Source organism: Schistosoma mansoni, chromosome 3 (genome assembly GCF_000237925.1).
Source record: "Schistosoma mansoni strain Puerto Rico chromosome 3, complete genome".
Lineage (NCBI taxonomy): Eukaryota > Metazoa > Platyhelminthes > Trematoda > Strigeidida > Schistosomatidae > Schistosoma > Schistosoma mansoni.
Genome location: NC_031497.1, coordinates 6,316,374 through 6,388,462, shown reverse-complemented (window position 1 = coordinate 6,388,462; position 72,089 = coordinate 6,316,374). Strand labels below are relative to the sequence as shown.

The 72,089-nt window shown below is 34.1% G+C and overlaps 1 protein-coding gene across 1 annotated transcript; it reads left to right on the top strand.

Moving 5' to 3' along the window:
- Positions 1-18,183: 18,183 nt before the first annotated feature.
- Positions 18,184-36,804, top strand: Smp_131860 (hypothetical protein; the record flags this gene model as incomplete). The annotated part of the gene is made up of 10 exons (XM_018799031.1): positions 18,184-18,216; positions 20,356-20,569; positions 20,609-20,706; positions 22,695-22,766; positions 25,701-25,767; positions 28,648-28,707; positions 29,543-29,796; positions 32,789-32,856; positions 34,812-35,095; positions 36,575-36,804. Exons 1-10 carry the CDS (start codon positions 18,199-18,201, stop codon positions 36,802-36,804), a joined length of 1,365 nt encoding a protein of 454 aa, XP_018650861.1. The 5' UTR covers positions 18,184-18,198.
- Between the last annotated feature and the right edge of the window lie 35,285 nt (positions 36,805-72,089).

The following is a 72,089-nucleotide window of genomic DNA, read 5'->3' as shown; positions in this document are numbered from 1 at the left end:
GGTGGTTTTCTTATGGGGCCACACCCAGAGACTTTGACCTAAAAGTCTAATCCACAAGGCAGTGGAGCATCGTGGGGAGATGCAGTCCCATGGTAGCAGGTGATCAACAACTGATTCATACTCCATTTGTTCCCTCAGGATACTGGAGCATATGTGCACCATCGGTTTGAAATCAGGGTTTTCCGACTCCCCTAGGTAGACTCACCGTGTCCACCAACCCGGACATTCGCTTTTCGTCCTCTCAATTTCGTAAACAACACCCGTAGTGCGAGAAGGCAGTGCATAGGACTTCCCTGGCAGAGGCTATATACGCGTGGCCATGTGAGAGGATTTTGAGAAGGAGTGCGGACTATCCCCACTCTCGGCCGTACCATAGCATTTGGGGGCATTTAATAACTATATTAAACAAAGTACATCAAAATGATATCAAAGAGCTTCAATATGAAATCATTTCTCACATTACATTCTGTGAAGTGCAAATTACTAGTGTATCAAGCATTTTTGCGTAAAATAACTCACTCAAATCAAATAATGACTAGATTTCAACATTATCTTTAAGTTTATTGAAAACAAGTTCATTAAACATCTTGTAACTTCTGAATTTATTCGACAAAAGGTTACAAAATCCTTTGGGAAGCAAAATAAATAAACTTTTTACAAACAGTAAACATTTTCACTATCATAAAATTTAGATAATTCATGTCATTTGAAAAAGACAACAAGAAGTTTCATCGATAGAGTTAGTGGTGTAAATTGAAATGTCTAGTATTTTGCATTCAAAAGTTATACGAATAATAAATACAAATAGACAGAAAAAATAGAATAAGAAAGTGGTTTTTCACGATGAACTCAAAAATTGATTGAAAGAAGAAGAAGATTAGTTAACGTTTTAAGCCATAAGAACAGAATTAACATACATAGTTTCTCCAAAATGTTCCTTAGATAATGGTTGCGCGGCCATTCATGGATCGATGGAAGTTAGAAACTAATACCGTCGGATGCCGGCTCAGTGGTCTAGAAGTCAAGCATTGGCGCACGAGACAGAAAATCCTGAGTTCGAACCCCGTGTGCAGGATCATGGATGCGCATTGCTGAGGAGTCCCATACTAGAACAAAACGGCCATCCAGTGCACTCAGTCTTTTCAGTGGTGATCTAGCTCACATCGACTCATGAATCTAACTATTAAAAAGAACAATAAATGTAACTAAATAAACATCACTATGATTCAAATATATACACTTGATAACTGTATCATACGATGATTAAATAAACTTCTGAATTTCATTAAGAGGTAAGTTTTTAGTCACTGTATTAAACTCAATAATATTAGTGATTGTCATAATAAAGTGTTATTATCATTAAATTGAAACTGCAAGTAACACTGAATATGACATGTGGTTTAATTTATTAACTGATGTCTGCACTCAATTGTCAATCAGTCTATCATGACTGAAGAAAAAACGTATTTCACTGGACTATATATGCTTAATAATAAAGCTGGAGCTTTTAGATTTTAATATGTACTAAAATGAGTCCTGCAATATCAAACCTGATGTTCATCGTTCGTTTAGTGGCATAACCATTTGGCTACTATACTTCATTCATACACCTAGATGTATATTTCTTCACTATATGACCTTCATGACAATGAGGAACTTTGTTCGACCTGCCACAGAACAAAGGTACTTAGACGTTGATGATACAGATATACTTTGGTAATTTCATTTAAACATTACAAAACAGTATTTAAAATAATATTTATGAATTTATTAGATGTCTTCACGTTAGCAACCAAGAAGCTGGACTACAAGCAAATGACCTGGAGGAAACCACACATACCTTCAGTTTACTCCAGTATTATTATATCATTATCCGGATTTTTGAAACGTTGATGATCCGTACTTTAACTAAAAAATCTTAAAATGTTATCTAACACGAATTTATCTTAGTTGAAGTACTGTTGAAAAAAAGCAGCAACAGACAGGTATTTTGATTTATTATAGAATCTCTTGAGAATACATACACATAACCATGTCATGGATTGAACTTACTCCCTATGGTGTTAACTAGAGTATTAAATAATTAAACCACTAAAATTGACATCCAATGTTATATATTTCTAGCATAAATCGATTAAATAAAATAAAATAATGATTTGTTATTATCATTCATTGTAACGTATTTTTTATATATAATTGAAATCTTGAGTCAATTTAAGCTAGACAACCATGGAAAACCTGGAAGCACTGGACGACCGTTTCGTCCTATTGCGGGACTCATCAGCAGTGCGCAGTGCTCAATTTCGTGGAATGGTTGAAGTTAGACATTAACACCATGGATGCCGGCTCAGTGGTCTACCGGTTAAGTGCTCTGGCGCAAGACTGGTAGGTCCTGGGTTCGAATCTCGCCAGATCTTGGATGCGCACTGCTGAGGAGTCCCACAATAGGACGAAGCGGTCGTCCAGTGCTTTCAGGTTCTCCATGGTGGTCTAGCTTCAGCTGACTCATGATTTCAACCATAAAATCACTGAAATCTCCACAAAAGCCCTTTTCTGATAACAATGTGTTATGAACTTTAAAACTTTTAATATACTTGTGGATTAAAAATTCATTAAAATTATTTTTCATTGAAATTTTGTAATTATTAAAGTTAATTGATAATCAACTGTAATTTACTGATGATACTAAATGGAGCAATTATTATTCTCAATTTCATTCATACAAGAATTACCTACATATCTTTACATCATTACTGTAAATCATCCAACATCTGGTATGGATACTATCGAGGTTATATTGCCTTACTAAATATTCATACGAAGAGCTCTAATTTATCATAATACTCTCTTAATTTTATTGAAAATGTTAAGATATATAAAAAAACACATCAAAAGTATAAACATTCTTTCTTACTTTTCATTCTTCTTATTTAAGTTGACATTCACTGTATAAACCGAACACTTTAAATCAGTTGCGCTTCACTTCATGCACTGAACAGCTGCTCTTTTAGCTGGCTGAAACGTTTTTATTGAAGCAAAAATTGGAAAACGAAATAAGCGGTACACAAACCCACAAAAGTAATCTTCACCTTTGTTATGTCAAATAAAATACAAATTGTGAACAAATATAAAATGTGGTTGCAGATGGTATGTTCTTCGCTAGGTTTCCCTTATGTGTACCACCTTCTTGAAATCATTTTGTTTTATGATAAAGTTCAGTTAGCTGTTTGATGAAGTAATCTTTTTTGTTTTTTTTGTTTTTCACTTTAGGCTACTAATAAGTAAGCGAACTTTTAAGAAAACTATTTTTAGATATAGCTGAACGTTTGTCTTAAAATCCATATTTGTATAACTACTGAAAAAGTCATTTCTTTTCAAATTCAGTTTTTATCAATTTGTGAATCTAGATGCAAATAACAGCTGCACAGCAGTTGCTTCACAATGAAACTTTTCTTATGTATCTACTCGATGGAGTTTCTCATATTCAGGCGAAATCTTTGATTATCTATACCATGAAAGTAAGTTGTTGAAATTCCTAATATTTTTTCAGAATGTCAGCCCTTTACTTTGTAAAATGATAAATCACACTCAGATGTGTTTTATTGTGCATACATGTACGAATTCGGACAACTGGACTAAAATCTATATCATGATCATAGTGATACTGATCAATTACTGATATTATCGCTACAATAAAGCTACCGGGGTATGTAGCTGTATGTTGAAGATACACCGTCCACTGACTTCTCAATCTGCACCAAGCCAACTTAGTGTCCGGGCAATCCTACTCACTTAACACGCTTGCTGAACACATAAAATCTCACCAGGCAAATCTCTAAATTGAATGGAGAGGGAGATTATATAGACGAGTGAGCCTAGTCCGCTTTACAGCTCAACTCCAGTGATTGTAAAAGCGTTGCAATAGAAATAACATGCTTTAAAGACATATGCAAATAAGCAGCTACTGAGTTTATTGAGGGCAGCTGTAAGAGTCCATCAGTCATTAATACTAATAATGACCCTAGACGTTTGGTCAATTGTGGGTCCTTACGTACAACCGCTGTTAATCGTTTACGAAGAAGATATTATATCATAAGAACTAATGTGAATTGTATTTTATGTGTGAATAAATATTACTGAGAAGTGAACTGAAACTTTCTGTTTCACATTTTTAATCTGACACCGTCAATATAACATTGTATGTGGATATTTTACTACGTTCGTTGGCACTGTTAAAATAAATCCATTTAGGTTCGTAATATAACCTGTTGGCATGTTAAATATTTACGTTGAAGTTAGGCGAATCCTAGTGTTCTAATTTTACTACTCATAGTCAGTTAATTCAGTCACTTCAAGTGCAGATATATTTTTAAAATTGAAAGGCGCAGTTCGAGTACAAAAACGGAAACTTATTACGAAATAGTTTTATTCGTTCTTCAGGTTCAGATCACGTAAGGCTTGCTCTAATTCTTCCAGTACGTTCACTCTTTGTTGCCCTGCAATAAGAAAAACAAACTCGCATTAGTAACGTCGCATGTAATGATTTTTATTACCGTTACACCTTATTTATTTCAAGTGGGTGGACACTCTCAAGGTCATCACGACATAGCTCGAAGGTCACCCATAGATTATAGTCTAACCGCTTAACCTCCCGCACATAATTATTTTATTGGTCTCCAGGGTGATCACTAAAAGATACCCTAAACCCAGTTTTGTATTCTTTTTTATTAACTGTGTTGTATCCTAGGTTTAAGGGCATTTTCTGGTTCATTGATTAGTGCATACAAGAGCGTAGCACATTTATTTTATTTATCCGGCACGCTAGACTACTCTGTACTGGTGAGCTCATACCAGACAGTTACAAGCAAATCTAGATCTTCTTAATTGACTATGTAATTAAACGTTTTTTAATTGCAGCACCCGCTCGATAAATTAACAGGAAAATAACTGAAAGTAATTGGCGCAATACACAACATTAAACAATGGGAACATAATTACTAATCACCGTCAGTCTTACTGTCCGAGGAGTTTATAAACGTGGGATTTATCATTTCACTATTTTTGTAGGTCATGATGCATGGTCATGTGTTGCTACAGGTACTACTGTTTCAGTGTACAATGAATGTGTGAGTCGTGTGACTTTTTTATGTTGACGTTTTTCATCGACTATGCTAGTTGGTTAAAGTTTTGTCGTCGAGATACGTACAAGGTCAGTAGGGAATTTACGAATTTTCGAGGTTCTCAGTAAAGCTTAATTATAATGGTGGATGACCCAGAGATATTTTGTCGTTCTAGACACTTAAGATAAGAAAAATAGGAATATCTGAACTATAATATGAGCATCTACGCAGTTGATAAATTGACTGAATTATAGTAAAGAATGAAAGGAAATGCACTAACCTTTTTAACCCAGTTTTATCTATGCCTCCCAAGACAGATTGTGCATATACCTAGTAAAAAGCCGTCTGCTACTATATTATATTGTGTTGGATTATCTAAAGAGATGAGGTGGATGTAATTGGCTAGACAGAGCACAGCTGCACATGCAAGAGGTACCAAATAGTGAAAGGTGTACTACACACCGAAACTTATGAAGTCGCGGGAAAAATGCCGTAACAGAGATTTGGGGGACCAAAGAAGGTGGCTTTAAGTGTTTGAAGTAGTTAAAGGTAATGGCCATCCGGTAAGGCACGACTCACAAAATGCAGTGTGGTGTTTATATGAACCAATGATTTCTTTGTTTTGATGATTGTTTCGATTTTGAGTTCCAAATACAGTACATTCATTATTGCTCATCTAATACTTCTTGAATAAGTTGCATTATTGCTGGGATTATTAGTTCATACTATAATTCAAATACTCCAAATCATCACATTGGCGTCGCAATGAAGCCTGTGATGGAACGGTTCAATATACATTCAGATTTTAATGCTTTTGAGGACTACATGGAGAGGTTTGAAATCTGGGCTATGACCGAGGAGGATGATGAGGACATCAATATTGTGACCCATTTCCTTACATTCATCGGAAAAGAAGCATACAGCCTTATAAGGACCTTGGCACTTCCAGACAAGCCAATTTCCCTCCCTTATGCAATTCTCAAGGAACTACTGTTGGACCATGTGAAGCATACAAATTTCGAATGCCGTAAAGGAGAAAAATTCGATGAAATAACTTGCCAGAACATCAGGAATTCCACCACTTTATTACGTTGTTGCAGTCCAATATGTAATCAAGGTTATTCAGATAACAATTCATTGAGTTGTGAAACAGTTCATGAAGATGAGCACAAGTTTGGTAATTGCCTGTTCTATGGCAAGTTTCACCCATGTACTTATGTGTATTTCATAATTATGAGTGCTTTAAATGTGGTGAAAGTGAACACATTCAGTCATTTTTTAATGCCATGGTTCATTTCACTGAAAATAATGCTAAAGTGGATGTTTCTAATGATCACTTATCTTTATTCAAGACTTCTAGAAGCGGTATAACGTCACATAACAGTCTAGAGTTGAATGAAACCCAGAATCATTGTGAGATAACAGTTTCTAATCAATCAACTTCTTGTCAGATTTCTTGTGTTGTTGTACCAGATATGGTTTTTCATAATATTTCACATATTTCTGGTGAAATTTCTTACAACTCTGAGAATAATATGTTGAATGAGTGAAATCATGATTAAAAACAGGGTTTAGTTTTGGTAGATGCTGATTTTTATAATAATCTATTATTCTCTAATAAAACTCTTAATAAATTTGATGAAATATTTCAAAAGAATTAAATCCTGATGTCATATCAATTATTATTTATCTTCATAATGCATTTTCTTTTTGTTGGAAACTGGTTCAATGCGAAGCACGAGTACTGAGTGAGCTTGATTTTGATTACAATTCGGATAACTTCGTATGAAATGTTGTTTATACTTGTCATGAAGTCAGTTTTAATGAATACTCTTGGGGATATGAAGATCCAACATTATTTCGTGGGGGAGGATAGTGTTGGAAAATCTATGGTTCAAACACTAGATATCAGTGGTTTCAGTGCACAACTGACATGGTGATTGTATACAATTCCAGGACCCAGGTGAGTCCGTTCCAATTTCGGTTGTTATTTCTAATACTAATTAGTGCATTCTAGATAATACAGAGTCTACATCCAATACACTGTCCAACAGACGTGAGATGAACTTAAGAAGAAGATGTACAATAGATTACAGACACTCACACTCCAATTTAAGCTGTGGCAGATGCGATGTTTATATGAACCAATGATTTCTTTGTTTTGATGATTGTTTCGATTTTGAGTTCCAAATACAGTACATTCATTATTGCTCATCTAATACTTCTTGAATAAGTTGCATTATTGCTGGGACTATTAGTTCATACTATAATTCGAATACTCTTAAACACCACAGGCAGTTAGGTTTATTGATGGTTAATCGATGTACGGAAATGTTTTGATACCTATGGACTTCAGTTGTACACTAAACACCATGTCCTTTATACAAACTGATGCCATGGTGAAAAATAAGAGTACTGACCCGATATTTTGGACATTTAGAAGTAAGTTCAAAACTTTATTGATTGTTAAACGAGTAGATCTGTGAGTGTAGTTCAACATACTACAGATCGTGACAAACCAGTAACTAATGTGTGGATACTCATAAGGTTTAGTTAATTTAGAGCCGAAGCAACTCAAAGCAACAGGTACAGCAAACGAGTTTTGTTGTAAAAGGCCCCAAAGTGTCATTTGAGCTTACTGTAGGAAAGACGTTGTAAGATCATCAACGTTGATGGTCTATGTCGAAATGATTGGGGGCCTGCTAGAGTTAAACAGGGGCGGTGTAACGAATAAGCTAACTTCGAGGTCACACCTCGCGACCAGCCCTTACGTGGATTGAACCATCGACGCATCAAAGGATCATGGATGCTATGGAGACTGTACAACACAAAGGACGTTATTACAAGAATATATTGGTTAAGGTACAACCACGAAAGTACAGAAGCGAAAGTACAACCACTGCCGCATGGGCCAGTCCATTGCGTATGATTGACTGGTGCGCGTTGACTTCAGTCTTCAGTAATAAGGATAGTAGGTTGATGAACTTGTGTTAATCCTGACAGATTTCCATCCAGTGAAGGTCCAGCTTCTTTATGAAAATGTTCACTGATGGTGCTGATACCACTTGTTCTGGTAAAGCGTTCCAGTCATTGACCACTCGATGAGAAAAACGGGACCCCACCTTTAGTTTATTAGATCGCGGTTTCAGAACCTTCTTGCTATGACCTCGGAGATTATTAGTGCTGGAGGGAGCAAAAAGATAAGACATATTAACACCCAGATCATAATTAAAGATACGAAATGCCAGTATAAGGTCACCTCGCGTCCTACGATAAGATAAGGGGAAAAGGTTTAGACGTTTTAAACGCTCATCATAAGGGAGTTTAGAAAGACCCTTTACTAATTTTGTCCCTACACGCTGGACACGCTCAAGCGATTTAGTATCCTTTATCAGACAAGGGCTAGCTGCTTGAATACAGTATTCTAAGTGTGGCCTTACATAGGTGGGATATAAAATTCGAAACATATCCTCGTCGAAGCATTTAAATGCTCTGCGAAGCGACCATAGCGCGCGATAGCCTTTGGAAGCAACCGCATTGCAGTGCGTAGTAGTTTTCAAGTCGTGACTTATAATTACTCCTAAGTCTTTGTGCTCTTGAACGCGTGGCAGAGATGTACCATTAATGGTATAATGGTAACTAATATCGTGCCCGATGTGCATGAACACGCTCTTCCTGGAATTAACTTTCAGGCCCCAATCATGAGCTCACCTAACTAATTCGTCTAAATCTGCTTGCAGATAACAACGATCAGTCTCATTTCTTATTGTTCTCCAAATTTTAACATCATCCGCAAACAATAACGTCGACGACTTAAGTAATAAAGGTAGTTCATTAATATACAGAAGGAAAAGTAAAGGGCCTAAGATGGTGCCTTGGGGTACACCACTTTTGACCGGTTTCCATTCGGATAGCGTTCCATTGACCCTTACTCTCTGTCTGCGGTCACATAAGAAGCTTCCTATCCATTCCTGTATAACACCTGTTATTCCAAAGCTCGAGAGCTTTTGCATAAGACCTAAGTGTGAAACCTAATCAAACGCTTCGCTAAAATCTATGAATATCACGTCGACAGACAGGCCGTTGTCTAGGGCAGCTGTCCAATCCTCTCTCGCAATGAGTAAGTTAGTCAAGCATGAATGCTTGTTACGGAACCCATGTTGCTCGGGAGTTAACAGATTGTACGAATCTATGTGACTCAGTAGCTTAGCCCGAATTAATTTTTCAAGTAACTTAACTACTATACTGGTCAGGCTAACAGGCCGGTAGTTAGATACGATCCGTCTCTGACCATCCTTAAATATAGAACTAACTATGGCGTCTTTCCAGTCTCTAGGTAGTTGAGCCTGTGAAAGGGACATGTTGAAGAGCATCGTGAGCGGTCTTGAGATAATGTCCGCAAGCGATGACAGCAAACGTGGGTGTGACCCATCAGGGCCCGGTATCTTACAAGGTTTTAGGTTAGTTATCAAAGGAAGAACAATATCCTCTGTCACGTGTAAAGGTCCTATGGCTGGTATCTCATTGTCAACGGGACAAGTAGTTGTAACACTACACGTAGAGTAGACTTCATTGAAATAGTTAGCAAATGTCTCCGCTTTCGCTAGATCAGATTCAGCCAATAAAGCTAAATTTTCGCTTAACAGTAATGAGGGGATACCACCACTACGTTTCGTCCGCCTTTTAACGTACGAAAACAGTCGCTTCGGACAGGTACAGCTATCGTATGCCAACTGTCGTTCGTAAGCCGTGCGGGATTTAGATATGGTCTTTTTACATATATTCCGGATTTTTTTATATTCGCACTTAAATGATGCCTGGCCTGTTGACAAGAATAAGTCCCAGAAGTGTTTCCTACGCTTCAACAGCTTCCGGGTTTCCTTATTAATCCATGGAGGGCAATATGATGGCTTACGTGCTGACCATAGGATAAACGGTTGAGTTACGGATTCGAACGTAGACTTAAACCTATTCCATGCATCATCAGCCGATCCATCAGCATCGACCGACCAGTCAATGGAGATAGCATAGTCCCTCATTGCCGGAATATTAGCTCCCCAGATATTAGGACGGGTGGAGCAGATGCAAATTCTATACCATGTATCCGGAACTTAAAGGAAAGTACGACATGGTCACTATTCACCAGTGGAGGAAGGTGTTGAATGTCGACGATATCTTCACAGTGGTGTGTGAGGACAAGGTCTATCAATGACGGATTATGTTCCAAGTCTATATGCGTCGGCTTAACGATACATTGTACAAGTGCACATTGAATAATTGATGATAGAAGGAAGCTATCGAAACCCCCACCTGGAGCTGTGAGCTCTATCCAGTTTATATGGGGTGCATTGAAGTCTCCAACGATGAGACAACATTCTGCTTTACTCCAAGAACAGACGTGTTTTAGGATAAAGTCGTCAGCGAGACAACACGGACTACGATATATTCCTCCTATCGTCACTAACCCGTTTCTAGACCTGATTGTACAACATACTACCTCACACGTACCACTTACATGCGCCTCCAATATGATCGAGTGTATGCGGAAATGGTCGATAACATATAACATTATGCCTCCTCCCTTGCGACTTTTAACTCTATCACTTCTGATACAGATGTAGCCTGAAATGACTGGAGAACAGTCTATATCTACAGTGAGGCAAGTTTCGGTGATTTAATTCGTCTACCATCAAACTTAGCTCAGACATCTTATTCCAAAGACTACGGGCATTCGTGTAACACACATTTAAGGTGTTTTTGGAGACATACGTTCTACCCACACAGGTCTCGGAAGCATTGGCTTTCGAGCTTTTAACTCTGTTAGGGCATTCTTCCACTTAATCCGATCCTCAAGTGGCCAGTCATGTCGAATACGAATGTTTGAGTCACGAGTTTTGCGTGCGTTATTTAGTACTACGTCCCTTTCCTCAAAATTACCGAGTACTAATTTAAGGATCCTTCTCTGTTGGGTTTCGCCTTCAACATATTTACCGAGTCTGATGACTTTCGAGATATGTACCCCTGGGACCTCATCGGGCAGTATATTTCTGATGAGAGATCCCACTAACTGCAGGTCGTGGGCATGTCTCTTAGCGGGATCGGTGAATTTCGATTCTTCCAAGTTCCAGATGATTACACTAGGGACCTGTTTAACTTCCTTAAAAGTCGTGTTCACGGCCTTCGACCGTGACGTCAGATCCTTCCGGTTAGCTACCGGCTTCTTACTGTTGGCTTTCTTTATAACAGTGTCATGTGGGTCGAGCGAGTGACTCACAACAACATTTGGTGAAGTTGAACTGTTCCCATCCACAATAGTACTAAATATTTTTTTACATTTGGACTTGAGCGGAGTTGCCTGATGCACAGGACGTGAGCCCAACGAGGACTCATCGGCTATACGCGCGCTTTCTTTGGGTATTTTTCCGTCTCTTTTACGTTTCCGCGTAATCCATTTCCCACTAGTCTCAGCATCCAGATTGGAACTACTCTAGACGATAGTGGTTCTAGCCGGGTCATCAGTCGCTGCTAAAGCAACTTGTCTCTCAGTGCTTAATGGCATGTCTTTCATTGGTTGTATCGGAGTAGAAATTTTTGCTTCGTGTTGCAAAATTGGGTGTCTGGTACCTGCCATGGCAGCATTTACGACACTGATACAATCTTCGTTATCAGTATCCATGTTGCCGGCACGGCCTACGTCGACCTTTTTCGCTAACGCTAGAAGGCTAATGGCTTCCTGAATGAGTACTGTCTTACTTGAGCAACAAAACATACAGAGCCAATGAGAATTGGGTTTCGAGCACCTTTTATAGGCAGCAGGGTTTAAGCGGGTGCACATTTTGTGAAACCACTTCTTACATTCGTCACATTGCATCCCTTCTTCCACGGGAAATAAGCAATATGGCTGTCCACACTTGTGTGCAGAGCCGACCATCTTAGAATGAAGCAAAATGATAGGCAAGGTAGATATGTAAGACAAATCACAACCTTAATCAAATAAACAGGCCGCAGTCGACCAAGAATGCTTTGATGCAGTAAACACACAAAAGCAGGATCAAAACACACAAATACAATGTCAAGTTAACTGAAATAAATTCAATTAAAGTGTAAACAGTAGTTTTGACACGTAATTTACGATCAAAACAGTGAATTTAACTCAACGAGAAACAATACCACTGTCCTTTTAAATAGCGCGCGACTATCCTTGACCTTGACATGGATCGATGATCTGTTCGATATTCAGTGACATTCCACCGACCCTACAACGTGAATTATTAGACTAACCTGATGACCATTATTATACATAAACAACTTTTATGAAGTAACCGTTTCGGGCTTCATTGAAAAAGCAGCCATACATAATAGTTTCAGTAAAGTCTAAATGATATTTACAAAATGTCAACGGGCTGAATATGAATTGAAGCAAGCTGCTGTAAGCTCTGAAGCTCATTCGTTTTTATGATTGCATAATAAGACCAGTTATTTCGTTGTTTCCTTTACCTACTCTTTTCTGGATTAATGCGTAAACTTCATGGGTAATGAAAAAACTAGCATTCTTTTGACTGCCTAACGGGAAAAGCAGAAAGTAACTGAATTATCATCAGCCATTATTCGGAGATTTGCCTTTCCACGTTGAGCTCTGGCATATTTGTAACACTCAACTTATGTACTTTTTTCACACTTCCTACTTTTTATTGCTGGTTCGTTCTCACTGTTCAGTATGTCGTTATGCCACTAAATTCAGAAAGATCTAAATACTGAAAGAATTCAATGAAATTCGTCAATATATTGACAGTAAAGAATTATAGTTGATAGGTCTGTAACGTATACAATAAATTCAACTGATCTATTCTTGATAGTATTGGTTATCTCACTGTTTGGTTTGAGGCTGGAAATCTGTTGAACATTATTATCTTAATCTCATAAGGAGAAAGTAGATAAGAATCACAAGCGATGAATGACAGAGTTATAAGAGTCTACATGCACTTTATTTTCCTTCTAAATATAACCAACAGCATTCCCACTTCCTACTCCAACTCTCCATTCATTACTCAGATCCATTACACCTTGTTACATGTCATGTCTGAATGTTCTTTATTACAGTATTCCTTTTCCAGAAGACTTTGACTGCAGTTCATCCTAATAATAGCAACCAGTATGAGCTTCGCCTCCTAACTTGGCCCATAGCATTGAAGGTTCTTTCTATGGCTGAACCATATGCCTGGCATATACGTATGTCAAGATCATGGCTTATGCCAAGCACCTTTGTGGCCTGTTGACTTGACTCCAATTTCATCAAGTGATGATGTGAACGAAAAATAGATGCCGCTTACACTTGGATCTAATTATCGAATAAATACTCGTTACAGAATTACAGACTAAAATTAATCAAATACCAGAACCAATTTTGAAAACGTGTATTTTATGCGCTTATCGCCAGGGACAGACCGAAGACCGGAGAAGGAAACATGTCAACTCGTCATTCTACAGATTACAAACGTTAATATAGAGCAAAATAAATAGCGTGCAGAGTGGCAAAGAGACAGGGATTAAATAAAATAGTGAATGACAAACAAATACAAAGCGAATGAATGTAGAAATACCAGTGGATAAAAATCTATGTGTGCTCAAGCTCACAATTTCCTATGAAAAGAATGGAGTTATTGAGAAAGCAAAAATGACTTCACGTCGCTTGCTGTTCGAGTTATTGAAATCTGTTCAAAAGCTAAGATAAATCGTGTACAAGTGTATCAGAACTAGGCAAAACAACTACTCGAGGTTTTTACACTTCCTGTTTTTATCCGTTTCATCCGTAGATCTTACAGTAACCGCTTACAACAGACTTGATGAGCTAAATCGCATATGGATATGTCGCACATACAACATGAAAAGTCAGGATTTTTTGAGCAGTCTCATGGTTCTCCCGACAGTTTTGACAAAGGTTGTCAGTAACCCTAAGAAAGAATGTTCTTGGACGGACAAGTAAACTAAGACACTCATTGAGGTAAAGTGGAAGTTTTTAGACAACATAAGTACTGATGGGAAAAACACCAACGCTAGTGAGGATATGTTAAAACTCAGGCCCACCATAACATCGATGGTGTTAGAATCTCTTTGTATACTTGTGTCTCCCAACAAAGATTCTCCATATGTGGCTGTGGTCCTCAAAACTTCTAATCTGAGCAAATCGATCTACGTCAATAGGGTTAAAAGGAGTCAAAAGTCACCTTCGAAAACCCTGAACAAACTAGATCTTGTAAGAAAATCAGCTAATGAATCCCCCGTTCAATCTACTCTTATATTGTCCAACCAGTCAACAAAAAGCACGGAAATCCGAACTGAGATCCAAATGCCGAACTTATATGACCCCAAAGTCAACGTACCCAGAAACCTGGACAAATAATCACTGCATCTAATGATTCCTTTATAATCATGAACATTAAAAAACAGTTCTGGACGTCCGCTCATTTTTCAAAGAAAGTAAAGGATGCCTTAGAAAGAGTTAAACAGAAAGCACAAAATTCCTAAAAATTGACCCACTAGTGGCCTAGCCGGGAAAAGGATACCAAACGCCAAAATCATACAAGACTCCCTCATGTAACTTTTATTAACACTGCTGACGTGGAGAATGTTCTGCTGATCAGTCGCTTGATGAAATCCGAAGGTATGTGAGATACTATCTGACATATCATGCTCTCAGCGTAACCTCATCGGGAAAATTTCAAAGAAATCTCGCAAGACGTTATTTCACGGAAGAAACATCATCGTGCAAGATGTCTCAGAAAATACGGACCTAGGTTACGCAGACTATGATATTCTAAAGTAGAAGTCCATATATCAGAACTCGAAGCCTAAGAACATATTCATCAAACAAGCGGTACGATTAGCCAAGATGAACAGGGATTTTGGACCTCGGCTAATGAAGATAACCTTCACATCATCTCAAATGGTGGCTGCCACTATCGAAGTACTTCGAGCCAACAGACGCTAGTAACAGATTAAAATCCGCATGCAACCGGATGGGCCACATAATAAAAGGATTATGCACAAAAGCAAGTTGGAACTTTCTGTTCCACTTAAAGACTGTTAAGAACAAAAAATCGTAGAAGGGACAGGGACTACTCTCAGAAAACCCTGTGTAGTTACGTTGTCTGTCCATTAATAATAGAATCATTCGGACAAACTGTAAGAGAAATCTTACGGGCTTCAAGTCAAAAGCGTCAACTGCCTAAACACAAACGGTGCGAGTTTACACAACAAAATGGACGAGCTGGATGAACCAAGCACTGCTAATAATATTCATCTGTAAGAAATATCCAGGACACAGGCTTCTTCTCAAACTACGGACCAGAAGCTCATGATAACATCAACGTCTTTGTTCTACAGTACCAAAAAGCAAGAAGTGGGCAGAGCATTTTTGTATCTACGTTACTACTAGGTGTCACATCAAGTGTACACACAAGAGTTTATCAATCTTGATGAATCTGTATAATGCTTAGTGAGATTATCTAACACCTTGAGATATCCAGTTAGAGTCATCTACTGGTAGACCATCGGATACACCCATATCCTGATTCTCATAGAATTCAATCTTCTTAATGTCAATTTCTCTGAATTAAGGCACATAGGAGGTGATAGCTCCACTCAAGCTCAGTTCTTCAACCACATCGAATGTCTGAGGTTATTCGGAAATGTGAAGTAAGCAGCTCAATGGAGGAACAGTTAGACACCGTCACACCTAGACTACATATTCACAAACGAAGAATTCTCAATCGGCAACCTCTCAAACCTGACCACTAAGGGAAAAAGAGATCATGCCATCATAGCCTACGATTTTACCAGCAAAGCTGAACGAGAACATCCTACTAACGACAGACTATAGTTTCAAACGTTTGAGTGCCTTAACTTTGCAGAGCAGTCTACACCATGTGGACTGAGAAATCCACCCATAACATGATGTAGACGAACACTGGAATTTCATACTGCACACGATCTTACATGATGCTCACAACCACAGGCAACGTACAGTCATGAAGAATTTTACTCCTCGAATGATAAAACGCATAAGTCATTACCGGATATAACACAAGTGAACTATTGGCGACAGTACACGTGGACATTTCTAACATGCAAGTTACCAGTGCACAGAAGTCACAAGTGAAGATGGGCTTCAGCACCAGACTAAGCTCATATGCAGACCTGTCTCCAGTCCGAAAATTTTGCTTCGTCATGCAACCCCTCCTTGACAAGCTAAAACCGGAGTTTCCCAGTTGTTATTTCCTTATTGTCCAAACAACAATGAGAGTATGACTCCAAGCTTCGTAAAGAACGATATTTTCAAACATTTCAACCATCACATTCAAACTGCATTGATATGAACTTCACCCTCCAATTAACAGGAGCCTCAGTGGCGAATCTGTATCCTAACTTAGTGTATCAGAAACTGCAACACATAAATAATAACATCAAGTTCGGATGTGGTTCATTGTGCTATACTGAGAGTAGTGGCCCCAACCTCGGCAACACCACTTAGTGTTCCCACACTAGCTAAACTGAAGCACAGTCCAACACAACTGGAAGCTGACACACATTACAGCAATGTTTAAAGTAGCTTGATGCAGGAACCTTCAAGACACTGGCCAATGGTACTTCTTTCAAAATACTCAAAATTTATGGAGTCCTTCATATATGACGGTCTATGTGATTACTTATTATCCATAAACTTTTTTTCACCTCAGCAATATGGTTTCAGGAGGAGTCGGTTTTGAACAACCAATCTGCTAACCGCGGTGGGTAGATGGACGATCGTCCCTGATCACATGAAGAAGGTTAACGTTGTAGACCTTGAATTCGCAAAAGCTTCAGATAAAACCACTAATATATGTCTCATCAAACTGCAAGGCATCAAGTCACTGCTAATTGGTCGGTTTACTACATATCTAAATGATAGGATTTTTAGGGTCATTGTAAACTTCACTTCTTCTCAGGCTACAGAACGTCCCAGCGAATTCCGCCAAAGGCTGTCATTGGGATCTCTTCATCTTTAATTCATATGAACGACCTTCCCAAGCGAACCTCGTTTGAGTTACTACTCTTCTCTGATGATATAAAACTTTGGAGAGAAGTCTGCAGCCAATATGACAAGCTGGCACTTTAGGGGGATCTGACTAGACTTCAAAATTGGGAGGATAACAACGGACTTACTTTCAACCCTCCAAAGTATAAATTGGTTCATTTGAAACAAGTTGCAAACCACGTATGCAACTTAGGTAACTCCCCTCTAGAGGCATCCTGATTTGTAAGCGATCTGGGAGTCTTGGTGCCCCATGATCTAGTCTTACACTAACTGTAACGAAATGTCTTTCGACCAAAGCTTGCACTGGTAACGTTGAATGTCGTTTCTGGTCAGTTTGACAGTATAAAATTCCATTTAATCATCAACTGTTTTATTCTACCCCATTTAGAGTATGAAAATATAGTGTTTCCTCTCTCACTCCAAATGGATAACAGTACACCGCAATGAATTGAATGGCTGGTCACTAAATCTGTTCGAGGACTTAACATCAAACCTTATGAAGAGCGTCTCAAGTCATCGAAGTTTTACTCATTAGAGTGTAGGTGTCTGAGTTGTGGCCTTCTAATGAGTTGCAGCATCCCAAACACTCTAAAGCATCCCCCTCAAACACCTACTTGATCTCAGTCTCCGAACAAATCTTAGGGTAACACTCAGAAATTATAGACACAACATAGCAGGATGAACTGTAGGCACACCTTTTACTTTTTGTATGTTGTCAACTTCTGGAATTCTCTGCCGTCTGAGGTGGTTTAAGTGACCTCTCAGGCGTTCTATTAGAGGAAAGTCGATATTTTCCTAAGGACTCAGGACAGTGCCTCACTATGATTTGCTGATATTTTCTTTATAATAGTTAAACATACCTAGGTTGTTATCTGGGGGGCACCGGTGATTCACTGCTACTAGCCCGTTAAGCTAAAGCTTTTCCTATTTGGCTCACAACAGTTCGAACCTTTTGATCAAAATGTATAGCAAGCGCGTTAATTGTGTTTAGCGCTACTGAGAGCCATGAGTATTTTGTCGAAGGTAGGTAGTTGCTTATCATGTTTCGTAAACTCTGACTTAACTACTTCCTTTTAGTCGCTAATATTACTTTTATGTGTTTCAGATCACTCGGATAGACCATCTTATCACTCTAACATAAATATCTTCACTTTGGTTAGGCTTCGTAGAAATGGTTCAATCAGACTTAAATGATCTAAGTCCGCTCTCAGACAAAATAGAGGAATAATAGTCTGCATCTTTAGAGTATGAGCACAAACGTCCCAGTTATCTTGTGAGCTTATGGTTGTTTGACGTCAGCTGTCGCTACTACCATTTACTCGTATCCCTAACATACTTTCAAGTGTGTTTCTTTGGAAGAGTAGGAGAAGCTAGATTTCAAATACTTAACTGAGTACCTCAAAGTTATTGTCCAGTGGTCGGTGAAAGTGGGTGGATATAATACGACAGTATGACAGTGTAACCGGCGGGACTAATTTATGGACAAACCAATCAGATATAAGATAAAGGGTCTCGAAACTCATTCATCCATCTGGCTAAATAGAGTTTTGGCATTGTAACTGATGTCAGTTCGTGATGGAAACCTGAAATCCACTTTTAACTTTAATCATTAACTCTCAATCAAAATCCAAATTCTTCACGCAGGTTTATAACCCTCATTTGGTCCTAGTTATTAGCTGAATAATCAAGATCAGTCTAGCGTCGCTCAAAGGTCGTCCGTAAATTATAGTCCCACCCAACTGTTTTCTGGTTTATGGCTCAAAAAAGTACAGTTCAAGCCTGTTCATTTTAATCTTCATATATCTGGGTCGACAGTTGAACAGCTGAACTGATTTATCAGTTTCATACTGGTTGTGTAAGCCGATCTAGCACAATTTAACTTAGTTATCGAAACATTATTAGAGCTTTTGATAACCGAGATAATAGGATCGTAGATCCCCATCGTAAAAATGATTATTATGACTTCATATAACTTTTTCCGCAACATCTCAAACGCTGGTCTTGTATATATTCTCAAATCTAGGCCCTTCTTCGAAAGTCCTGGTGTAGCCAAGGGTGGGAAAAATCTGCCCACCCTCTTGGAATGCTTGCATAATTTTTCATAGCTTCTGCTAGGGAAGCTCTACTTACTGCTTTCACGTGGTAGGAGTGTTTGCGGAAGTAAAAGAACGAAGAGTGAACATCCAGCGTTTAGACTAGGTGCATACTGTGGGTCCTTCTTGGGGCTGGTAAACTCTGGTCGCAAACCAGTGGTAAACAAAGAATCCAGCATCCCGAGGTGACAACCAATGTATGAAACTAGTTTGGTCACTGGCCATCATGGGAACACATCTGACGTTGCTCCACTGCCTCGTGGATCAGATACTTTGGTCAAGACTCGTGTAGTGGCTCTCTGAGAAAACCAACTTCCTCGGTTTTGGCCGCACAACAGTATCCTACCCTACACATATTTTACTTTGTGTGCTGTATACTATTTTTTGTTGCTCAGTTGTGCCAGATTTTATGTAAACTGAATTAGTTAATTCTAGTGCTAATTTATTTCCTTAAAGATCACACTCTTAATAGAACCCAAGATCTTTAGTATCAATTTAAACTATGATATTAATCGCACCAATGTTATCGATTGATAAATACTTAGCTTTTAAAGTAATAATTTGTATCTTTAGCTGAAGAACCATTCCTTCCCGACCCGTCATTCATCATGGAAATGCGTAGATATGGATCAACCCAAGTTTCCGCGTCACACAAGCATAGTAGGAACTAAGTAAGATGAAAAACAGAGAAACAGCTAATAATATTACTGGTAATAGAAAACTAAACAGGAAATATGATTGGAAAAGAATCTATGAAATGATTGAATAAAAATAAGTACGAGACAATGTGAAACTCAAAACTTAGAAGTTAATCTTATGCAATCAACTCCCAGCCATTAAAAACAAAGTCTCTAACTGTAGATCATTCATTTTTGTAACCTAACAAACGTTTATACCTCTGTCTCTGTACCTTTCTATTGCTGCATATTGCCTATTTCAATCTATCTTATGCTAGCAAGCGTTGTATGCCAGGGTATGGGATGAATAAATATTCATAAAAAGTTTCTCAGACATCTCATTTAACCAAAATTTACATTTCAAGAAAGATATCTGTTTATTTATATTCCAGGCCCCCCTAATTTCAAAGTTTTTTGGCCAAAAACATGTTTTTGGTATTCATGTAACGCCGCTATTTTATCACTTCTGCACAAATTCGGTTCCAAACTATGATATTCAGGAGCCGATAAAAGAAAGCCCTCATACAAATATCCGTAAAAATTACAAAGGCAAGCCATATAAACAAGCTGATTTAGCAACAAGTATAGAATACTTTAATTCTGATGGTATGTCAACGATTTCCCTTTGTTCAACCTTCTTTTTAGTATTTAGAAATACCTATAAAGGAAAACCTGTGTGGTTTCACTACAGACGTAACTATAAGGGACACTTCCCTTCGAGTGTAACAAGAAAAAATTGTGTTGTATGCCTAAATACTTGCTTTGCTTTTTATACGTTTCTTTATCTTCTTGTCGATGAGCACTTATTTACTTGATTTCATGATATTTCTAAACTCTGTTATAGTCTGATTTTTCTAGGTGCACATTTTCTGTTGTCACTGTCATTGTGTTTATTACAATATGTACTATAGATGACAGTATTGACGTATGGATCTGACACAACTAATATATACCAGATAAGTGATTATAATAACATCTCTATCCTATAATAGTTTCCACCCAAATAACATTCACGCAACAATTCATATAATTACAAAGTGGTTTAAACTAATAGTAACGTAGATAGAGAATATTTAGTATACCAACAATTTAATCATTACAACTTATAACGGAATATTTATTAAACATGATATTCACTAAGATGTATTTACATTTTATTCGAAAAACGAATGAAATATTTGTCAGGTGCTATTTTCAAAATTATTGATTCACTGCCGGCATGTTTCACAATTTAACTCATAGGGTTTTGAATATTTTCGTTTCACAAAGTAGATATTTATTTTATAAAAGACTAATGAGTTTATCACGAATTGCTATATGATTCAACTGAACCGTTCGATAAACCTGACAACCCACAACTCATATCATTCCCTACTCCCAGCGACTACCCGTTGACAAGGGGGAATAATCATTCAGACCTTACCATTAATAGTTACAACTGGGAAATCTAAAGGTCTAGTAATTCTGGTTATAGCCTTAAGAATGAATTATTGATAGTGACGTTTAGGAAAACCTTATTTATAGTTGTCCTTACTAAGTTTTGACTTAATAATTCCAAATAAATTGAGCATCGGGTAGCAAATTAATAGTATTAGTAGTATATTCGTAATATTCCAATTAGTAGAAATATAAATTTCTGACTTTTCGTGACGTAGTGTAGGCCACTTTTTCACAGAATAAATATACGGAATGTCAGAAATTTAAATTTCTACTCATTGTCATATCACAAATATATCGTTTCATCATAAACTTTGTTTATGTTTCGGTGTAACTTTGAGAAGCTTTTCGTTCATATCTTGACTGAATGTCGAATAAATAAAACGTTTCATTAGAATTACAGGCTGATACATCATATTTTTATATAGTGACAGTTAACTTTGAATTAGGGTTATACATATATATATATATTCACTGCTGATTTTGATGTATTTTATTTGACAAAATTTAGAAGGGGAACAAGATCTTCCACAAACTGCTTGCAGTATTGTACTGTGATTGATAACGTTATCTAGGTGTTTAGATGAACAAAATATTGATGCGTACAAGTTCATAGTGATTATATAGTCAGCTCACGATGCTCAAGCACTTGTTCATTGTTGTATACGAATTCGATTGGCATATCGTCGTACCCAATTTTAAAATTATTGTAAATTGTAGACTTTTGTTGTACGTAATCATCCTCCATACATTGGAAAAAATGTACAATGCAGTACCTCTTTGATAATAACTACCATTGTTTCTTCATGAATGCAATTCTCACTTGTTTCATCAAATGAATTGAATTTCTAAATCGGTTATCCCTTAAAAAACAACTTAATGTAGACACTTAACTTTCCAAACCAATCGGGTTTCGATTGAAGACGTCTAACAAATTTACAACCCCAATGCACCATCATTGTCTCTCATATCAGATTAAACTCAAATGTATCGCGCACACACGCCGATATTTTCATGAATCAAACTAGATTAAATGCATGAATTATGCAACTTATAATCTGTGAAAGACATCGTTTTTAGTGCCAATAAGTCGAAAGACTGTGTATTAAGAAACGAGTATGTGATTTTGACCATATATCCAGTAACCAAACCCCGACTTTTCAAATCTCATGCCAAACATTGCTTCAGTCCTATTCATTCGAGACTTTTTATTTCCCATTTTCTTTAAAAGGACTTAAATCATTCACTAATTGTTTTATAATTTGGTTTCTAACTTTTTTCTGATTGCTCGCAGCATTTTGGCAAATATGTAAGCTCAAATCCATGCCCTATTTGTCGTGATGAATATTTGGTATTAAGTCATCGAGTAAGTGAAGCTGTTTCTTAAACTTCATTGAAAGCATATTCATCAACTCGTGACATGACGTTTCCTTATTTTAATTGATATGCTACTGTCATCTAAGATCACTGTTTACCTCGAAAACTATAAAATTTTCAAATAAATGTGGATATATATTCCCAATGTACATTCATTTCAAAAGATATCAAGTGTGACCTTCAGTCAGTGATTCCTAACATTTGAGTGGTCTCAGGTAGAGTACTCACCTTACAATTTCCCACAATCTTCAATATATCGTGTAGATGTAGACGGTACCTTAGCTTGCGTAATATGCATATCCTAAACTATCTGCATTATTGAAAGTTTATAACTCTGTCAACTAATTCATCTTTTTTGTCTAGAGATCTACTTTTAGCCTCTACATTTCTCATAACAAGCTCCCGAAAGATACTTACGATTGATTATTCAACATTTATTGTAGCTATCTGCCTTTCACAAACATACCTTATAGTCGTAGAATAACAAAATGAACCGCTACCAAACATACTTACTTACGCCTGTTACCCCTCGTGGAGGAGCATAGGCCGCACACCAGTATTCTCCATCCAACCCTGTCCTGGGCAATCCTTTCCAGTTAACATATATCCTTTTCTTATCTGCTTCTATTTCCCTGCGTAATGTGTTCTTTGGCCTTCCTCTTTTTCGCTTCCTTTCCGGACTCCAAGTTAGGGCTTGCCTCGTGATGCAGTTTGGTGATTTCCTTAATGTGTATCTGATCCACTTCCAACATACCCATCGAATAATTAGCATATGAATGTATGGTCGTTCTACTTAGAGTTAATAAATGCTTTCAAATATATGCGTTCTCTTAATTGAAATTTAACTATTCCCTGCTTGTATCTGAAATCGTTTTTGGGTCAATAGCTTTCACTTATATCTATACCAAGTATTCGATCATAAGTGTTTTCAAAACATTCTCTACCTTCAATAAGACCTTGGAGTTAACAATCCGAACATTATCCCTAAAGTACTTGATAAAGCTGACCAATGAACTAACGGAGATGCAAATTTTTATCAGCCGAAATGGCTGAGTCATGTGCTACATATGTTCAAACATTCCCTACTTGACTGTTATGACAGCTAGCGTAAGTGTGGTTTTAAAAGCCGATTTTAGATGGTCAAACCAAATCATGGTCTAACGTCAGTTCATATAGTTACGGACGTTTGAGTTTAAGTTGTCTAGGGGTAGGAGTGCACTGGCTTCGTGAGTGGAGTCCGGAAGACAACTGTAATCAATCGTTGAAAACTTCGGGTGATATGGCTAAAAATTGATAGTAGCATTTGTATGGATTCATCTCTGATATATCCTAGATCGTTTTGTGTCCAATAATCTCGCTGTCCTATTTGAATTCAAACATGGGTGCATTTCCTAATAATGTTCTATCTGTTGCGTCTGAAAGTTTACACACTTTAAGGAAGATATATAACCCAGCATAGATTTTCTTGTTACTGACTCACTGATTATCGACTATATTAAACCAAGAAACTATACTTGGTTAAATTTCAGTTCAGCGATAAATAATTTATTGGCAACATCTCATTCATCATAAATCTATACATCTTTGTCAATATATTTAGAATTATACCCGAATAGTAATGTGTATATTAGAGGGGTTGTAACACGAACATTCATGAGCTCCACTTTCAGTTACAAGTGTTCACATCCCTATCCAACCACTACTCTATTTACAACTATTAAGTAGTATCTCCAGCCTTCATATAACAAACGTAACGCAACATCCAGTTCAAGCGTATACATTTAGTCTATATTTTTATCTTGAAGTGAAGTAATTTTCTCAATAAATAAATAAGTTTGTCATTTTGTTTATCGTATAATATATTACAAAACTTCTAATAACGACAATAATAATAATGCATATTCTGAATATAATAACCACAGAATTCATGTCAGTTTACAGGTATGATCAACTTGATATAAATAGTGTAGAGAACAAACATGATGTAAGATTGTTTTAAGTTTACTAGTCCAAGAATTGTTTAGGTGGTACATTTACGACATGTATTACAGCAATGAAATAAAACAGCCGAGAACTTTTAATTCTTCTTAAGAGGACATCCTGTTGGTGTATGAACGGTGCATCTAAGGTCATTTCTTGCACCATAACGAAATAATTATAACTATCTACAACTAGAGAAAATAAAACGGAAGCAAAGAGCACGGAACAAAAAGGCAATAATTACTACGATAGGTTAGTTAGGTCTAGCATAATACATCTGTCAGGTCATTTTATTATAAACGGCTCATGTTAAATATTATCCAAATTAGTTAAGGTTGCCAGGGACGGTGTTAGTGTAAAGTAACAGCTGGTAGAGAGGTTTACTTACGGCATTCAGTAATAAAAACGACTAAACATTTAAAGTTCCCATAATCTCCCCTGTGGAATAAGATACACTTGCAAGTGTAAGAATATTTAAATCATTTTCAGAGGAGAAGAATCAATGCAGCGAACAAAGGATGGAAATGACTTTATCTTATGGATAGATTGTGGTAGATTATTCCGGAGTCTGGAAAATTTACTAGTAAAATAATTCATATAAAGAGATTCAAAATGCGATTGTTTCACTAGTAACAAAGAGTTTCTACATACTGAACTACTTCATTAGATGTAAAAGATAGTTTATTAAGTATTTTGAAGAAAAGGATTAGATTTAGTTTGAGTCTCCTCTTCCATAAAAGATCAAGTCCAAGTTTCTTACATCTAAACTTATAATTTAAGGTACAATCAGTCCCAAGAATGTGAAGTGTAAATTGCCTCTGAATGGATTCCAACCCTAATTTATCCTTTTATTTCAAAAACTGACTTCATTAAATATGGTTATTTTTAATATCATACATTTATTATTTAATCTCGCCTATCACTTCTTTTTTTTCTAATTTAGCACATTGAACTATTAAAGCAGTTTATCAATCCGGATACTTTAGAAATCTTTCCATTGTCTAAAACTGGTAAGTGTTTCTGTTATATTGTTTACTGGCGTTTCGTCTGTTCAATAAGTAATCGATTATTTCTGTTTTCTACAACGTAAAATGTACTCCCATATTTTGTTTTAGATAGTGACTGGTAGCGGTATTCGGGACGCTCGTTTCATTGTACTCGGGATTGATCAGTTGGATGTATATACATCTCAGAGCTAATTTTCCCATTGAGACTCGAATCTAGTTTCTATTACGTTTTCTACTAAATATGAAAATCAACTCCGAGACGCATACATGTCCAGTTGATGAGTTGCAGGTAGGACAAGACTCACTTCCTTAGTTCCACTGCGACTCTGTCCAAAAAATATAATTAACTTGTAACTGCGTATAGTATCGAGGGGGTCATCTCGAAGATCCTGTATGTCAACATAAACCGATTAAATATAACCCTAGATGTGAGCCTGATCCCTTAGTGATCGGAACACTTGGCTTTTAAGCAGTAGGTTATACATTCGAACCAAGTTTTACATATGTCGGTTTGGGCAGGTGGATAATATTACTACCCTTTACATGATTGGTGTACCTCAAAGTAGAGTACATAAACATGTTTGTGATATGCGAGTTACCATCTGCTGTTCGTGTCCTGATTACAAACAACAAAGGGATATAAATCTTTACAAATAATAAAGTGTATCAGTAAAACAAAACTTAGTCACATATACATTCATTTGTAAAGTTGTGGCTCATTTAGCTTAGATATTCGAATTTTACCAAATAAATCACTGGTTAAAAATGACTTTGCTTACCAATTTTTAGCCAATTACCTAGTACTAAACATAATAAATAGGTATCATAGTCGTCTAAAATTCACAAACACACCTAAACTTATGAGTCGTTGCGAAATTAGATACGTTTTATGGAATGAAGTGCAATCAAATTTATACAATTATCATGTAGAACAATGTATAAATAATCGGTTTTTGTTCATAGTTGATTTAAGGCAATAATTTTAAAGAATAATTTTAAAAAATAAAAGTCTTTCAATGGGAATCTCATAATCTTATGAGACTGTCAATGATAACTTGTTCAAATTATGGTATAACTTTTTTATCGGAAAAGAAACGATAACGTTAACTAGCTTTGTTATTTCCAAGTAAATAAATTCAGATCAATAATCTTGGGCAGCATCATGTAGTAATAGCAGACGACAAAGCACATTTTGTACACAAAGACTTTCAATACTATCCAGTGCCTCCAACGTCATTAAACATAGTGGAGTTTGACCTCTAGGTTCATTAGTCTAAAATATATCTACATATAAAAGTACACAAGACTGGAGAAAGTTAAAGAATATTAATACCATGCTGTATTTTAGTGAACGAGAACACAAGTGGGGACAATCGAATGTATTTTAGTACAAAATTACAGAACATTTTAGTAAAATCTGAGATCCATACAGTGAATACTTCATTTGCAGAATGTCAATCAATCATCTCAGACTTTATTGTCCTTTCGTTTCCACACCAGACATTCTTTGTTTTCGTTCTCTTTACTTTGATCTTCTTAACCTTCTGCCTCCAGGCATTTCACTTTTGGTTGGTGATACATACTACTTACATCTGTCGACATCAGTAGCACATACCAGTATCACAACTAACTCATACAATCATTTCAGAAAATTGAATTACACTATCTGAAAGCACGTTGTACAGTTTAACAAACTAATCAAAATTATGTTTTATAAAAACTCAATTTACTAGCTCACATTCATCCAACTTTTATCTTTCTACTAATTTTAGGAGATTCTTGTTATTTCCTATTTGTTAAGATTGTAACCTATTAACTAATCAAAATCTATAGTTAAAAAAAAGCATTAAATAATGGCATAATTTGAATGTTTTTTTTTAGAAACCTTCAGTCATTAGTATGGATGAATTGGTCCTCTATCTTTATTCTAAATACTCAGCTTTAATACTATTTCATATTTCCTTTCCTTATCAATTTTTATTCATTTCCTCTAATTCTGTTTCCTATGTTCAGCTTTCTACTAGCCATTGATATCATTAGTATTGTTTCTTAACTCTGAAATTTAAATTGCCTAACGTGACCAATACCCGAAAGTTAGCTGAATCGTTATGCGGTAATGGAACTACTGAACGGCTAATTAAATATTTTAGAATTTTAAAACTGTTGTTTGTATACAAAAGCTATGGGCGTTCAAACTAAAACGTGATACCAGTCCATGAAGCTATTGAATGTTGTTCTGAGCCTTTCTGATAAATGTAAATTAACTAGTTATAGTCTGCGCAATTACCTTGACCAAGTGGTCAGAAACGTCGAGCGAAATACCTCAGAATCGATTACAACAGAACAGATAAATTCACTTTTTATCTTCCTCCAGATATTGAGCTCCAATATCTTTTCTCTCTGTCTTTTCGAACCATACTCTCGATGTTTAGTGTTACTCATTATCATGACTACTACATTATTTTGACATTTCTACTTTGTTTCATTCTTCATCATCGGTGAATTTATAACGAGTAATATGTGTCTCGCTTCCTGAATAGATAGATTGCTTAAGTTCCTTATATTGTGATAACTTTTAATTGTTAACGTGCTTGAATCTTAAACAGTGAGTGGTCTAAACGCTCTCCGATTCTCTTTCTGTCTACTACAGTTTGAGGAATCACTGGGCAATATAACGAAACTGGCGGCTCTCATTGAAAGAACCATATCTGAAGGTCGACTGAGTACATGAATTGCTTCTCTGATTATGTTAATGTTTTAACAAAATAGATAATGCGCATTTATAAGGTATAAAAATGATCGGTAATTTTGAATGCTTATTGTTAATTTGTTTTTATTTGCACAAATTAAAATAATTTATTCTACAATTGACTATATTTATAGGTATATGCAGACATCAGTATAAAATTCTACAACTTGAAGTTGAAAAAGCAAGTGATTTAGGTAAGTGTTTTTTCCAGATTATTTGTGCGTTGATCGGAAGCCAAAAGAGAAGGCAGTATAAGAGACTATATGTGTTTACTTAACATTCATATAACACTTGTAAGACCACTGATATTTGTGTCATTTCTCAAAATATTATAGAAATGTTCGAAACATGTTTGACGAAATATAATTGCCTTCATGAACTGATATTAAGTAGAAAACCATTAAAAATTGAAAAGGACTGAAGAAATTTCAATCAAATTAGACACTATTGAACAATGCATTTTCAAAAACTGGTTTATATATATATATATATATATAATATATATTAGTCCTGTGTCCACATGTCCACATTCCTCGAAGAGTTCCGATTTAGACTGTAGCAACCGTTCGGTGGTGCTTAGTTTACAATATTTCCCAAGCTAATATAAGTCCATGATAACAATTACTTTCAAATTGTGCAAAAAATCACCATGAAATGAAGTAAATAATATCACATTTACTCACTGGTGACTAACTTTGTAGTATAGTTCTCCCAGTTCTATTAAAAATTCATGACTTGTGTATAGTTAGTGAAGTCGGAGAACAGAAGCACAGTGAGGCTTAATTGATGACGTTCAATGTATATAGTGTTATATCACGAATTGACTATATTTAAACGTGTATATCATTGGATTACAACTCAGTTATAGTTTAAAAGCATCTTCCGTTTGATCTTGTGCATGAAAGAAGATTCTGGCGGTCGATAGATGAGATAAATACACATCAATTGATACTGTTATATAATAAAGATAATTTTCCTTTCTTTAAAATAATTAACTAATTTGCTATTTTTTGCATTGAATCTCTTCAGGTTTAATTCAAACATGGTTGCCTTTCTACTTATATAATTATCATGATTACTATGATTATTTACCAAAGGATCAATTAAATGAATTACTTAAAATCAATAATAGCCATCTCACACATCAAAATGCTGTTATATCATCAAATGATATTGCCTCCTTACCGTTAGATATACAAGAAATTTTAAAAACGAATCAATCTATACCACATACAACGGAATTCACCATTCAATTACCGGAAATTAATATTGATCGACCAAAGGTCAATAAACGTTATCAGATGGAGGAAGATTATAAAGCATTGTTGATGCGTCGGAGACGATCACGTTCATTTATTTTGAATTAAAACTAAAAATCAATAATGATGATAACATATTTTAAACCTAGGGAATAACTGTGAAGTCTGGAATATGTGTACATAGAATAAATAAATTAACGAAAATGAAAGATAGTACTTTTGTATCTATGTTTTTGTGTACTTGCTTATGTTCGTAATGTGCTTGATCGATTGGCTTTCTCATGATAGAAATTAATTTATTTTCACAGTTGAAATCACGAGTCGATCTAAGCTAGACCACTATTGAAAACCTGGAAGCACTGGACGGCCGTTCAGTCTTAGTGTGATACTCCCTAGCAGTGTGCATCTATGATCTAGCACCGAAGGGACTCGAACCTAGGATTTTTAATCTCGTGTGCGACCGCTTAACTTCTGGACCACTGATCCGGCATCCAGAGGGTTCAACGTCTAACTTCAATCGATCCACGGTCTTGCGCAACCCTTCATCCATCGTCTTTGATGGATATCTGCCTCACAACCTACACGGTTTGGACTCCACCGATCACGGCTTCTCACTAGAACTCCAGGACTTACATCCTGAAGCTAGTCACTAGTAGAAAAATAATCGTTATCAGTATGGGTGATTTGTGGAGATCGTAGTATTTTTGCTGAAAAATATGGTAATTGGAAGACATGCTTAAGCTATAAGCTTTTGATCACAGATGTCTTCGAAGTATTGCTCCCGTTTCGTGCAGCAACTGAGCAAACAATTTTAGTGTCAAGCATAGGAAAAGACAAACGGGTTGATGTTGTCATGAATTTTTATTGACTGAGTCAGTAAGGGCATGTAACATGCATCCCTAACCACTGCCTATCTCGATGCGCGATTATTGCTGGTGTAGAAGTAGGTTACGAGAAAGCTAAGGGGACCAACCCGAAACGGGACTTCAGTTCATGGAATTACTGTCTGTTGGTTTGTGCCCATGTTGGTGGATACAAACTACATGATTGGAGTCCGCGCGTTTTCCACGCTCATTGACTATAGACTTCGGATGACATGGCTGTAGATCTGATATGCTTGATGCTAATACGAGTTCACCTTATTCAGTAAACGCAACGAAGATCAAAGACATAGTGACACGATAAGCTATTCTAATCCGTTGTCCCCGACCTCGCTAACTAGATCAAGAAGTCTTGATGAGGCGTAGAGAATGTATTCCACAAGCACCTAGAAAATACGAGGTCACTAAGCACACAAACCAAGCTTATTTATACAATGATGGAAACGCCCTCGGGAGAGCCGAAAAATCCGTCAACTAATGACAGTCAAGGATTTCCGAGTGGGAAATGTAAGCTGTAGGTCAACTATGCGTCTCTCGGCGCGAAAACATAAAATCCAAATTTTCAGAATAAAATTACAAAACTAGAACCTTTTCCAAGTGAGTTCTGGGGATCTAACGTCCTCAACAAGATCGTCCACAATAGTTCATATGCATTCAATCATCATCTCGATCTTGATATACACCTTTCCTCTATCTTGGCGACCAGCAAGTGATGATCTGAGGTTATATCAGCTCCTCACATCCTCCATCGCCCTTCTGAACTTTGTATTGATGCAGATATGGTCGATTTGGTTCTGTGTAGTGTGGTCCGGTGAAGTCCATGTGGCTTTGTGTGGGAATATGGTACCGCCTATGAACAGTTTGTTGAAGGCACATACGTTTGCAAATCTCTCACCATTTTCGTTATTTTTTCCTAGTCCATGTCATCCCATGATGTCTTTGTATCCGGTGCTGTCCATTCCAACCTTGGTATTTAGGTCTCCCATCATAATGGTCAAGTCTTTTGTTGGGCATTTCTCGACGATTGATTGCAGCCTATCGTAGAATTGATCTTTAACGTCTTCATTGTAATCATTGGTAGGCGCATAGCATTGGATTACGTTCATTGTAATGCCCTCTTTTTTGTTTTGAAGGAGGCTTTGATGATCCTGGGTCCATGGGATTCCCATCCTATAAGTGCTTTTTGTGCTTGTTTAGATAGCATCAGTGCAACGCCTTGTGTATGTGGAGCATTTTCTTCCTCATTGCTGGAGTATAACAGCAGCTCCCCTGAAGTTAGTCTTTGTTGTCCAACTTGCGTCCAATGTGTTCCACTGATTCCAAGCACCTCCAATTTGTATCTTTTCATTTCTGTAGCAATTTGGATGGCTCTCCCGGTTCCCCATATAATACAATTAGTAGTTTTTTAAAATAACTATACTTTTAGACATGATGATCACTACATGTACATAAATTAATGATTTCTCCGGTTGTCAGAATCGGCATTACCCTCGTGACTTTCGAAAAAACTCGGCTTTTACCAATGAGGCATAATAACTCTTCTCAATGAAGACCTTCTTACTCCCAGGCCAGAGTTTAGGTGGTTTGAATTCTTCTTTCTGGTTAGCGTTTTTAGAGAGTTAGTTTTCTACGAGAAGGGGGGCGCTAACCCCATGCCCAATCCTCCTCCTTTACCAGGGCTTGGAACCGGCAGTAACCCCAGAGGGGCTCCAGGCGGAGAAATGGAAACATATATGAGAAGAATGAACGACAACTGGATAGAACTAGAAAGGAAGGCCCAGGACATAGTGGGTTGAAGAATGCTAGTCGGCGGACTATGCTCGATTGGGGGTAACAGGCGTAAGTAAGTGAGTATGACCTTAAGTACAACTTTCCACATACTTTCAAAGGCATCAGTACTTCTAATAATCTTGTATCGTTTAAGTTTAAGGATCATCGATATCACCATTGCATCCAGTTTGTAGTTGCGTGAATCAATGGAAAAAGAACCATAGCCAAAGTCTAGTTAAAATACTTCTTAATATATCCTACTCATTATTTCATCCTGTTTTTCTCAACAGTTGTTGGGTTTTTCAGGCTTTTGATTGATTTACGTCGTTTTTCTTTCTATTTCCCCTTGTTAAATATTATTTTAGTTGCGTCTATTACATAACAGTTTCCTTTCCAAAGAAGGAAGTTTGTATCAACGTGGAAGGAATATATGGTAAGAATATGAATGAGATATTCTTTGATTTGGTTTGTCAATGCTATCCATCATAATCTGTCATATATTCTTTGTCTAATGTGGGGCCTCAAAGAAATAATTTATAAAATTCTCCAATGTCATTAAAATCAAAGTTTTTCTGTATTGAATTTATCGGATCACCAAGTTACATATATTCACTTGTTTTGTACACATGAATTCTCGAATTTTCAAAGTTCTTTTTGGGAGGGGGTCTGCATGAAGTAGTCACTCTAGGGAATATTTCTGCAAGTGATTTGGAGCGTTCACTACCCCTGGGTCCTAAAATGGTAGAGTTAACCAATCACTGATTTTTGTGATTATTCAAACTATCAAAGATCATAGTTCAAAATGTCATCGCTGTAACTAAACATATGCACATAATACCACATATATCTTCAAAAAGGACCCGATCAACTTACATAACTAATCAGATTCAATAAGGGGGACTTTGTAATAATAGTGTTCGTCTCTTACCCCAGAACAACGACTAGTTTGAATGTCTAAAATGTATAGTCTAAATTATGTATCAGTACATAGGCAAATTAAGTGACACTTATCATGATCGCTATCTTGGCACTTTTATTGTATCATTTTTGTGGTTCACGTTACTAGATAATTATGTCTTATATACTGAATTCTTCATTGACCCAATAGATCGATTATCGAGTAGTAATGTTAATTTGCATTTCACTTTCATAGTTTAAAACTCTGTTATAGTTTGGTGATAAACTGTATAAATATTAATTGCTTATATCTCGCAAAAACTTAGTCGTTCCTGATAATAAACGATACAGTCTGGGCATCAAAATATATCAAGCAGTTGTTCATATCATATAAAAGTTATTGGACTTATGAAATTGTGGCCTAATGATTAAAAATACGCTTTCAACCAGTAAGTTATAATCTCGTTTCTGGTTCCACATACCACGTTTCGAGCAGCTAAGTAGTATCAGTAGCCTTCATACAAACAGTCAGTTTATTACATAGTACTAAGGTATAAAAGAAAGCTGTTTAAAACTGGTATCTTTCGGTTCATCACGAATCTATCGCTGGGGTCTGAGAGGTAGTGCAACCCAATGGCTTACCAGACATGGTTCACAACAGAAACCGATAGTGATGTTACCGTAATTTTATTTTCCTCTCCTCACATAGGCGAAAGAAACCTGTTAAACTAAAAGAATCCTCTTGGGTTGTATTTTTTCTATCTGTTTATCCCATTATTTTTTCCCCATATTCACTCGTTTTCATCCATTTATTGTTTTTTTATTATTATAATCACTTTACATCCTCTATCTCTTCGTAATTTCATTTTCTTATTGCGTGTTGCACATTTATTTTCCTATCCCTTCGTACCTATATTGATGTCTTTAAATGAACAGATAATTAAATAACCTCAATATACAAATCCAAACTTCGTATATGAATACCGTAACACACATACCTGACATGTGTCCATCAACATAGAGAACGAGTATATATAATCTTCGAGGATCGCATTCTGTCACAAATTGGTTGAGGTCGGAAATGTAAACTATTGGATCCAGGCTTACTGCTAATAGTAAGATCGAAAGGTCTTATGTTCAACCAATAATCTATCGGGTAGTAGATACATACCACTCAAAATGGCCTTAACTACAACTAAACGTCTCTTCAATGTTTCCTGGTTTTTACTAGTTGCCCAACTGTAATCATTTCATGATCAATTTAAGTACCTCTCCGTTTGTGTCTTATCCCAACAATGGTTACACAAAGAATATTGACCTTAATTTAAATGTCATTGCAGGTTCCTCAGGTTAGACATCAGTCAAAATTTAAGACGTCTCAACATTTTAATTTTTCTATTCTAAACTACTCAATAATTCATTTATCCTGCATTATTGTTTTTTTAAATCTACCCCGTATATCCTATCTATCTATGTGTTATTATGCATCAGGACATCAATTAATGAAGGTCATGGATCACTGTATTTTATTGCTCCACAAACACGTCTACGTGTAGTTGACAATAGTCCATGGAGTAGTATTGCTCCCGCAACTCATATAAACACTGGTAAAGATCAGTCAGTCAAGAAAGTTTCTAACACTGATCAAAAACTATCAAAACCGATTACAGATATGAAAGATGTGTCCAATTTAATTTCATTAGGTTCAAAAGCACTATCAATTAAACCGGCAAAATGTATCCGTGTTTATAATAAACGAAATAAAGGAACTATAGGTAACATATATTGAAGTTATTTAATTTAACTTTTCTTAAAAAAGCATTCACAAATTTATATATATATATATATAATTTCTCGAACTATATCTTTGATGCCTAGTCTTTTCTGTTATCATTAATACTGTTACTACCTCTACTACTGTGAGCATTTGCCCTGGACAATATCATCTCGCCGTGCTAATGGGATATGTCAATTTGAAACGATGTACACACATACCAGGTTCTTCTATGCTATGTTTGATTGACTGACTGATTGAAATTACTTAATTTCCATCTGTTTTTAATGTCAATTATTTAAGTTTGCAAAAATTCTATTGTAACGTTTCAATTTTTACGGAGTGTTAACCAAACATCATTAGATGCGGGATGCAGTATCACCGTTAATTTCATTCATTTGTATTGGTTCGAATATTCCCGTTGATGTTTAGGACTACAAATCAGTCTCCTTTGGCATTTGTGCATCCTGTGCGAATTGCCTCTATATTGCCTTAAGGCACAAGCCTTATAGATAGAGATGGTTGGTGGCTGGCAATGGAATCCAGGACGCGCGTTCCATCCGACTTGTGCTTCGTTCGCTTCAGATGCCTTTGCGTTACCCACTTAGCTACTGAGTCCAGAGTGAACACCAACTCTGAAATGCGGGTATACCCAGCTGGCGAGTCCCAAAGAGAACGAAACGCGCGTCCTGGATTCCACTGCTAGCTACTATCCCTCTCTGCTTGTAACTTCAGCCAAGAAAATTGTTAAATTCCGCATAATGGTTATTATCTCAGAAATTATTTGATGATACAAAATGGCTTTTACTTTACAATCAATGTATACGTCAATACTTTGTTTCCTATTTTAAGAATAATAAAATTTTTCATTCGTTACCACATAATTTCGACAGTTTTTCGTTTGCACACACATTGATACACTAATTTCTTAAACCATGTTGGAGGTAAAAAGCACTGTAACTGTTTATTTATAATTTGATAATCAATAATGGGAAATTTTTTCGTCTTGGAAACAAAATCATTATAATATTATGCAAACACTTGATCAATGTAATCGATTTCATGATTATATATTTGCTAATGGAATATCTTCTTTTAAATGATAAAGTAAGACTGGTAACTCAAATCTCTATTGATACTTTTAATCGTCTAACCATACTCTAAACTCTTGAATGATTTAAATTGTAAAACTTTCATCGTTCTCATCAGTGCCTATATTTCATATGTAACTGAAGCTTTCAAAAATCATTCTGCAAGTAACTAAATCAATTCATCTTATTAAATTTAGTTATCACTTCTTTATGACAAACCATTGGATGATCAATCATTGAGTTCATCTTTTTTCTAGGTTAACATCTACATTATTTATACCTCACAGTTACATACATACATATATAATGCACACAATGACTGTAGCGCATCCATATACAAACGATGTTCAGTTCTATTCTCTTAAATTTTCCCAATCTACATTTTTCAGGTGATAAAGTATTGGTTGCTGTTAATGGAGAAATGAAAAGAGGTTGGATTGTTGGTGCACGGCTACCATCTGTTAATGGTTGGCCACGTTTTGACTCAAACAATATTGTGCTTGTTGATAATGATGGCAATCCACTAGGTACACGAATACTTGTCCCAATACCAGCGCGATTAAGAAGTTTATCAGGAGATATAACGAAAATTTTGTCAATAGCTAGTTCATTTGTATGAGAAAAATAATAAATAAAATAGAAAACAATAATTTTTTCAGTTATTATTTCCTCTTCTTGTTTATCATTGTTTTAATAGAAGAAGGCTGAAGCATAATTGTGTTTCTTCTTAGGTATAGTGATCAATCATCTAACCGATTTTGTTGTAGTTAAAAGTAATTCACAACTTTAGGACCTAGTCTCATCAGTCAGTCAGTCACAACGTAGAACTTCGTACGTACCTACATCAGTTCGAGTTGCCATATCATATTAACACAGAGATGCAGTTGTCGATTCAAATCCATTAGTGGTAGAAGTAGTAAGAGTATAAGCAGTAATCCGAAAGATTAGGGTTTGAAGATGTTATTCAAGGTGTATAATCCAGTGAAGTTAATTTGGAAAGAGAAAAAGAAAGTGACATGAAGAATTCAGAAGATTAGAATTTGGGAGAACACAAAGAGTGGATGCACCTTCGCCATTGCAAACGATTTTGAGCCATGTCATTCAAGGTCTCTAACCATCGATTGCTATCATCTCGCGAATCCCAACCAGGTAGTCTACACCTACCAACATGGCTCAGTCCATTGTCAGTGACTTCATGGATTCGTGCCACGTTTTGGTCTGACCGCCCCTAGCTTTCTTCCAACCTACTCCTACAACATGAAACATTGCACGTCGGGGCAGTCGGTGGTTGGGCATACGTGACACATATCCCAGCCATCTCAACTGATGAAGTTTCAGTACTTCATCAATCGATTTGCCATCCTTACCTAATACCCGTTTTCTAACAACTACATTACTTACCCGGTGGTCCCAGGATATATGAGCGATGCTTCGAAGACACCTATGATCGAATACTAGTAGCCTAAGAATATCCTCTACTCTTACCGGCCATGTTTCGCTGCCATAAAGTAGGACGGACCGAACTGCTGCACAGTAAATTCGTCTTTTTGTTGCTAGACGGATATCTCGCCTACGCCATAAATGACGCAAATTGTCTAAAAACACTCATGTGGCCCGTTGTTTCATTAAGAAAGAAGGTCGTTTAAGGACTGTTGTGACTAAAAGCAGTACTAATTCTAATTAGGAATAGAAGTTCGAACTGTAGACTTCGTATGTTTGACATATAAGTGAAATTCACGCGAATAGCGATCGTTAATACTGACAGTTATTTATTGAGGAGATTCATAGAATTCATCTCATTCTACCCCCGCATTTATGTTACTAACATATGACCGTTCAATATATTAAAAACGAGCAAGCAGTTGGAAAATTTTGAGTTTTGAATGCTATTACCATAAGCAGATTCATCATTAGTGAATATAGAAAAGAACAACCGTATCACGACATTTCGATGACTTGAAATTGTCACACATCAGAAACACCATGATAAGTATTTCAGCAGAAGATCCGGTAATGAAACAGAAAAGATATACATATGTACTTCGTACTGCTGAATACAGAAATACTTGTTAAGTACCTCGCTTTTAATCAACATTATGTAAATTTCTCAACTACAGGTGATTAATATCTCATAACAATCAGTCCTATAAGTTGCTACCAGGTGGTTTTATCTGATGACGCAAATTATCTATGATCAACAATCAATAGTGTCCCATGTTCCAAAATGAGGTCATTAAGTAAATTTCAAATGTTCAGTAATTATAATTGCATATAGTTGTTTTAGCAAGTGAAAAAGAGCATTAAAGCAGAAATACGTGTAAAACTTAGCAACGACAGTGAAAAAAGCTGCAAGAGAAGGGAATATGATACAACGAAGAAACTGGCATGAAGATATAGCAAACCGGAGAGACAAGTCAAGGACAAAGAAGGCAAGCCAATCACTGGGACTCAAGAACAGATGGGTTGAATACTGAGGGACTTTAGAATGGGCCAGGTCCATTGAATTCCCCGGACGTATGAGCTACAGACACAGACCTTCCTATAGCTGTCATACAACCAACGATAGAAGAAATCAAGGTGGCCACCAGACAAGTGAAATGTGCGAAAGCAGTAGGAACTGACAATATACCAGCCGAAGCACTGAAATCAGACATAGTATTCACCGCAAACATGCTTCACCTTCTATTCAAAAAGATTTGGGAAGAACAGGTGCCAACGGACTGTATCAAGTACCTCATCAAGATATCAAAGAAAGGAGATCTGAGCAAATGTGAGAATTACAGAGGCATCACATTGTTGTCAGTACCAGGAAAAGTTTTCACTAGAGTGTTGCTGAACCGGATGAAAGACGCAGTAGACGCCCAACTTCGAGATCAACAGGCTGGATTCCGTAAGGATCGGTCGTGAACAGACCAAATTGAGACACTACAGGTCATCGTGGAACAATTAGTTGAGTGGAACATGTCACCATACATCAACTTCATTGACTATGAGAAGGCGTTCGACAGTTTGGACAGGAAAAAGTTATGGAAACTTCTTCGACACTATGGAGTTCCTCAGAAGATTGTCAACGTTATCCAGAACTAGTACGAAGGACTGCAGTGCAAAGTGGTGCATGAAGGTCATCTGATAGATGCATTTCTAGTAAGGACCGGAGTCAAACAAATCTGTCTACTCTCCTCCTTCCTCTTTCTTCTGGTGATTGACTGGATTATGAAAACGTTGACATCTGAGGGGAAGCACCGAATACAATGGACATCTCGGAATCAATTAGGAGATTCGGACTTCGCAGATGACCTGGCCCTTTTATCTCATACACACAAACTCATGCAGACGAAGACAGCATATGTAGCAGCAGCCTCTGCATCAATAGGCCTCAACATACACAAAGGAATAAGCAAGATTCTCAAATGCAATACGGAGAACACCAACCCAATCACACTTGATGGCGAAATCCTGGAAGAGGTGGAAACATTCACGTACCTGGGAAGCATCGTTGATAAACAAGGAGGATCTGATGCAGATGTAAAGGCGATGATTGACAAAGCAGGGACACCATTCCTGCAGTTGAAGACCTCAAAACAACTGTCAACCAATATCAAAATGAGAATATTCAATGCGAACGTCAAGACAGCCCTACTGTATGGGGCTGAAAATTGGAGAACTACTACAACCATTATTAACAATGTACAAGTATTTTTAAACAGTTGTCTACGCAAAATACTCAACATTCACTGGCCGGAAACAATCAGCAACACATTAATGTAAGAGAAAACGGAAAAGAGGAAGGGCGAAGAACATACCATGTCGGGAATTGGAGGCAGATATAAAAGGGATGATTAGAAACTGTAAAGGATCGTCTAGGACAAAGTTGGGTAGAGAATGCTCGCAGGTGGCCTATATTCTTCTTCGAGGGATAACAGGCGTATATGTATGTATGTTTAGTTGTTTAACTGAATAAATTTTTTGTGACTGAGTAACCATCCTTTAACTAGATCACAGATTTCTTATCAGAGTCACTTTAAAGCAAATTATTTTGGTGTCTACACCTAATGAATAAAAGTAGATACTTCAAAACAGAAGATTTTCAACTCTAAGTTGTCATATCATAAAAGTTGGTCATGAACACTTTTTATAAACATTCTAACTACTCATAAGTAGGTAAGAAATTTGTAAAAATATGTTTTTGCATTGTTGACTTGGTGAACAAATTATAATTTTTACATCGATTATCTGAAAAAACTACCAGTTACTATGATTGTGAATAAGGTTTTATTCCCTAGAACCTAGTAAATGTCTTCATTACTTGATAGCCAAATCTTGATCATTTTGTATCCATATCCGACCGTTAATTGTTTTTGGACTTATCAAATTGCACAATGATACGTGAGTTGTAGATTTTGATTTTTCCAGTAAATATTGGTTGTGATCATTAATATGCATAAATTCATTATCTCAAATACAAAATGAGTATTGTATCTGACGGGATAAAACCGTTCGTGAAGTCGTGTTGAAGAAGAAGAGTTGAACATTAAATTGTAATGATTCAGCTTTTCTGTGAAGTTAGATCAAGTTAAACCCTGTTGTGTTGAAAAGATAGATAACCCTTTCGATAATAAGAATTCACACACGCTAGTATCGTGGTGCGTCTAATTTTAAGACATGAAAAATAACAAACAGTGATTATATATTCTCTTTCATGTAGGACCACCGTGTATCATGATTCTTAAAAAATTACCAACTTTACTGAATTATATTCATAGTTCACCAGTTGATTCCATCAAGTGATCCAATCATTTGTATCCGATCTTAAAGTCTAACTTTTTCGTAATATTAAAATTAAAAAGTTCGTATGAATGGAATGTCCAGACAATAGTTTTATTTTTCAGTGGTCTCATTTCTACATGAACTTAAAAACTATAAAAAATAATAGGTGTCTGAATGTGAACATCCTGGACATAGGTTTCGTTCTATTCGGCACTCGTTAGCAGGGTCCACCTGTAATCTTTATGGAACTAGTGATCCCTGATAGATTCGAATTTGTTTTACTCGCTTTATATTCTGAAACTTAACCACTGAGATATTCGGACTGACTGGAATATTTACAATTGATTGATCACTGAATAACGAATAATGTCTTGTTTGACTAGTCTCTTAGTACTGATCTTGCTCCAGCGACTCAGCTGACTAGACAAATGGGACTAAACACTAGTCAGTGATCAGTCAGTTATAAAAGATAGTTCTTACCGTTGACTAACATCATTTGCAAAATCTCTGGTAGTTGTTATATTCTAGTTTCTTTCTTAGAAACTTTAAGAGTACACAACTATTAAAATCAGAGCTCAACTAGTTATATAAACACATATTCACGTATAATTCATACATGAAATTTTTATATATTAATGATGTTTGTTATTTCATAAACACTAAAAACGATGGATTCCTGGGAAATTCTTGAACTCCATAGTCACTTTATATCAAGTAATTCGCTAAAATGACAGTTATGTGTATTGTTGTGGACCTGTCAAAGAACTCCTTCACGTTATGATGATATGCGAAACAAAAAGTATCATATAAAACCAAATATCAATACGCTAAACGGAAATGCAGTATGAAAATAGGTAAAACGGTAAAAGTAACACTTAAAACCAAGTTATATATATATATATATATAATGGCAACGGTTATGTAATGAATGCTTCTTAGAAGTTCCTCTTAGGTAACCACCACAAATGGAGTTCACACAATTACAACACTATTAGAATATTCAATCACAAGCCGTAGCTAATAAAGCAGAAAAGTGAACGACGCAGTTAGTATTTATTTAAATACCAAAAGTAACTTGGATGCCAATCAATTAATTACTGAAGCTTATTTACAATGTATACAATAAATATTGAATATAAATTTGGTCACTCATAGAATGTCACAAGGAAAAAAATGATAGTCTTTTATTAAAAATTGTTTAATTTACATGTCACTACGGTATATGTGTATATAAATATATACCAGTCTTTCATATTGAACACCTTCGTATTGTGATATTTAAACATCAACTCTGAGATACAGACACTTCCATCTGACAAGTTTCAAATAAGAGGAAACTCGTACATACTGAATTGTAGTCTAATATTCCATGGAAAAATGATACACGAAATATAGATGTATAGATTGTTTAGTTGTACAAAATAAATCCAAACAAAATTTCTTGTTTACAAAATGCTTCAAAAGAAGTATTTTTCATTTCTTCTAAATTCATTTTTCAGATCTTTCTAGAAATTTTCCTTTATGTAGTAGCTAAGGGCATCTAAATTCAGAAAAAAACCAGAACTTAAGTTGTTTCTTCATAATATTGCCTTTTCATATAATTAAGTGAACCTGAAATTTCCGGTTTTTGTTTAGTCTTCACTAGTGTGATTATCTATTTTTAGATAACTGTGAGTAATAAACAGTAATCTCTAGATTTCGACCAGGTCTACACTCGTCAGCTTATTTTGACTATCCCTAATTATAAAACTAAATGGTGCTGATACATGTTTCTGCACAAGACTGTAGTGACCTGCTTTTCTCGATGAGAACGTGATTGGTATAATGGGAACAATTATTATTATAACTTATTGTACCAGTGATTGTTTTACTGTGCTCGTTTTTGTTTAACTGTATCAAAATCACTTTTCGTTCGGCCGCCCATTTTGTTCGTTCGAACTTTCTTGTACTCTGCTTTTTTGCCTGTACTCGTTGGCACGTCTCGGCATTCTTTCGATACCACGAGATCGCCAATAAATATACTTTATCTGGACCAGCTGCAGCCTTCTGGTTTACGAGCTAGCGAAGGAACCAAGTCGTTTTCGGGCGCGTAATCTTATTGTAGTGGTGATCATAGTCAATCGAGACTCGACACCATCTACAAGACCATCATTACTCCAAAGAACTGAGATTCAACTTATTGACCAGTGGTAACTAGCGGAAATTCTATTTTATAACTTCTTACCGACTTTCTACAATCACTTGATATCAAACGAAGTCCACTTCAATGTTGAGTCATCTTGACCTGTTGGTTAAATTTTCACACCTTGAAAACTATATTTTTCATAGATATATATATATACATATATATAAGAAATCTCAGTGATTGACACTAAATATGTTTAACATTTCAATTGATAGTTTAATGTGAGACTCTTCATGAAAATAAACGATAACTATCGAATAGAAATGAAGTCAGTAAACAATAATGTACACAAATCAAATTTCCTATCATGTTAAGATATTAAATATCTTTATTTTTCCAATTTGTGAATATGAATAATTTGATGGAATAATAAATGTTGAAACTGTACTAACTAGAGAAATGAATTTGTATGTAAGTTCTTATTTATAAAATCAATGACCAAACAAAACCCTAGGCTATGTTGAAGATGAAATTAACCAGTTTGATTGATAGACTGAAATCGATCTTGCTAGAGCATGTTTAGAATGTGATTCATAAAATAAATAAGTATGAATGTATATTGACGTTGTTATAGTCAATCCAATCGATGGTCATAGGTAAATTCTAACATAATACTTGGATTGAACACAGGAATGTAAATCGTCATTGTTGTCTACAATACATAAGTTGGAAATGGATGCAGAAGCAATAGACTAATTTTCATTTTACTTATTATTCATTGGCTACCATGGTTCCACTGATCATGTTTCGTCTATTTTATTTTTAATTATTCGGATTTACCACCCGTATATCTTAGGCTCTGATTGTCAGTCTTTATGAAGCTGAAAGTCTTCTTTGTAGGATGGATTTTGTGTCTTATTTTCTACTGAATATATATAGTTCTTTTTCTTATCCATTTCAAACTTTTCTGAGGATTGAAAAATATCTAATAAACATAGCCTACATTCTTCACTTTATTCATAACTCTGTCATTTACATATACAATACTATAGTCACCAAGTTAGCTTTCATATACACAATTCTGTTGATTTTTCCTTTGAAAATCATAATATATGTCGCCTCTCAGTGATAGATTCTTGCTATTGTATTTGTTCCTAATTGTCCAAATCTTCTGTTGAACTTCCTTCAATAGACAGCCGCATAAATAAGCAAATTTTTAACATCTTTGATACACTATTAAACATTTTCTTTCCACGGACTTTCATATTAAAATAGTCAAATGTAAGCTTCATTCTATTCAAAAAGTATCTGTCTGTGTATCATTAGTTTATAGACTCAAATTTATTGTTTGGCTAATTAAAAAAAAAAGTTTTAGTACCCCATGACCTAGATTTAGGACAAGTTGATTTTGACGCTTTTCAACTAACCTAATAACATGTTATCCAAGTAAGTTTATCACTAATATACATATATCCTAGATACATTTCACCATGGTTTCACTTATGAACTAGTTTTAAGACATAAATCATGAAATTTCTAACGAAAGATATTTAACATCCATTCACTAAGCGGAACAAAATCTAATCATAAAATAAGTTTTACACATTCAAATATACATTAAATAACCGTTTGTTTTTTTTTGTTTGTTTCTATACTAAACATTTTTCAGGTCGGTTAACATATACACAATTGAATATCATGAAGTTCTTTTAACAAAAATGATTGTTACTGTTGTCTATTTATTTTTCTTAGTGTTTGTTTCTTTTTTTTTTGTTGTTTTACTTTTTGCCTCTTTCTTTTCAACTTTTCTTTACCTTAAATTGAAAAACTTTTTGTCTTGTTTTTTTGCTATGGAAAAAAAGATACATACTAATCTTTTTTGTTTTAATACTTTTAGTCGTACTGTGAATAAATCACTCATGTTTTTAAAACAAAAAATGCTTCAAATTAGTTTTGAATGTTCTTACTAGGAAACAACATCATTATTCATCCTTATGAAGGTAACTCAATGAAAAAAAAAATATGGCGTGTGTTGTTGATTAGCTGATTAAAACACATACACATTATAACTGTAATTATGTATGTATAATGTTCTATATGTCTATTGTCTATATTTTATTATATAAAAAAAAGATTCTTGTCTGTATATTGAACATACATACACAACGAGTAATTACATACACATTCAAGTACAAAAAAGAAAGACAGGATGGAATAATACCAAGTTCTGAACGTTGTGAGACATGTACATTTATACATTAACATATATATGGGTATTTATCAACCAGATGTCCTCAAACTGGGTTACATTCAATGCATGCATTTGTGAGTAGAATTTTTTTTTTTTTATAAAACAACCTAGTAATTTGACATTTATAAATCGGACTATATATAAGATTAAATTTTAACGTTTTTTTTTCTCATTGTTCCCTTCAATTTTTTTCACAAAATAATTTTCGCACTGTTTACTAGGCATAAAAAATACGTAAAATAGATAAATAGATTTTGAAATCCATTTTCAAAAATAAATATTTTGCCAGAATAATATACAATTAAATTAATGGCATTACTTCGTACTATATATGTAATATTATTGTAAATAAGAGTCTTCTTAAATGTTTTTGAAATCTCATTGAATACTGATGTGTAGAGACAGCTAATAGTTCAAAAATCGATATCAAATGGACAGTCCTAAACTGCTGGTCATGGCTTGAAACTTCTAATGACGACATTAATAATAATATTAGCTTATTAACCAGAGTGATTAGGTTTCAAATTGTTTTCACATTATTATTATTGTTTACTCTTACCCCCCCTATTTCCAGTCTAATTGACCTTTTATTTTTATATATAAATCTTAACAAGTATATGTGTGATCAGATTGTTCGAAATGTATTGCGCTAATATATCACATAGTTATGATAATCTTCGTCTTCTTATTATACTGTCAATATATATATATATATACTACAACTCTATTACTAGACATTGATAAAGGATCCTCCCACTAAATTGTAGGTTAAGTTGGTGTACAGTTTTTTTTCGTAAGTAGTCACACTCTTATTTGGTGTCCTAGGATTTTATATTTACATGTAAAAAGTATTTTCATTAAATTGTCTATTGATTTCTTTTTTCTTATCATTGTTGTCTATTGTCTCTCACAAATACTGTATGTCATCAGTTGTACTGGTTATCAAGGAGTAATAATACATACATAATCGACTGGAAGATTGTCTTCTCATTACTGATATTAATATTTGCTTAGAAATTAATAAGGAATTAAAAAAGTTGTTAGACATTATTCAATCCTTTCTTTTATACTATAGGTTAATTATGTAAAATTCTTACCGTAAACACTTGGGTACTATGTATTGAATTTTTAGACAAATGAGTTTTTACCGTGTTGTAATATCAATAATAAAATATGAATCAGAACATTATGACTCTAAAGTTCACTCTGATTCAAATATATTGATAAGTAGTGAGTTAATCAAATTGCTTCAAATTTTATTTAATATCAGGAAGACTAGAAAAAAGTACTTCCACGTATTGTTAACGATGAAATGATTAACTTGTTCTTAAGGCCAGTTTTCAAATTAGACTATAGATACCATATTTCTTTCACAATAATTACTTAATTTTTTCTTCCTTATATAATGAAATCAATTTTCACAGTGTCAACTTTAAATAACACTAAAAATAATAAACAAAAGAAAAACGAACTAGCTGGTTGAGTGAAGATGTTCAGACTACAATTGATCAATGAACTTCGAGCTATATAAAAGTGATCTTGAGAAGGTTCAACAAAATTTCCAATGTTAAAATAGATTGATAAATTAGTATGAGGATTAGAATTACAAGTGAGAGTTAGAAGTTACCATTAAGAATTAGAATTAGTTTTTATAAAGAAATGATATAAGCTATAATACCAAAATGCTATTCAACCCTATAAACGAATGAATTTTTTACTAAAATTCAAATATATTTTGACCCATTTTTGTATTTGTTTGAGTCTTCCCATTGATGTTTAAGACTGCAATTGATTATCAGATTGAGTTTTAAATCCGATTGCTTCGTTCATAAATTATAGTTCCACTGTAAAGAAAACCAAGAGCAAATCAATATGACCGATAAACTAAAAACAAATCATCAGTCTCAATAGGAAATGACAGAATGATTCCAAAACCTTTTTCTTGAATAAAGTTTGATTCTAAATATAATTTTTCGGATTATGAAAGGTAATTTTTAATTAGTAATTAATTGATATAGAATGGGAGAATTAATAGAAAGAAATGAGGAAGTGTTGTTTCCCACTAATATTTAGGAATAACAAAGTGGAAAGTGCTGAGATCCAATTAGGAATCTTTGACTACATTTTTCAGTTAGGGTTGAAGTTTAAAATGCGAATAACTGGAAGTCAACCAATTTATTTAAATTTTTCCATACTTTAAAGTGGGAAATTTCATTCATTTTTGAAATTATTCCACTTTTTGGAGTAATGCATGCAATTTGTTGCTGAAAAGTCCCATACCACTCACTAATCATGTTGGAAGAAGGTTGATCAATATACCGAACTGATTAAATTTGAATATTTAAGCTATTGGATCCAGGCCGAATGGTCTAAATGTTAAGCTCTTATCTTGATGATTGAAGGTCCTAGGTTAGATCCTCACTGAAATCCTGAATGCTCACTTCTGAGAAGTTCGACACTAGGACAAAACATCTGTTTTACCCTAGTCTGTTTTAACTAGTTGTTCCATTAAGATAAGTCCGTGATGTAAACTAGAACATCCAGGAACTTTCACAAACCCTGTGTAATTAGTAGCAATTTAAGGATTATTTAATATTTCCGGAATAGGGGTTTATGGATATTGTAGTATTTTTAATAGTTGAATTCATGAGTCGATTAAAGCTAGACCACTATTGGAAACCTGATATGGGACTCCTCAGCAGTGCTCTTACACGATCTCGCACGTGGGACTTGAACCCAGGGCCTTCGGTCACGCGCGTGAATCCGACTAAAGGTCACTTATCACGTAACCGAAATGATTTCACTTTTCGGAAATCAACTATTTCTTACTGATAAAAATTTTTTTATTGTATTGTACAAATTGCATGGATATATTTTATGATTGAATAAACGAAGTCACCAATCAAGAAATCATGCGGTTTATGATTCTATGAAAAAAGATTTTAAGAAAAATGTTTTTTTGAAGAGTGTGAAAAATTGAAAAAACTGATAGTTCAATTATTTAATGCTTAATTAGAGAAATATCGATGTTATTATCAATAATCAAATAATAGATGATTGATTATTGAGTACCATTTAATTTCATGTTGAAAGAGCTCCATCTATCAAGCTACATTGTGACTGACAATTTGAGTGACTTGATATCGCATGAACTAGGTTTCGTTGTTACGTAGTCATGTAAGTAACAGCTAGCTTGCCTCAAAAATAGGCTTCATGTTACGTGACACTTGTCACAAAAGCTAATTAGTCATCAAGACAGAAACGATGAATCCTGAGTCACTCAGTGCAATATTCAAAAACGCAGTTACTGTGTCATTGGAGAATTAATTGACGCAAATTAGTAACGCAGTACTCACACTTTATGTAAACTGATTTAATGTTTTTCTAGTGTATAGAACTGGTTGAGAGCTACCAAATACTAAGCATAATATTGGTGCTTGAATTTTTCTTCATAACTTTTTGTTTGAAATGAAGAAAACATCCCATCGAAAGCTATTCAGTGACCAAATCGAATGTGACATGAACTTTGGATTCTATTGTTAGTCAACTTTACTTGGACTTCATACTAGTTGTCTAGGAAAAAGAAGTAATTTATTGAAACACTCCATTGGTACTGTTTTTTCTACTAATTACGATTTTCATAAGTATAATAGATTCCTATCTAATATCAGTCAGTAGAATAGCGATTAATCCGATCAATAAAATATTATAAACAACCTAATTCCTTTCTTTGGATGCTATATATACCTTTCTAGTAGTCTCCATAAACTTAAGATGATTACGTTCTTCATTCTAACGAATAACAGTAATACAAACAGTTACTTATTTATGTAAACATTAGATTAACTCTAAAATTCAATTTTCATCATGTCTACCATGCAACAAGTGAAAAAACTTCATTTGCATCATTTATCAAAACTGATAAATTATTGTGATTATTACCAAAGAAATAGTGAATTAAATGTAGTCCACCTATTCAATGTTTAAATTTAACAAAACATCAATACATTACAAACATTGTTTAATGAAATCAATTCACTTTCCTGTGCTAATTCAAATAAGCCACAAACATATCTACTCATTTCCATCATGGAAAACCTGGAAGAACTGAACGGCCGTTTCGTCCCAGTATGAGACTCCTCAGCAGTGCACGTCCACAGTCCCTCTCGCTGGATTCGATGTAAAACTTTGTCGATAATTATCATAAATATCATACATAAATTATTTTTCAAAGAGAAACAAAAAACATTTTCAACAAGCGAATGTATTTCATGACAAAATTATTTGTTTCATTAGTATTTCAGTTTTATATTTTCATAAATAAAACTAAACGGTTGAATAAGAATAAGAGAATTCAACGAAGAAAATTTATTTTCTATGAAATCATTGACTTAAGTTGTACATTCGTATATATAGTTATATGGAAAATATATGTCTACAGGAGGCTACGAAAGATTGCATTATAAATTGATTCGACAATAAATAACAAATGAGGTTACGTACTAATCAAGGTGTAAGGAAGAAAATAATTTATAGGTCAGATAATGGTCCAATTGACAGATATGAAGAAAAGTGACAAACACAAAGGTCATAATAATAGGCTGAATAATAATCATGAAAACTAATCGGTTGATTGATTCAGACACAAAATCTTAGTATTCGATGGAGTTTCATTTAATGCAATATTCTTGTTCTAAAAGAGTTTAGTAAACAACTATAGTGAACTATATGAAAGAAATTACAAAGTTTTTAGGTTAATTAACATGAAATAATTTGGAATATCATTATTGAAGGCATGAAAAATGCTGGTCAGCTTTTATTTTACCTACTTATATTACTTGTAAGTAACCAGGTGGCACAAAATATATTTCTTAGGTGAAATGTATAATACTCAAGTTCGAATAAATCTGCTTCATGTAGTGCAGTGATTAAATAAAATTTGTATTTACTCATATTTCTGAGCCTTTTTAGCTGAAATAATCTTAAGTAGTAAAGTATGTCCTATAAGTTAATCATTTCACCTTTTACAAGATCAATAAAATTCATTCACATATTTCTTAGTTTATACAACGAACATATATTCAAAGAAGCATTACTTTTCCAAAGTTACAATGACTGCAATAGTGTTATTTCCCATTAGAATAATAAACAAACATAGTGATTATCTGAAATGATAGAGAAAATGTGTATTACAGCGAGATACTTTTAGTGTTGTTGATTTCTTCGAGCTGGATGATTTAATTGAGGTGTTTTAATTGTGATTCTGGACAACGTCTTTGACATCTAGTTTATGAATTAGCTTGGAAAACTCAACGCTATTGGCAATAATTATCAATATAATTAGTTATCCATCAGTTGTGTTACTACTAATGAATCGATCAAACACACGTAATAACATTCTGTTTCATATATTGCGAAGATGGTTTACATCTAAAGACTGAAATAAACTAAAGGGTCATTTAAAACTATTGCATTTTATTCTGGAGCTCCTAGGCATTTCCATCAACGATATTTTTAGAAGTGAACTAAAAATCTATGTCCAGCATGTTACACTTAAGCTGATGAGTGATAATTTAATGTACTGCTTTCCAAACTTGGCAATTCATAACCTGTGGAATTTACAAAGTTACGGGATACCAGACTAACTCGGAAATAATGTTGGATAAGGATCATCGGTATATCAAGTACTGACTAAAGTCGAGAATGTGATTCACTGAATTCTCATTCACCGATCTTAAAACACTGTATTTGCCACAAAACCGGAAAATCTTGAATTGTCTGTCATTTAATACCTGAGCATTTTCTATAAATTATCAGTTAACTTCTTCGTTCTTCATTACACTCAAATTACAATCCATTGCTCTGTCCTCTTTAAAGTATGACTTAATATAAATTACTTCTCAAGTGAACTTACTTTAAAAAAAAGGCTTAATATTCATCGGCCAATTGCATATAACACACCAATGTTTTCTGAACTAAAATTTGGTCACGCACTAACAATGGTAAGATAATATCGAACTACTAAAACCAGGTCATAATGTACCTTTATTGTATATAGAAAAGTATTTATGGTATATCCAGGTTGTAAAATTTCTTTAATACACATTTTCAGTCCATTTTTAAGTTGTTCACATAACACACAGTTTAAGTCAACCATTCATTAGTAGAATCCTTACTGACGCCTAAATGTTGTATATACATATTTTGACTGTTCTATTATGGGAAATTGTTTATTAAACAAGGTCTGTTTCTAGACCTATTAACGAGCGCATATATATTTTGTATTTCTATATTTACATATGTGTGTTTCTCTTAAAATAACCGTAAATCACTGTCGTATAAATTTATTTTCTCAACAATTAAAAACACACTATTAAGTTTATGTAGATATGTGTCTTAATTTATGGTTGAATTACAGGCAAACGATTGCACACACATGTATTCATGCACTTTTCGTGAACCAACAGGATCTTTTGTGTGTGTGTGTATGAGTCAAATTCGATTCTGTTGTTGAAATCAAACAGTTTTCTTTAAAATACGTTTTAATCTTATCTAGTTTTTCCTTTGTATGATTTTTTTCTGTACATTTATTGTATATAATTAGACTGTAAAACTCAATTTAGTAGTCATTGGAGATCTAACTAGTTTAAACTAAATTTATCAGTATGCAAGAATACTGGTGAGTAACAAGGTGAACTTGATGGCTAACTTCAATTAGTCTAAGTGTACTCAGACTTAATCCAGTAACCTTTCAAATATCTCAGTGAGATAGCCTTCCAGTCGGAATCTGTTGATTTACATACACTGAAGATTTCAGCCGATCCATTTCCTGCTCATTTGGATTGTGTGAGTTTTAACCTTGAACATCAACTAAGTTCTGAAGTATAATCATATAAATAATCCTCAATGACATTCAAAATATGTAAAACAAACTTATGGAAATTGGGTACTATATATGATTGATATATGTTCTAGACGTGTGAACGTAATACGATTAGAAGAATCCTTAAAGGTTGGAGATATACAGTTTAGTCAATATGCAGTGATCAAAAGACTTGGTGGGGATCCGATTACACGGTGGTTTAGCAAAATGTGAAAGTCATGCATCAAATACATCATTAGCCTATCTTCTTTGAACTATCTCTTACAAGCTTCATTGTTCCTTCATTCCTATCGTTATTTTAATTGTTTTCAGTTTCTTTCTCTCTTCTCTTCATTACAATCTCCTCAACCTTTTGCTCACGGACATTCAACTTCCGAATATTGTTACATATTACTGGTATCTGCGAACATAAGTAGCAAACATCAAAATATCCCAAATTAAAACTAAACTATCGGCTAGTACAATATAACTCTTATTATCTATCATCCTTGCTTTACACCAGATCATGACAGTAACTTATTTTTCAAACTGTTTGACCTTATAATCACGCTATCGGCAGCTTTTGTTGTGAATGAAAATGATCTAGCTGATTCTGTTTGAATCTAAAAAGTTTACGGTTGTTTTTAGGCGCTCCATCCAAGGGTTATATATATATATATGCTTACTATTTCTATAGGACTTAAAATTTATATTTGCTTAAAGCTTTCATAATGAAATTTTAGCGTTTAATTAACCATGATAACCTTAGCGTCAACTGATGAGGCAAACTTCACTTTCAAAAAATTGTGTTATAGGTAAATATCTGAAAATCTATTTTGACATTTATAAAATTAACTATACAGTAAATTGTATGTATTTACATATTACTCATGTATAAATTTATTTATTTATTTAAACACATAAATATTGGTACAAAGGGGCACCGGATATACATGCGCCACACAAATCTCATTTGATTTGTGTGGGGGCTGTGATACAGCCCGGATGCCCAAACCGAGGCAGGTGGATTTCTTAGGGGGCCACACCCCGAACCTTTGACCTAAAGGCCTGATCCACAAGGCAGTGAAGCATAGTGAGGAGATGCAGTCCCATGGTAGCCACTGACCGACGATTGATTCATACGCCATTTGTTCCCTCAGGATACTGGAGCCTATGTGCAGCATTGGTTTGCAATCAGGGTTTTCCAACTCCCTTAGGTGGACATTCCGTATCCACCAACCCGGTTAAAGCGCCGGACATTCGCTTTTCGTCCTTTCAATTTCGTTAACACCCCCGCCACGAGAAGGCAGTGAGTAGGACTTCCCTGACAGAGGCTATATACGCGTGATCTCAGTTTTGTATTATAACATTGTTCAGTGAAGAGAGCGATTATTTACTGTATAAGAAAATCAATGATCGTGAAACACCAAAAAGGTATGGACCTATGATTTATACTGTTATAGTTTCGTTTTTTTAATATAACCTTTGTAATAAATAATACTGTTGTCAAGACTATTGTTCATTTAACAGTTGTTTATAATTGAATAAATACTTTAATTTGACTACAACATGCAAATTACAACTTTGGTAATATTTTTTATAGTTTAATGGAGGGAAATAAATAGTTCAGTATAAAAATATAAACACTTAAATTTACCTGTGGATAGTTTGATTAACATGAGTCAATAGTAAATCTATTTTAAGTTTCACAACTGAAGTTAATCGATATAAGTTGTCCAAATGATTTGTTATGAAAATTTGTATTGATAAGAATTATAAATGAACAACTTAGAAGAAACATATGAGACACTTACATGCACCGCTGAATAAATACTTCAATCAGAGATGGAGATGTATCAGTTGTTGAATAGTGATTGCTACAACATTTAGTGTTCAAAGTGTAAAAATCCATCCAAATAATTTTATCAAATCGAGGAGTATTTAAAATTAAACGATTACTGATGACTCCCGCGTATCATCATTGAGAGTCCTTAAGATTTCAAAAAATCTTTCAGAAGTTGGGTAAAGAGGATAAAATTACTCCGTCCAATAAGCACTCAGTAGAAACTTCATAGAAAGTTCTAGAAAATCTATAAGTTGTGTATAGGATCCGGTTTTATTACTAATTTTAGCACGTTTACAAGAGGTTTTTAAATATCAAGATCATTAGGAAACCCATAAATATTTTTGTTTTCTGTACAAACAAACGTTTGGAGTAAAGTTTCTCTTCATACTTCTAGTGTTTTAACTTCTGGCAGGGTTTAACCTTTAAAGTATAGGAGTTTTTAGGGAGCGGTTACAAAGTCAGCATCAAATGTAAATAAAGATCAAAATAATTTTTAAATTTTTTGATAAATTCTATCACACTTTGTTGTATATTTATGATTACATCAATGAAATCTGCCTTCAGTAGTTGCATGAATCTTTGAACTATGACTAGGATAAGTTTATTTCATATGTAATAACTATCTACATACATAAAGCTAAATTCAGATAGAAATAAACGACCTCTGATTGAAAAGTTGCTAATCAAACATAATAGTAGACATCATTAACCATAATAATAAGGTAGACAATAATGTTTTATATAAGTAATGTACGTGGGAATATATCTATTTTCAAATATTCATAAGTTTCTTTAAAAGAAGTTGATGATTTCTTTTCATGCATTGAATGTGTTCATTCAACTTCATTTACATTTGTCATGAGAACGGTGGTGAAAAAGCCTTTAAATAATTTTCATTTGAACTCCGTCTAACATCTCCCAATGTTTTGATGATTATTTAATGATAGCTAAATATATAATTTTTTGGTTGGCATGCCAACTAAACATTGGACAAGTTAGTGATTATTTAGAATGAATAACTCGGTGAAAATGACCTTAAGTGTTTAGGGTGACAAGTACTAAGTTCAAATCTCAGTATGAACATCAGTATTAGACCCAGATGCATGCAGCTGACAAATTCCAAACAGAATGATATGTGTGTTCTGGACTCTACTGCTTACCACAGTCCACCTATTCTAAATTGATATGTAAATTAATTTTGTTAATTAAAATCTAAATAAAAATTCTAGCAACTATTACAGTTGAATACTTAGATTGAAAAACATATGGGCATTATTTTCATCAAGGTTATATATCTATCTTAATTATATGTTTGCAATAGCAGTAAGTGCTTTCAAATGGAATGTGTAGAAATTAAAAGATATTAAAGTGTTTAGAATACACTTCTGTTAGATCTTGGATTTAGTATAGAACACAGATTGTGTCCGCATAATGAACTTACACAAATAATGAAGACGAACCGTAGAAAACATTTCAAAGTATTCTTATCTACCAGGCTTTGTGTGTTCATTAGATGTTCAACAATTGAATACTTTCAAATTACCTTACTATGTTATCAATAATTGTTCCGTCATCTTTTTGGGAAGTATTATCTTAAATTGATCTTAAGATAAGTTTTAAAATTTATCTCTGTTCTTGAAAAACATATTCTACTCCCCATTCCTCCGAGAGTTGTTGATTTTTCTCCGAATAATGAATGTAGACTCTGATATCAATAAAAAAATCTAATTACAGTGAATTAACAGTGTAGCATAAGCAAAGCTTAGTTTCTCTCATCATGTTATGACAGAAAACTATCTACAAATTCATTGGCATCACTTTCTACTAGGTAGAACAGACGTCCCTTTATTATTTCAGTAAGGGTGTAAACAATACAAAATTATTACACTGAAACCAACAATGAACTGATAACCTTGTATTCTAATCTATATCACAGTTTCTAGTTTTAAATATTCAGCAGAAAGTGCAGACTGAAGTTTATTATAGAACACTGTAACCAAGGTCACAATGTATAATCAATCTATATTGGCGATAGACAAACAGCAATCCATTCGTTTATACTATAAACTGTCTAGACAGACAAAATTACAATCAGGCAGCCAAAAAAATAATTCATCGAACAAATTATATCAGATCGATTGGAAAAATGTCCAAAATCGGGTAGTCTGTAACTTTGTTCCTATTTTTTTTGAAGGCTTGGAAAAAGAATATTTATTCATAAGTAGCAATTAAAAATTGTTTGTTTGATTTTTTTTCTCCTAGAAAAAAAAAACAAACGAAAACTGACGAAATTATTCGAATGCTTATTGATATGAAAAACAGTTTTTGAATAAGATTTAGATTTTGTCAAAAATTTATAGTTACATTTCAATATCAAGCTGAAATGAAAATCATGAATTGTGATAATATCGTTGAGATCATGAGTCAATTGAAGCTAGACCACCATCGAAAACCTGGAAGCATTGGACAGCCGTTTCGTCCTATTGTGAGACTCCTCAGCAGCGCTCATCCACGATCCCGCCTCACGAGATTCGAACCCAGAACCTATCAGTCTAAAATCTCCACTAAACCCCCTTCTGATAATTGTGATTATGTTGTATGCTAACCTCTTAAAAATAAAAGTGTAATGTATTATTTCATAAAAAATTATCAAATTTTTAAAACCCTTTCGTCAACTAACCATCCGTGATTTGTATTGAAATGCTGAGATGTAGGTAAATATACTTCACTTGTGAAGTTAAATATTGGTTGCCATACTAAACCGATCATGCAGTTTTACTTTACAAATTGACTTCAATTACGATAATGTAATAAGAAGACGAAGATTATCAGAACTATGTAATATATTAGCGCAATACATTTCGAACAATCTGATCACACATATACTTGTTAAGAACATCTATATATAAATGTAAAAGGTCAAGTAGACTGGATAGACAAAGATAATAATGATAAAAATAATGTGAAAACAATTTAACACCTTATCACTCTGGATAATAAGCTAATATTACCAGGGTAGATTTAAGAAGAGAACACATTGTTTTTGAATACACAAAGGGGGGGGGTGAATTTCCGTATGGCTAAAACTTCAATAAACCTCAGTATATGCCCTTTTACACTTTTAAACAATACAACAAAAGCCGAGTTAAATAATTAGATAACTACTGAAAACCAATAAAGACTGAACAGCTATTCATCCTAATTTGGAACAATTTAGTGGTTATCCTTCTCTTCTCCTCTTACTCAATGATTATCCACCTAAAATCTGCTGATAATGTAAAACTACAAGTTTGACATACTCCATAAACCTTATATACACTAGCACAACAGGACTACTATACTGAGTTGTTAATATCGTGAAATTCTAACAACTGAATATCTGACTTGCTATCTTAAAAGATTACACATTTTTCTATGAATCTGAATAGATATTGCTTCTATTTCATTGAAAGTTAATGGTATAAAGTTTTTTTTGACCAATGTCAAAGCAAACTTTATGGTTTCCTGTGGTATTTTTCTCAACTCATACATGTTTTTTAATGAAGAAAATCTACTTTCAGGTTACGGAAATTATGAAGAAACACAAAGAAGTAACTTGGATTAAAAATTATTACGTCAGATTTACACACGAAAAAAATGTATTCTCACTTTATCCGTTTTTAAGGATTCTTTCTTTGATCATAATTTTGTGTTATTGTTATTAATGTTAATATCAAAGTGTCTATTCTGTAATGTTCCGCATGAGTTTCATTGTTTATTAACTATCTGATATGTTCCTCATTATAATATCTAATAGTCAATCTATCTTGAATTTCATGATGAATATTTAATATAAAAAAACTGATAACCATTTCCGTAGAATAAAACTGGAAATAGTCTCTGATATCCATGTGGAAATCAGTGAACGTATAGTACAAATACTATTGAAACTAATTGACTTCCCATATGAAATGTATTTAAAAATTTACCTAATTGTTTTTATGAATTCTAGGTGTATGGAACTTATGAATAAATATTACGTTTATTATAATGTTATTGTTATATTAATAAATATGGTGTATTCATTCAATTAGCAGAATGATATGCATGCAAAGAAAGTTTTGTTTGTACACAAATAATTAACTGGTAGAAGGAGATTTATAGAATTTTCACAATTTTTCAACCAAAAACTAATCTTAGCTAAACGATTATTGAAAACCTAGAAGCACTGGATTGTTGTTTCTTCCTTGTATGAGACTCCTTACAAGTACACATCGTCAACCCCATTACAGCGAATCAAATCCAGGACCTTCGGTGTTTAGCACTAGCGCTTAACCTTGAAACCACTAGGATGGCATCCAATGGTGTTAATTTGATGATAAATTGTCCTGAACATTAGTGTTTTGTTAATAAATTATAACTTTTACCGTAAAGTATCTTAGATAAAAATAAGTAAAACGGTCTTGAAAAAGTGTTACTTTTCGTGATATCGTCACATAAACAAAACCAGCTGATCAGTGTTAGATTTGTCTAGTCCATTAGTGCTGGTTGAATTGCAGTTTGTCTTTAGAATTTACTACAGGAGTAAACAAACATGACTTTTCACACTACTCAGTGATCACTCAATCGCAAATATGCCAACCACATAAGAGTTTAGACGTGACTCAAATAAATCACTGGTAACGTCTCAGACTTTGAAACTTAGTAACGTGTATTCGAGTCTGATTCCTCACTAGATAACAGGTACTGATTGCTGACGAATCACAATAAGCACTAAACCTAGGTCAGTGATCCCTTATTGACTACCTCTAACTACCTAGCATGTATGCAAGTGATATAAAAGAGGTTAACACTGTGTATCATGAGGAAATTCCCTAGTAAATGCTGTGATGGTGTGGGAATCTCAACATTGCTCACAAAATACTTGCAAAGGTCCACATGTTTTTTTATCTTTATCAAGACAGTCCTACTTAAATTTAAATATTTACTTATCAGAAGTCGACTTCAGAATATCAGGAAGTCTACATATGAAATTTTCAAATACCAATTCACTGGCACCGTGTTTTATCAGAATATTCCCTTAGAAATAATAACAAAGTCATCTGTGTTTTGCTCGCATAATTTTATTTGAATCTAAATTTTTCAGTATTTTATACTTTCACTACAATAACAAATGGGATTATTATTCATTATTGTTGATTACCCACACTACTTACTATCAATAAGTAGTTATTTTCTTGGATAAAGCAATAATTAAAGATTTGTGGATAATCTAAAACTATTTATTTGGAAATATTTCTCTAAAGTTCCATGCAAGTTGAAACTTTTATCTAACTGACCAGGAACTATCAAGGAAAACATAAAAATGGAATGAACGGAAACAATCCATAATGTCATTGAAAGAGAATTAAAGGCAGTTCAGCGAGGAATATTTTATTTTCAAAATCGATAGAGTTAGATACAAACGAATGAAAATCAAAGAAGTTTCGACAGAGACGAGAAACATAATAAGGATAGAACTCGAACATTGAGATTTTAGCACTTTTCAACGGTGAAAGAAAACGAAATGTGTGGGTATGGAATGAAAATATTTCGAAATTAAACTTCAGAATAATCTTGTAAAATTGTTTCAACAACGTTAGATATTTCACTATATCTTGATAATCTGTCAATAGAACTCAGTCAGTAATAAAGACAAGGACAGCAGATCAGTCAGCGTGCGAATAGTTGAGTGGTTGAATTACTTTGAATGTGACAATGGTTGATATGCGTTTGAAGGTCACAGCCAACAATTATCCTGTCAGGATTATAATTAAGCCTTCCTACTAAGTGTCAATCAATCTGAAATCAAGGCCTGGGGTTTCCTGTCGATTTTGTCTAAATATTTAGCAACGAAGTATGTTTATTCACTAGTTAGACGCTTTTAGTGCTTCGGATAAACTGAATGATTCAACAATGTTTGGTCTTTCAATTCAATATGCTAAGAAGAATGATGGTGCCTTACTAACTCTGTGCTTCAGACCTTTGTATTTTAATTTTTGTTTATTAATATTGGTTAGAAATTCGGCCAAAATGAACTGTTAATAACTGTTCAATATAGCTAACCATACAAATCGTTTATAAATCAATTGAGATCATCTCCTTTCTTATTTGTGCAAAATTAATTCTCAGATATATCATGGTGTCAGTAATTATATCAAATAATAAATAGTCCTGTTATAAAGAGATGCCTAAAGTGAATCATAAACACAAACGAAGCATTGAGATCAACAAAATCAATTTACAATGCTTAACTGATTCGAGAACTAGTATTGCTCAATGTTGTATGGACAACTCTTAAATTTAAGGATTGAAAACCATAACTGGTGAATTTTACAAATTCATAAACAACTTAAAATGTTTTATACATTTAAATCTATACACATTTATTTTCAAAGTTCCTAATCTCACTCAGCTACATGCTTACTGGTTGAAAAGTTACGTAATACTCTTAGGGACATTTTAAGAAACAAACAAATTTAATAGTATGGTAAAGTTTTATTGCATTATTACTCATAATCTTCATGTCACTTCAGTTTTCATGCATAACTAGTAATGGAAAGCTCTGAAAACAGAATTAAACAGACTTCTTTAGTTTAAATTCATCTATTCAACAGTATGAATTGACATGAATGATTCTATATTACCTGTCACCTTAAAGTATTCAATATTAACTAGAGAGCTGTTAAAAACATATGATCATTGAAAGTTATCTTGTCTAAGATTGAAATTCTTAGAAAATAAATAGCTGAGATATCCAGCATACATGTGAAAATAAGCAAAATCATCGACTTTAGAACTTAACGGCAATCCAAGTTCTTCAGGTCCTAATTCAATAGTCCATATATAACAACAGATAGATAGATAGAACAGAACAAGGGAAAGAATCAAATCAGTGTTGTTGTTGTTTTCTTTCCGTCGAATGCAGAACTCAAATATGATCATCTTTACTGTACAAGTAAATTTACCATATAATTATTTTTATACAATGTTTATTTTTCGAGTCACAATTTCACACACATGTATATACACATAGTATAGAACAAGAAAGATACTTTATGGGAAAAAAAACAAATCTCTACAATTATCTTACCAATTCAAGGATAGTATTTCCTAAAAATTGTATTGTTTCTATGTGCCTTTTCTTGTACCGTCATTCGCTGTTATGTTCTTTAATAGACCGCGTGTTTAAGTACTAGTTTGTGTTTGAACACTACTTCTTATAAATCATTCTTTTCTAGAAAAAACAAACTATGGTATTCAATACAATAATTCTAATTGTCAGTCTAGTTAGTATACTTTATATATATATATATATATATATGGATTCCCACCTTGATTGTTTTTTCTATGCACTGAAACTAGACATGACCTATATTTCAGATATATTTTGAGTGAATGGATATATTACTCTTTGTATGTATGTACTACATGCCCGTATATACATATCAGGCAAATGTACTGCCTATATATATTAAATAATTCTTTGGAAAGACTACCAATTTCTTTTGTAGTAAAATTCCATAGTAAATTTCGACAAAATATAAATACTCAGTTATTAGGTTTTTTCTGATCAATTAAATAAATAAAAATGGATAGGCTTATAGTCGAATCATTCATCAGGCATTTTTCTGTTAAAAGAACCGTTTTTATTAAATAGCCTAGTTATTTCATTACACTAATATTCATTAGTTCAAATTTCAAAGATTATTCTTCATTGAAAACTTGGATCCACTTCATTCATCAATTTAAAAACTTGATTCTTGCTTATTGTCAATAATGAGGTCAGTATAATCGAAGTGGAATATGTGAATAAATAAACATTTACAAATGTCAGGAATTCCGTAAAATAAATCTCCAAATACTATCAGACATTAGATTGTTTAATACATAAAAAGTTTAGGATTGTATTTTAGTCAAACGCTTAAAAACTAGTATATATTTTTTATAAATATTCAAAATGGGAAATTTCTCCCATGTTCATCTTATTAAAATGAGGGATGGTGAGGTTTTTTTCTTGAAACTTTGTTACATAACTTCGATTTTGATTAATCTAATTTCTATTTTTGTAATATTTTTCATTGTGGGGTTGTAGAGATGGTTGAATTGCATTGCGGTCGTTTTCGTCCTGTACAGAACTTCTCATCTGTGAGCAACCACAAATCCGCAAGCTGGAATTGAACCTAGAACCTCCAGTCTCACACGAAAACGCTTAACCTGTAGATCGCTAAGCCACCATCCAACGCTGTTAATATTTCGATTGACGATAATTAATTTATCCGTATGTGCAGGTTATCACTGATTTATCTCAGTGAATGTATTTTATATCCGCGTCGCTTATTACTTATACTTGAAAAGGAGGAATCGCTACAATTCACATGACGCCAATTAGGAATAAAAAACACTGGTATAAATGAAGATTTATTTACTTCAAAACACGACAATTCTAGTAGAAAATACACTCATTCATTTATTGATTTGTAAACACATTTGATTATTAATTACAACACAATCACCTGTATGAAGAATATCCAGAATTATAGTACATCATATCCTTTCTATCATGCTGAATATGGTTCACGTTAATTCAATACAAACAATATCGTATCTTGAATGCACTACCATTGTCCTGCAGTGGATCGGACTCAAGATATTTAGAGGTTTTGACGGTCTTTTGGGCATTAAATAAATAGGTTTAAGTTAGATAATTACTCACTTACTCACACCTGCCATCCCTCGCGGAGCATAGGCTACCGACCACAATTATCTAACCAGCTCTGTCCTAGACTCTCCTTTCTAGAAGCTTCCAAGTGTAATTCATTCTTTTGATGTCTGTCTCCAAACCTCAACGCAATGTGTTCTTTGGACTGCCTCATTACCTTCAGCCTCCAGAATTCCAAGTTACCATTTGCCTCGTGATGCAGTTTGATCATTTTCGCAACGTGTGCCCTACCCATCTCCATAATCTTTTCCTTCATCTTGAAGTTGGTTTGTCCTCTGCCACAGTAGATTGTTGCTGATAGCGTCCGGCCATCCGATCTAAAGTATGTTGCGAAGACAACTATTTATAAATACCTATACCTTTTTGATGATAGTTGTAGTAGTTCTTCAAGTTTCAGCTCTGTGAAATAAACGCTTGTACTGAAAATTATAACTTTGGTGCTCATTGTCAGTTTTTTTTGAGTTCAGTGTACTTTAATTGTAGAGATGCTTCCCTTGCTTTGTCAATCCGTGCCGACACAACCAATCTGCATCTAATGATACAAATCTTTAGTTTAAATCTATTTGGGATATAACGTGACAACCGTTTAAAATCATTGGTGACGACTGTTTTACTACCACCAAATGTGAACTCCACTGCTTACAAATTCCTAATGAAACTTTATCAACTCATTTTAAAACAAGTCACTAGTGAACAAACGATCACAGTTTTAATGGAATGGTTTTGTAATGATTAGATTTACTTGTAGGTGATAGTTTTCTAGCCACAATCACGGGTCAAGTAGGAAATGATAAGCAAAGATTAGTTATACAAAACATTTTCTTCCTGGTTTTAGTTAGTCAATAGTTGACCATTAACTTCATTTTTCGTTAAATCATAACTTCAGGAAGACAGGTTCTCTTAATTTTTGTTTATTGTATAAGTAACTTTATTCAAATCAAGTTGTGAGTAACCCATATCTATTGAAATATGATATGTAGAAAATAATTCTTTTTCGTGGTATTGTTTAAGAAGTTTTCCTGTCATTCCTAACAAGGTAACATTTAACCAGATTTAGTTTTATAGCAAAAACGGATATAAAGTTAAAGAAATGTGTGAACTGATATGTAAATGAACTTAATAATTCATTTAAACAATGATCTAATTGAAAAAATAGAAAGAACAGAACACAAAACTGTTCGCCCACTACTTTTTCTTCATAAAAATAGCTCTATCTGTTTGATTAAATGATTAAAAAACACCCGTCTAATTAAGACAAAAAGTGAATAACAAATTGTTCTTTTCGAATCTGTGCAGGCACCTTCATATGTCTGTACGTCGTTCATCAGTAAGAAAGTTAAAGATAGGAAGAAAACTGATAAATACAATTAAATTGATAACGGGGAGCTAGATCGACTTCAGTATGCAAGTGCCCACAATAAGCAAGCGTACATAAATACAACCATTGTGTGTGTGTGTGTAAAAACAGAAATCGAAAAGAAAAAAGAAATCAGAGAGACAATAAAGTACAACTGGACAAAAGAAATAATAATCGTTTTTTTCAAAAAAAAAAAGAAAATCAATTTTATATTCACAAAAAAAACCCAGTAATAACAGTAAGTCAATCTTCATTTCACTTTTTTAACACTCCATTAATTTAAATAACGCCCAAATTTCACCTCTTATCAATATTTAATATTATCATGATTATTACTGGGTAATATTGACTTTACAACTGTATTTTATCATTGAATATAATACATGTTCATTTACATTTACACATACATACATGCATACATACATACATATATACATAACATATGCATAAGACTATCATCCCTTTCAATGGAAATATACACATATAAAATAATTTCCTTTTTACATTTATTTCTATATGTAATTATATTGATATTTATCAATGATACTGGTACCATTTATAGTCTGGGCACTTAATTTCTATCTGATAACATTGAATGTTTAATGTAGTTCATTATACTTTTCATTCTATTTTTCTCTATCTACCTTTACTAACCATTCATCCGATTTTTTTTTCGGTGTTTTTTTCGCTCTCTAAAATGCTCTTTTATTATTATTTTTTTGGTCTCTAAATTTTTAAATAAACACCCAGTTACTTTATACTTTCTCACTTAAATAAATGTACTGAATTAAAAAGAATCTATGAATATCCAGTTTGAAATGAATATGAAGTGATTTTATTAGTATTCAGAAGGAGTTTTGTGGAGATTTCAGTATTTTTCATAGTTGAAATCATGAGTCAATTGAAGCTAGACCACCATCGAAAACCTGAAAGCACTGGACTGCCGTTTCGTCCTATTGTGGGACTCCTCGGTAGTGCGTATCCATGATCCCGCCTCACGAGATTCGAACCCAGGACCTACCAGTCTTTTGATTATTCATTCATTATTTTTAATTCATTGTTATCCTGTATTAGAAACAGTAAATGTTCAACTTTTATTCACTTTCTTCAAGTGCCTATGATTATTCAATAATTTTTATATTTGATCGAATTTCTTTGAAAAAGATTGGGCCAGATTTCCTACCGAAAGATTGGATTTACTTCAAATTCAATCGCTGAGATTTTCATAGATACAATCTTCCTCCTTCATGTCCTGTGATAAGTGAATTCTGTTTTCAGAAACTTTTTCTGTAAATAAAGCATGATGAATGAGTTGGTACCATAACAACGACAACAGCGACCAATTACACCAGAACTATCAACACTCATAATATTGTTGACCATTCAAACTTTTTCCTTCTTTAAGTTGATTTTCTCTATTAATCGTGTGCATTGTTTACATTTCTGATAACATTTAACTGTGATTATTAAATTAAATTAACGAGTTGATTAAGAACAATTTATGTACTTCAAATAGTTGTCCGTTCCTCTGATCTTCAAGCAAAGAAATTAATAATAATATTACTAATAATAATAAATTCTATGATGGATTACCCTGAAACATATCGATAAGGTCTTAATTAGTTCGGGTCCAATCAATGATTAGAGTTTTTATTGACTTGCAGCGTAAGCAACTTACATCTATGGCACTGAGATGAAGAAGCGTGAAATGTATAAAACAAGTTACAAAGAAACAAAAACTATATATATATATATATATGAATGATATAAATATTTAACTCCGCCTGTAGCTCTTCTGGAGCTGCTGCCGGTCACAAGCCCGGGTAAAGGAGGAGGGTTCGGCATAGGGCTAGCGACCCCATCCCGTAGAAAACTAACTCGCTAAAAACGCTATTCAGAAAAAATAATTCAAGCCAACTAAACTTTGCCCTGGGAGTTGTAGGAAGAATTATGACGCCTCAAGATGAAAGCCGAGGATTTTCGAAAGTCACAAGGCTGATGCACCTTCTAACAACCAGAGCAACAACTTTTATCTTTATTTCTTAAGAAAGAAGTTGTATACAGTTTAGTAGTTTTTGTTTTGAATCAAGATGACAATAGTAATTTTCTTCATGAACTAACGGCAATTAAGAAATCACTGGAAATCTAACCGGACAGCTTCAATTCCTGGTATATAAAACATGACGTTTTTTCTTCAATGATTATCCATGTTAACTTTGTTTCTGGATAAAAATTAACTTTAAAGACGACAAAAAGATGTCATTAGAAAATCATTCATATTAATTCTCTTGAATAGTCTGGTTATTACAGGGATTAAATATTTTTCAGCAGTTTAATACAGTTAATTCAAGTTGATTTGATTCATAAAATAATATAGGTTTTAGATAAACTTTTCATTAACTTATCTGTATTTATGACTGGAATTATAGTTAATCACTGTATTTGCATGTAGATAAACAATAAATTAAAACTTCACCCCATTGCACAAGCCAGTGGCTACCAGGTTTCAGTAGCTAAGTGGGTAGAGTAATGGTGTTTGAAGAGAGTGGTACTCAGTTCGAGTGCCGAAGTGAACATCAACTCGGATGCAGCCGCATCCAGCTGACGAGTCCTAAATACGACTAAACGTGCGTCCTGGACTCCACTGCTGTCTACCGTCAATCTTTGCTTACAATCATTGTATTTACCTTCTTATATTTTTTTTCAAACTTCCAAAATATAACCTATTTTTTTTAATAAGATGGCATAAAATAGTACATAAATTCATTACTTTAGCAAAAGTAAGTGAATAAATTTTTAAGAAATTTAAAATAGTTTATTTACGAAGGAAATACGTTGTCTCATATTTGATACTTGTGTAAAATATGAGAGACATTGATCTCGACTTTATCTACGGAATTGAGATACTACTGCTCAGCAATTGAAATTCTGAAGTGTTAAACTATACTAAGCTGAACAAGTGTAAAAGTTCATTATTTTTAAATGGATATTTGTTCTATGTGTTTTAATACAACTGTAAATTATGTTTTCCATTTAAATTACTGGGTTTGCTATGAGAATAATAGTGACCTTTTTTATTGATTATGTAAATAACCATTTAATGACAATATCGAGTAAATCTTAGGATCTATAATTTTATTTAGTGACAGTCATGCAAATTGAACTGACTTGAGGTTAACCTTGGTGATTTTACCGCAACTTCATTGTTTGATAAAACAATACGAAATGTAGATATTCATTATATATCATGTGTAAGAATTATATTATTATTACTATTTGTAACGTTTAGCCTTTGATTGGTTTCAATCAGGATGAAGGTACTTTATTTACTAGGGGAATTAAAAGAGCATTATGTGAGATAATGTGGAAGATGAAATGAAAAGAAAGCTAATGATTTAATAAACACATAGAATGTATTTACTTTTAGTGATGAAAGCGATAAACAACAATCAGAAATAATCCAAGCATTAGATTGACACAATATGATAATTGAAACTAGAAGTTGATAGCGTAAGTTACAAATGCTAGGATTACTTCAAAAAATTTCTACATAATGTTTTCTGCATACCTGATACGTAAATTTTGTCAAACTATGCTTTCCAATTTTGAAAAATAGTCGTACTCTTGTGAACAGTGTTCTGTAATTCAACTTCTCATGAATCTTATCTAACATTGACTGGAATACAAATGTATTCATTTGATGAGTCTCAGAAAAGATGAAGTTTATTTCTTAGAAATCGAAAACCAGAAACAAACTCAAAATTTATTAGTTTTTAAAATAGTGTTCAAACAATCTCTCCTCCCGCCTGCGCTTATTCTTCACTCTTAAAAATAGATCATCATTAATTGTTCTTTCAAAATAAACAATTTGACTATTGAAATTTAGTAGAGGATCAAGTGACTGTATTTGACAGGGAATAATTGTCGATGCTACAAAGCATTTCAATACAAATATAACGCATCACTCATAAGTAGTTTAGTACAATAACATGAAATAATCTCGCCAAAGGTATTTATAATTTAATTGAGTCACTTATTTCACTGAAACTCTTCAATTACAATAGAGATGCGTAAAGTGCTTGCTATTCAATGTTTCAGCGAGCGAAGTTACAAATACAAATACACAAAGCATTATTTGTGTGTGCTTGTCAGGGTGTAAACTAATTGTTTTAAGTACCTGAAATATTTCATGTTATCTTGCTATACATTCGATTCTTTTCATTATCCCAATAGATTGCTAGTTCGATAAATATTTATATTACTTACTTACTTATGACTGTTACCCCACATCGAAGAGCATAGGCCGCCCACCAGCGTTCTCTATCCAACACTGTCCTCGGCAATCCTTCCTAGTTTTTTCCACTTGTTATTCATCCATTTCATATCTGCTTCTATTTCCCGGCGTAATGTGTTTTTTGACCTTCCTTTTTCCCGCTTCCCTCCAGCCTTTGTGACATACTTTCATTCATGTCAACACATGTGGACAAGTATGGAAATGAATTCGATTGAAAAACTAAAAGAAGGAAATAAATAGAAAACCAGGAAATTTTTAAAGACATGGAATCCGAGTGAATGATTCATAGAACGACAGACATATCAAAATCTATCTAGTCGATCACTTGATAGAAAGAAGGGTAAACGAATGCGAAACAGCAGGAGAAGATCCTCAAAGTAATAGTGTAGTCAAAATAGAATGAAAACATAGAAAGCACCCTGACAAATTCCAGGTCAACACTGGAGTACTTCTAATTAGTCATTTTTCTTAGAAGTTTGTGCATACACCACATAAAATTGTCACCCTCTTCATTTTCGTCTTTGTGAACACCCTATATTAATCCATGTAGAGGATTGTGGATGCATCTTAGACCTGGAAAATGTTGGGATTTTGGATAAGGAGAATACCAAGAAGACCAGAGAAATTCTTCAAGCTTGACATTCAGGTGAATTCGGATCGACCCAAATTATAAACCAGTCGGGAAAATCATGGATAAACATAGGATTAAGAATCAGGTGAAAGATTCAGACAGCTGAACAAAAGTGTGCAGACAACGATCGGCTAAATGTCAAAATTAATAATTTAAGATCAAGGTCAACAGGACAAACTGTGGAGGAATCTGAATACCTCACTCCTTAAACTGAAATTGACTGATGTTAGAAGTATATAGCAAATCATACACCTCATGATGTTATTGGTTCCGTAATGTAAGTTCCTATTTAATATTCGACGTGTCCCGCGTGTATTAGTATGAGATTTTTATGTATTCAAGATTCCAAAGTAAGTATTTTTGTTACTACATATAACATCGAAAGTATGAACTGGAAATCAATTCCATAATAAGATGAAACAACTGTTCAGAGCTTTTTAACCATTTACAACCTTTCTCCGACCCATGTAAACTAATGACGCAATTTACTTCCAGAATTTCATGAATTTATGATCCTTAATATTTCTTAAACTTGACAGCCGAAATTTTTTTTCAGTTATTCACGATTTTTATTTGTCGTAACTCACAGTCTTTTTGTTTTTGTTTTGACATAATTTAGAACTGAAAAATAAGTATAAAGATAGTTATCCTTTTCTTAATGTACCGTGAAAGTGTGAAATTTAGCATTTTTCAAATCTTTTTCTGTCAATTTAGCACATCAATTATGCATATATAAGCACGATTTTCACCAGGGGTTTCATTTCATCTATCTAAAGCTATCTGTATATGTTTTCAAACCCAGGACTTTCGAACTCGCGTGCTACCACTCAACCTCTAAGCCATTAAGCTGACATCCAATGGTGTTAATTTCTAAAGTCAATCAATTCACGATATTTCCCAACCATCTCCCGTTGACTACAGCGAATCACTGTCTGACACCCGACATGGTTGAACTCCAGTGGTTATGGATTCTCACTGGAATTCCAGGGATTGAATCTTGAACCTAACCACTAGTGAGCATATGATTACTGTCCGAACAATAAATATCAGTCAAATCATTCTATTGATGATTTCAAGATATTTCATGTTATTAATATTGTTATTTTTACTTCTTTCAACTAACTAGTATAAATCATGCCCACTGTAAAGAACACTCGAGACTTGTTTTCTCAATTTTTTTATAGAAGAAAATTCACGATCTGCATTCATTAATCCCTTGATATGAGATCATGGAAAAAGAATCGGCTTGCTCCCAGAATTGGTGTTAATAGAAACCTCAAAGAGTTTCTTCACTTAGTTTATTATGTCTCATACTTACATCATCAAATGTAAACCAATGAGAAAACATGGTTTTCTGAACAGATGACGTTGAAATTCAAAATAAATGAGTTTATATTTATCTATTCTACAAAACTTTTGCTGATCACAAAATATATAAAAAATGTAGATTTAGTTCTTATTTCAATCATTCTACGTATGGACTACATAAGTAATACTTTAATTGAATGACAACAAAAGCTCAACAATTCAACCATTCAACTTATACAACACAACATTAACAAAATAATGCAAATTTTATCTATTTGTTACATAACAAATGAATAAAACAAAATGATCATTTAAAATGGTATAACATAAAATTAGTGATTAACACCCCACCCAACTTGATTACTCCTTTCACAAATAATCACAGTTGGTGATAAAAATAAATACAAAATGTCGGCAAAAAGAAGAAAACTATAAGACTGAAAAATTGACAATTTTACAATAAATTATATACATAATATTATGATATAATGAATATTTCTTGTGTACTTAGGAAATTATCCGAAACTATTAATAAAACTGACATTGAAAAAACTAGTAAACATCACACATATACATATATCAATAAATGCGTACATACACACACACACGAACACACATATACACACATCAACGTGACTACAAAATGGGTGAAGTTTCATATTTATCCTACATTCTGATTGTTACGGTCTTTTGAACAAGAACAGTAAAGTATTTTACTAATCGTTTTTTTTTTTATAAAATAATAGTTTGACATCTTTCCATTAAAAACAAAATGAAAGAAAATCACAGAAAGATACATATGCAACACAATGATCGGATAAAGACAACCGTAGAATTTGTTTTGGTTTCGTTTTTGTTCTTTTGGTCCTTTTTCAGTTTTTTTAATACCTTTTACTTCAATCTCACTGCCTGCATTCTTGTTTCCGTACACTTCTTTATCTGTTTTTTTTCACCCAAGTCATTAATGTCCAAAATTGGTGGTAACTAAAAAAAAAATAATAATAATACTAGAAGGTGAACATTTTTGTAACATTCTCTGCATGTCTTTCTTCACATGATCAAAAAACTACAAATAAAAAGTATGAATTTTTTCTGTAATGTTCCATTTTTCGTTCTGTTTTTTTTATTTTTACTAAGTTACAATTTTCTATGAAAATAAGTTTGATAATTTGGTTTCGGAATAAATTTTTGTACATAATAAATTACTATATTAACACTATTTATTGGTTAATTGGTGAGTAATTAACTTTGAATAACTGATTTAATACTATGAATAAATCTAAATAAAAGTCTAAATTGATAATCTTATATCAAATATGTTGGAGTTAGACATAAACACCATAGGATCCTGGCTCAGTGGTCTATCGGCTAAGTGCTATGTCGCGAGACTGGTAGGTCCTGGGTTCGAATCTCGTGAGGAGGGATCGTCGATGCGCACTGCTGAGGAGTCCCATGATAGGACGAAACGGTCGTCCAGTGCTTCCAGGTTTTCCCTGGTGGTCTAGTTTCAATTGACTCACGCTTTCAACTATGAAATTATGTTAAAGCTTTTGACATAACATTATATTAAGGTAGTTCACTTAAATGGTAGTACAGATTCAATAATTGCTCTCTTGAATATCGTAAACGGGAAATCATAAACCCTTTCTAATGTCTTCAAATCCATTGAATATGTTAGGGTTTATAACTAAATAGATAATTTCGATGAACATTTGAAGTGGAA